Source organism: Aegilops tauschii, chromosome 6, assembly GCF_002575655.3.
Source record: "Aegilops tauschii subsp. strangulata cultivar AL8/78 chromosome 6, Aet v6.0, whole genome shotgun sequence".
NCBI classification, from domain to species: domain Eukaryota; kingdom Viridiplantae; phylum Streptophyta; class Magnoliopsida; order Poales; family Poaceae; genus Aegilops; species Aegilops tauschii.
Window position 1 is genome coordinate 486,401,959 of NC_053040.3, and position 70,900 is coordinate 486,472,858.

Here is a 70,900-nt window from a genome sequence, read left to right on the forward strand (position 1 = left end):
AGCGGGGCTACTCTGACAAACAATATGAAGTGCGTAAGCAATGATATTCACAATTTTATTTTATTACCATCATTTGTGTTGAGTTTTATTTATTCATATATATATATATATATATATATATATATATATATATATATATATATATATATATATATATATGTATATGTATTGACCCCCTTCTTCAAATTAGATCTTTCGAATGCGGGATGAACTCCTACCAGCAGATCGTATGCGAGCAATTCAAGAGAAATTGGCGGCATTCTTTCTTGACCACGTCATCGATAAAGACGGAGAATACCATGTGGACCTTGAGTTCATATATAATTAGGAGATTATATTGTAAGAGATAATTATATTGTACATATGTAGCCAGTAGTGTCGGATAGATATACGAGAACTTGTTGTTCGACCAATCTCTCAGAGAAGGAGAGGTAGTCGATATCACTTCTCTCTATATGCATATGTTCATGACGATCTTCTGTTTTCTTCATTTGCTTACTAGCTAGCGTGCCGAGTCCTCTCTATACGTATAATACGTAGCGTACGTCGACCAAGCACGGAGATAAGAGAGGACACTTCTCTCTATTAATTAGCTAGATAACACAATATATGAAACACCTAAATTAACCCTCCAAAACCCCTAAACCACCCCCTTTTAAAAAAAAACTCAGCTCCTGCCAGCTGCTGACGCGTGGACGCCTATTGGTCCCGGTTTGTGCCACCAACCGGGACCAAAGGGCCTCCTGCCTGGGCTCCCCGCACGGGCCACGTGGAGGCCCATCTGTCCCGGTTTATATAAGAACCGGGACTAAAGGCCTAGGGCATTAGTAACGACACTTTAGTTTCGGTTCAACAACCGGGACAAATGGCCCTTTTTCTACTAGTGACAATGGAATAATCATGTTCGTCCATACAAGACCACGGGATGCGGATATTCTTCAAACTTGATATTTTCATGTTTATTATATAGGAGTTATCATATTATCCAACCGGCGAGATGTTTTGCTCAACAATTTATATTTTATGAATATATTTATCTCTAAAATGATAGTATTTATTCAATAATTAACGAAGCACTTAAATGTGTGGTTATTTTTCATTTGCCTTATAAATAACAAAATCATTAATATAAGTTGCATGTTTTTAAGTGTTAATCCCTTTTTGTAAAATTCATCTGATCTGTCGAGTGTATCCTATTTGTACTTGCCTATGAAAAACATGTATTTTCTCTTCTGCTAGAAAAATGAACAATGCTCCTATCATGCATCTGAAATATTGTGCTTGCGTTCGTCCAAAAACCGCTCCAGTGAAGATTGGTTGTGATCGATAGAATGTGAGCAGGAAGGATGATGGTGGAGTACAAATTAGCATGATTTTCACCAAACATGGAGTTTTAAGCTCGAGCTCACATGAGCTCGACTGAACGGTAAATTCCAAAAAAAATTAGTAAAAAGGTTTAAAAACTGACTTTTGGGTGGGTGGGGGGGGGGGGGACAACTCGAGCTCACAATTGCACTTTCGGGCTTCACCTTGATACTAATAGTCTAGTTGTTGGAGTAACTGTATAAGACTCTGGTCAATTAATCTGAGCACAGATGCATGGATCGATAGATGTAGTCGGCTGATTGGACATGGTAATTTAAGAAAACCACAAAAAACTACGCGGATAGGTTAACAAAAAACCGCCACCTTTATTTTCTGCACATAACCACCACTATGAGGGCAAGGTCGTGAAAGAAAGCACTGATCCATGGCTAAGCATGTTTAGTGCATAACAAAAAATTCGACCGCGCAACCAAGAACATACTGTTGTGTGTAGATAACGAGATCAAATTTTACCACTAGATACACAGTCAAGGCAGTGGAAGGAGAGTAGCGATGTGCGTCCCTATCTCCTGCTCGCCCTCGTACAGTTCTTCATGGTTCCCTCAAATGGTTTGTCAGAGCGTCGTAGGTGCAACGCCTCCAAGGTAACCGCACGTGCAGTGAGGAACGTTGGACGACATACTGCTAGATCCGATCACATGATGTGAGAGTGTGGAAGTGGTGGTGGCTAGGTCATGAGACTAGTCACACCCTTTCGAGGATATCGCCCCTCCACTGGGCCGACACTTGAGGCCCATTAGGATTCCACACCCAATTTTGAATCAGATCTACTGAATGGGCTCCCACCACTTAAGTGCGCGACCCCATAGGTTCACGTACAGATGGAGATGACCCGAGTCGATAGCTGGTAACGGCTCCTAGGAGAACATGCCAACTCTCGTGTGTGCGCAAAGTCATATCGATGAACCTTGACAATGTGTCATATGCAACATGCCTTTTGCCTCACGATATATGTTGTCGAACTCAAGGCGAGTACTTGTCACCTTTGTAGGTAGCTCGACCTCTCTTTTCGTCAAAATCTTGATACAGATTCCTGAACCGGGTTAACACTTAACCCAAGTCGCATGGTTATGCTTTTCTGAATCTGATCACTCGGGACGGTTGAGTGAATATATCTCCTAATTGAAGGGGCAAATCTCATCTTGATCAACCATGTCTTGATGCATGTCTCACGACTCACTCAAAAGCTATCTTTAAACTACCCAACTATGGAGTAGGGTTTAATAGACCTTAAGTGAGTCGGTCCTCATCTTGCGAACATGCGAGTACCTCAAATCCAGGACATGGCATATATATACATTGTACATGAAAATATCATATGACAGTATCTCACTGTGTCATGGGTCTGTCCGACTTGGTTATCCCTATCCCCGAGTCCATACTATCGGTTTAACATCTCTATGCCCACGACTTGTAAAGCATAGTCATCATCTGAATAGTCAAAAGGCATGTGTTTGTATAACCTTATCAACTAGGGACCACTATGAGAAACGTCATACAACATATAGTCTCACAAACAAGTCACATACTTATTGATACATATCAGTGATGATGTTCAGAGACAATACAAATAACTCGTGAATACATAAGAAAATAATATCATCACATGGTTGGCTCTAGGGCATAATTTTCAATAGTGGAACCCGACTGTCAGGGCTGAGTTGAGAACTTATGTGTACAATATATAAGCCGAGGTGGACATAGGGCCTAATTGTCCGCTTTGCCTTCGTCTCATGTCTCTTATGTTTCTCCCTCCATGTTGGATATCTTCAGCCGATGTTGTGCCATACCGAGTCCTGACCAGTGAGCCTGTTTGTATCCCTTGGAAAATGCAACGCAAATAAAAGCGAGCTAGCTCCCTTTTCTATTTCCTTGTAGTGCTCCCTCTGTAAAGAAATATAAGAACGTTTAGATCACTAAAGTAGTGATCTAGATCACTAAAGTAGTGATCTAAACACTCTTATATTTCTTTACGGAGGGAGTAGTATATATTCAGCTATATGCTGCTTATTGCGGCCAATAACTGGTTGACCGGCCCGCGTGTCTGCAAGGGCAGCTCGGTGTGGTCCCCCTCACTTTTTTCTCTTTTAGTTTTTCTTCCCTTTTTATTTTTCCTATTTATTTTTGGAGGGTTTCTTTTCTTTCCATTTTTTTATTTACATTTTCTAAATATGATATTTTGGCCAAGACACGTGAACATTTAAGAAAAATATTTGAACATTTTAACATAGGTGAACTCCTTTTAAAATTACATGAACATCCTTTCTTAAAAAAATCGACGAAAACTTTCTAAAATTATATGAACATTTTTTGAAGTATAACAAAAAAAATTAGTTATAAAAATTTAATAACATGAACATGTTTTCAAAAAGAAATAAATAACACATGTTTTTTAGTTACATAATATTTTTATATGCATGGATATTTCTACAACACACAAACATTCTAATTGTTTTATTTGTTTGATTCTAATTTGTAATTTGTTAAAATTTTCTGTTAAAAAGGGAGGGGGGGCTATCAGTGAGAAATGGGCCACATTGATTCCGACCATTTTTAAGGCTCGTGTGTGATCATGTGAAAATGCAGTCAGGCTTTTGCTGGGCCGTCACATTTTTAAAATCCACGAACACTTTCTAAAATTTAATAACATGAGTTACTTATAAGCAGTGCATAGCACACACCCTCCCCTAATATCTTTGTATGATGCACCTTTTCATGGGTGCAGTCAGACCCTTGGCAACAGGGGCCATGGCCTAGGGTGTGGTGATACCATCCTTTTGGTGGCAACAGCACACTGCTATGCAAATGGCACAGTTGTTCCTGATTTACGGCCGACACACAACGACTACCATCCGATGCAGTTGGCCAGCACTTCTACCCTGCTGGATTGAAGTGTCGGGCGCATATTGGCCATGAAACATCGTGTGCACAACAGTTTCGAAGTTTAATATTGTTCATATTGTAGCTCTGAGGTCGGCCAAGGGTGTGGCATAGACCTAGCTTCGCCACTACCCTTTTTACTTTTGAGCGGCCAGAGCATGGTTGAGATTATTACTACCTTTTATTAGGCAAAAGCAGTGTGCTGACATGAAGCTAAGGGTGTGTACAGTAGTTGATAAAAGTGTCCTTTTCTTATCTATTCCACATCATCTAGAGAACGCAATAAAAGTTGTTGTACATTGGATCATCTCTTAGTGTTATCTCTAGCACTATTATTGAGAGATCCTAAAACTATGGCACGATTAAAATTAAAACTAAAAAACTTGTGGACCTGGATGTAATTTTTTTACTTCTGACTACCTTTTTACTTCTGACTACCTTGACAGTTGATGAATAGATCAGAAGTTTTTCACACACACACACAAAAAAAAACGTTTTCTCGAAAAAAAAGAGGTCGTGTCAATACATTGGAGACATGCGCCACCCTCATCAACCAAACCGGCCTGAGCTAGAAGCCCAGCCCAGCTCACGGAGGCCCTGTAGCCCCGTGCACTGTGCTACGTGGAGGTTCCAAAACACTAAACAAACAGTTGATCCTTTCTCTTTCCATGTCTCTCTCCCCCGCCGATCCACTCGCTCCGATCCGCTGCCGTCCAGCCGCGGCCATGTGGCTCAGCATGCTGAACCGGAATGCGGAGGTGCCCGACAGGTCGGCGGCCCTGCGCATGAACATCAACGCCGCCAAGTCCCTCCAGGACGTGCTCAAGACCATCCTCGGCTGCAGGGGCATCATCATGATGTACGTACGCCTCTCTCGATCACATTCCCGCCACCCCCGCAGATCTCTCTAAGGCGCTCTTCTAACTGATCTAGCCGCAGACCTACGTCGATCTGCGTGTTTATCCCGTGATCTCACGGCTGCGCTTTTTAGAATCGCACTAGTAGAAAAAGGGCCATTTGTCCCGGTTCATAAGGCCCATCTGTCCCGGTTGGGGAACCGGGACTAAAGGGTCGTTACTAATGCCCTAGGCCTTTAGTCCCGGTTCTTATACCAACCGGGACAGATGGGCCTCCACGTGGCCGCTCCGGTGAGCCCAGGCAGGAGGGCCTTTGGTCTACTAACCGGGACCAATAAGCTTCCACGCGTCAGCATTTCAGGGGCTGATTTTTTTTTAAAAGAGGTGGTTTAGGGGTTTTGGGGGTTAATTTAGGTTGTTATAGGTAACTAATAGAGAGATGTGTCCTCTCTTATCTCCGTGCTACTGCTACTGCTATGCCTAAACATGACTTAGATTGAAGTGAGGCAACATGTGGTGCATGTCGAAAGTAATACTAATCCTAACTTGATCAAGTTAATTTGGATTGTACTACTTTCGACATGCACGCCACATGCATGTTGCCTTCACTTCAATCCAATCCATGTTCATTTCACCCACAGATATATAATAACTCTTCATGCTCGCATCATGCATCAGCATAATAACAAGTCCTACTAATCATCATCATACAACTTCTACTCGTTATTAATAACAAGTCATACGATCATCATCCTGATAGTCATCGAACCAACCCTACTTAATTATTCTTAGCACATGATCATCAGTATTATGCAGGACCTAAATACCCTATTTAAGGTAAAATAGCATAAAACAATATAGACCCTGACTCTCCATTATGGGGAATGGAGATCATCCTGTCTCCAATTCTTGCCCGGCGCTTCCTTTTGCTTCCAAGAACCTCCTTACGACTGTCCATACATTTTTTTTCATTCTCTGGTTAGCATGTCTCCACTTCTTTTAGAAATCCGGTATGGACAGTTGAGATTCGTAGGATGACCTGGATATATGTTCAAAACACGAAGGCTGCCATGTCGATACATCAAGTGAGGCACACAATCCTCTGGGATTCTCTGTTGAAAAACATAGTAATAACTTCATAATTACACTACTGGAATTTGCTTATTTGTTGTCTGCCTATTCTTTGCTGTCTGCTGGCGGACGGCAAAGAAGGTCTTTGACGTCAGCTTGCAAAAAACGGACGGCAAAGAAATGGCTGATGGCAAAGAATGTCTTTGCCATCAGCCATTTCTTTGCCGTCTGCTAGCGGACGGCAAAGAATCTTTGCCGTCGGCTGGCGGACGGTAAAGAGAGAGGTGGGCCCCACTAACGAGCTGCTTAGAAAAAAACCTAATGGCCCCCCTCGTTGTCGTCTGCTAGCAGACGACAAAGAGCAAAAAAGCAGACGGCAAAGGGGGCAGACGGCAAAGAGATAACCTAACTAACGGCCGGGTCCCCACCCCGCTCCCTCCCTCTCTTTCTCTCTCTCTCTCTCTCTTTCTGTCCTCCCCACCCCGATGAGACCACCGCCACCCGCCGCCGCCCCCGCCACCAGCCACCCGCCGCCACCCCCCACCACCCGCCGCCCCCCTTGCCCCGTCGCCCCGACCACCCGCCGCCCCCTTGCCCCGTCGCCCCACCACCCGCCGCCGCCCCCTCGCCCCGTCGTCCCGCACCCCTCCCCTGCGTCACCCCTTCCACGCCGCGGCCGGCCAGCCGCCCCCTCCCCTCCCCTGTGTGGCCGTCCCCGCCCCGTCCCGCCGCGGCCTCCCCCTCCACCGGGCCGCCGCCCCCCCCACCCGTCGCGGCCTCCCCGTCCACCGCCCCACCCGCCGCGGACTCCCCTCCACCGAGCCGCCGCCGCCCCCACCCGTCGCGGCCTCCCCCTCCACCGGGCCGCCGCCTCCCCCTCCACCGGCGATCCCCTGCAGGTGAGTGATCTTCCCCCCTTTTTTAGTTTAGTTTCTTTTAGTTACTTTTAGTTAATTTAGTTTCTGTTTTAGTTATAGTTTTAGTTATAGTTTTACTTTAGTTTTAGTTTTAGTTTAGTTTTAGTTTTAGTTTTAGTTTAGTTTACTTTAGATTAGTTTTAGTTTAGAAGAATAAGAAGAGTAGAAGGAGGAGGAGGAGGGAGGAAGAGGTGGAGGGAGAACAAGAAAGAAAAGAAGAAGAAGAAAGAAGAAGAAGAAGATGAAGAAGAAGAAGAAGAAGAAGAAGAAGAAGAAGAAGAAGAAGAAGAAGAAGAGGAAGAGGAAGAGAAGAAGAAGAAGAAGAAGAAGAAGAAGAAGAAGAAGAAGAAGAAGAAGAAGAAGAAGAAGAAGAAGAAGAAGAAGAAGAAGAAGAAGAAGAAGAAGAGGAAAAAGGAGAAGAAGACGAAGAAGAAGAAGAAGAAGAAGAAGAAGAAGAAGAAAAGAAGGAGAAGAGAAGAAGAAGAAAAGGAAAAAACAGGAAAAAGAAGAAGAAGATACCCTGACACCCCGACACCGACACCCCGACACCCTAACACCCCGACAGCCTGACACCACACCCCGACCCACACCCCGACCCCGACCCCGACACCTTGACACCCCGACCCCGACACGCCACCCCGACACCCCGGCACGACACCCCGACCCTCGACCCCTGACACCCTGACACCACACCCCGACCCCGACCACCCCGACACCCCAACCCCGAAACGGCACCTCGACCCCGACACGGCACCCCGACCCCGACACGACACCCACGACACCAGAGGCCGACGGGGTCATATATTTGTGAATTATGAGTTAGGTCATATATTTTATGATTTTGTTATGAAAAACATCATATATAATTGTGTTGATCGGGTAGATTTAAATGTGCAGTTGTTTCATCGCTGCGAGGTTTGGTGTTCGACGACCTCCCCGTGCGTTCGACGAGCTCTGCCCCTTCGTTCGTGGGTGAGCACAAATGACATGTCCTCCTCCCCCTTAATTATTTGCTCTGTTCCGGTGTTCGTGCCGATGAAACTTGATAGCTAGCTATATATCTGTCTTGAATCATCAGTATGCGTAACCAATATGTGTCTCCCGTTGGAAAGCGTTATAGTTATAAATATGCATGCATTTGCATATTTATAACCGTGATTCTTTCGAATTGTCCAACTCTATCCATGGACAGCCCGAGTATGTGTAGATTGGGTTCGTTTTCCCATATGCTTTGCTCCGGATCCGACGCATAAATTTCGTCAGTGCCTCCCCTGTTGTTCTCCGGGTACACATCCTCTCTGTTTATTGCACAGACGTGTATCAGGAGAACAACAAGGAGGTGCTGCCGAAATTTTGCGTCGGATCCGGAGCATAGCATGGGAAAATGAACTCAATCTACACATATTCGGGTGGGATTAGGACCTATCATTACCTATTAGAGTGTAGGTTGCATGGACGTAATAAAATTGACAAAGTAGATCAACTGATGAATATATACATGGTGAATTATATATATATATATATATATATATATATATATATATATATGTTGTGTGTCCAGTAGCTCTGAAAGTCAAGATGAGTGATCGTGCGTGGATGTACACCGGTCACACTGGTCAGAACAAATGGAGCACTGAATGGTTCACAAAAACCAAGGGGTTTGTGCAAGCCGCATTTGCAAATGGCCAGAGGAAAATCTGGTGCCCCTGTTTACGGTGCGGCAATTGGGAAAAGAGGACAGAGGCTGAAATGGGCAAACACCTGCAGAAGAGTGGTTTTACGCCCGATTATACGGTGTGGACATATCATGGTGAGTCTGCCCAACGTGACCGAGCTGAGGTGGATCGTCGTCGCACCGACGAGCATGGTACCGGGATGGAAAACATGGTGCAAGACTTCGATGATGCTCGGGATTCGGACGAGGAGATGGAGGAATCTGCAAAGGCCTTCAATGAAATGTTGGAGTCTTCAAAACGTCCGCTCCACGAGCACACTGAGTTTTGTCAGTTGGATGCCATCTCACAAGTAATGGCTCTGAAGGCTCAGTTCAACTTGGGCAGAGAATGCTACGACGCAATGATGACAGTATTTGGACGCTTTCTACCCAAAGGCCATGTAATGCCTGCAAACCTGTACCAGTCGGACAAAGTCCTCCGTGCACTGAAGATGCCCTATGAGAAGATACATGCCTGTGAGAAAGGATGTGTCTTATTTAGGCTTGACTATGCGAACTTGAACTATTATCCCATTTGCAAGTCTTCCAGGTATGTTGTGGTAGACAACGGTATGGGTGAGAAAACACAGACCAAAATCCCCATTAGTGTTCTTCGGTATATGCCAATCGTACCAAGACTTCAACGTCTTTTCATGGTCGAAGAGACGGCCAGACAGATGACATGGCACAAAACGGGCAAAAGAACCGAACTAGATGCAGATGGGAATCTGATGATCGTACACACATCGGATGGTGTTGCGTGGAAAAAGTTTAATGAATTACATGCTGACAAAGCGGCAGATCCGATGCATCCTCGAGTCGGCATCAGCACGGATGGGTTCAGTGTGTTTGGTCTGACGGCAGCCCAATACAGTTGTTGGCCCGTATTTGTCTTTCCACTCAATCTCCCCCCCCCCCCGGACAGATTATGCAAAGAAAGAACATTTTCCTGACGTTGATAATTCCAGGCCCAACTATCCGGGGAAAAATATGAATGTGTACATGCAGCCGCTTAAGGACGAATTGCAAGAAGCCTGAGATAATGGGTTCAAGACATACGACGCCTATAGCAAACGGAACTTCATAATGCGTGTCTGGTACATGTACTCGACGCATGACTTGCCGGCGTATGCGCTATTCGTTGGCTGGTGTGTGCATGGAAGGTTCCCATGCCCCACATGCAAGGGAGCTCTTGAGTTTCGTTGGCTTCAGGCCGGTCGCAAGTTTTCTTGCTTCGACATGCATAGACAGTTCCTGGATCCTCGCCATAAGTTCAGGAAAGACAAGAAGAACTTCATCAGAGGTAGAGTTGTCAAAAACTCTGCACCACCTGCGTTGACAGGCCAACAGACCCTGGATCAGTTAAACGCTCTCGAGCCAGATCCAGAGCATCCAGGGTACTTCAAGGGGTATAATTCTAAGCACGCCTGGACTCACAAGACATGCTTATGGGATCTGCCTTACTTCAAAGACCTCCTTTGTCCACACAACATCGACGTGATGCACACTGAGAAGAATATCGCCGAGGCACTTTTTGGTACATTGTTCGGCATAGATGGGAAGTCAAAGGATAATACTAAGGCTAGAGTCGATCTGGAGGCGCTATGTGATAGGCCGTTACAAAACATGAAAGAACCGAAAGGAAAGCAGAACTGGACGAAGCCAAAGGCATGGTTCAATCTTGGAAGGCCAGCTATGAGGGAAATTATCTTGTGGGTGAAAATGCAGTTGATGTTCCCCGATGGGTATGCAGCGAATCTAAAGAGGGGAGCGAGTCTTGATAAATTGAAGATATTTGGTCTCAAGAGTCATGATTGGCACATATGGATTGAGCGGGTAATGCCGGTGATGTTGCGTGGCTTCATCCCTGAGGATGAATGGCTAGTACTGGCAGAACTCAGCTATTTCTTCCGTGTTCTTTGTGCGAAAGAACTATCGCCTGGCGTGCTAGAAGAAATGGAAGAGTTGGCGCCGGAGTTGATCTGCAAGTTAGAGAAGATCTTTCCACCGGGCTTCTTTAATCCAATGCAGCATTTGATTTTGCATCTCCCGACCGAGGCAAGATTGGGGGGGCCATGCAAAATCGTTGGTGCTACCCAACTGAGAGAATGCAGAAGACGCTTCGAGAAAAATGTAAAAATAAACGTAGAATTGAAGCATCGATGGCTGAGGCATTTATCACTGAGGAGGCAGCAAACTTCGTGACAGCACACTACGAAGCCAAAAAATCGTCATTTGCATAATCCGAAGCCTCAGTACAATGCTGACGAACCTCAAAAGGGTGGATCCAACCTCAGCCTATTCAAAGGGAATCTCGCACCAGCCAGTGGTTCGAAACCAGTATCTTTGGATAACGAAGAATGGCGGACCATTACGTTGTATATCTTCAACAACCTGACAGAAGTGCGGCCGTACATCGAGTAAGTTCTCGGTACATTGTTTCGCAACTTCTATTTCCTTTGAACTGCTCTTATTCCTGGATATTTCATACAGTCGATACGTCGCCATATTCTCGTATGGAGCGGTGATCCAAAAGGATTCCGTCGAAGAGTATGAGCTTCTCGCAAAGCAAGGAGGCGGCTATCCCGGTTTCATCTCTTGGTTCAAACAAACGGTAATTTCTATTAGACCATTTCATTTCATTCGCTAATTTCTGCCTAATGCAACAATCCTTTCGTATTAAACTTGTAGGCTAATTCAGAGTCTATGGATGCCGAATTGAGACAAGTCGCTAATGGTTTTGACTATAAGGTCCGTTCATTTGACAAATACAACATCAACGGGTATCGCTTTCGTACCTATGGCAAAGAGCTATCTATGGCCGACCGAAAGTCTACAAATTGTTGTGTATCTGCTATCGGCGAAGAAGGTACCGAGTATTATGGGAGAGTTGAAGCAATTTATGAACTTCTATTCTATGGTAACAACCCACCGAATGTCGTACTCTTCAAATGTTATTGGTTTCAGCCGAAGGAGACTAGAAGGACTCATGAACATATAGGGCTAGTTGAACTCAAACAAAGCACCCATTTAGATGTTCCTGATGTCTATATTACGGCTCAACAGGCGACCCAAGTATTCTATCTACCGTGGGCCTGCCAAACTAATCCAAATATGAAAGGTTGGGATGTCGTTTATGAAGTGTCGCCACGTGCTAGACTATCTCCCCCAAAGGAAGAGGATTATGAACCTCACATTAACCCAGACACATATGAAGGAGAATTCTTCCAAGAGACACGTCTTTCCAAAAGGCGTTTCAAGAACCGCTATACTTCACCCCAAAACATTGAAGTAGACAGCGACAGTGAATCCGACATCAACCCAGAGGAGGAACAAGAAGAGCCGGAACAAGAAGAGGTTACTGCTGCGGATGACCGGTCAATGCTTGACCGATTACGTCAAGGTGGCCTTCCACATGTTGATGCCACTGAACCCGATGAGCCCGTCATTGATTATAGTGATGATGATGATTATGCATTTATTGATGATAGTGATCGAGATTATTAGTAGTTTCAGGTATTCAATTTTTTTATGTTGTACTTGATGATGATACACTTAAGTGATATACATATTATTATTCATGTCGGTATTTTTTTATGTTGTACTAATTTTGTTTACTCTTTGTCATGGCAGGTATTGAAAGATGGTGGGCGCTGGTCGGGAGCGCTCCGAGGCCCCTTCTTCGTCGGCGCGTGGTGGGAGGTCTTCCATTCCACACGCACCCATTTTACCTTAGTTAGCTCATAAATGATCCATTTTACCCAAGTTAGCTCTAAAATGACCCATTTTACCTAGACTAGCTCCAAAATGATCCATTTTACCTTGTTAGCTCTAAAATGACCCATTTTACCTAGGTTAGCTCCAAAATGACCCATCTTACCTAGGTTAGCTCCAAAATGATGCATTTTACCCAAGTTAGCTCTAAAATGACCCATTTTACCTAAATTAGCTCATAAACGATCCATTTCACCTAGGTTAGCTCACAAACGATCCATTTTATCTAGTTTAGCTCCAAAATGACCCATCACACCTAGGTTAGCTCTAAAATGATGCATTTTACCTAAGTTAGCTCATAAACGATCTATTTCACCTAGGTTAGCTCATAAACGATCCATTTCACCTAACTTAGCTCAAAAACGATCCATTTCACCTAGGTTAGCTCCAAAATGACCCATCTTACCTAGGTTAGCTCTAAAATGATGCATTATACCTAAGTTAGCTCATAAACGATCTATTTCACCTAGGTTAGCTCATAAACGATCCATTTCAACTAAGTTAGCTCACAAATGATCCATTTCACCTAAGTTAGCTCATAAATGGCATATACTTCTTCTTCTAGTCACCTTTTTCTAACTTTCTTATTTGCCATTTTGCAGATTTCATTCACTTCACGGAAGCTAGCTTGCTATGATGGAGTGCTTGTTTTTTCTTTCATTCTCCTCTAGTATTCTTCTAGCTTGCTATGATGGAACTTGCTATCTTGATGAAACTTTGCATTGTAATATGTATGGATGGAACAATGTGTATGTGCAACTTGCTATGTATGAACGGATGGAACTATATATGTATGCACGATGAAACTTATGTGCTGGATATGTCATATGTTTGCTGTTAAATAGCCCTGGAAATATATATATGTCATATATTTGCTGTGAAAATTGCTGGATTTAAAAAAAACAGAAAAAGAGGCACCTTTGTCGTCAGCCGCTGATGGCAAAGGCTCCTTTGCCGTTTGCCGCGGACGGCAAAGAAGCCACGCGGCGGCCACCTGTGCTCCCTGGGAGCTGACCCATTTGGTCAGTTTGCCTACAGCGGCAGACGGCAAAGGCTTTGCCTACAGTGGCAGACGGCAAAGGCTTGTCCCGCAGTGACGTCCAGCTGACGTCATTCGGCGGACGGCAAAGGCCGGATGCTCTTTGCCGTCAGCGGCGGACGGCAAAGGCTGCCGTTAGCCGCCTAACGGACTAACAGCGCATTTATTGCCGTCGGCTTTCTTTGCCGTCAGCTGCTGATAGCAAAGGCCCCTTTGCCGTCTGCTTCAAAAAGCAGACGGCAAAGAAGCTCTTTACCGATGCCTACTTTGCCGGAGCCTTTTGCCGTCCGCGGCAGATGGCAAAGGCCTTTGCCGTCCGCAATCCTTGCCTTTGCGTGGCAGACGGCAAAGTAGCTGATTCCTGTAGTGTTAGCAATGATGTACTAGTTTTAGAAGTATGCAAAAGATGCACGGATGTCATAATAGTAAAAAGTCTTACCGGGGTATCTCCATGGTAGTTACCGTCGTTCAACACGTGCACTAGTGGCACATATTGACCATAACGTTGAGGAGTTTGATTGTAGATATTGTAATTCTCAAGATCAGTACAAAATCCGACCAGATGATTTTTCTCCTGATAAGTTAACTCGGAGCCATCGGTGTAGTGGGTTTTGTCTACCATGTTCCGCACATTGTTTGAACAATCAAAATAAGCTGTCAATGGAAATAAGTTGTCAACTATTTTGAAATAAACAATATAAATTAGTTAATAATTAACTATGTTTGAGAAACTCACATAGCGGTAGAACTGGAGGCGTATCAACAAGGACCCAAATGTCCATATTGTCTTGGTCGATGTCAGGATCACCAAGAGCCATGGTGACAAGCATACCCTCATCAAAACCATACATCTTGCAAAATGCTTCCCAATTTTTGCAACCAAAATGGGTTACGCTCTCAGCATTATACAGATTTACTTCAAAATCCACATCATGATGGGTCCTTAGGTGAATTTTCTTCGTTTCAAAATTGTCATGGTCTTCAAAATCCATCCTCTCCAAGACATAGGGTCTTGCATGGCATGGGATAAGCTATACTCGAATTGTAAAAGATGAAAATTACACGTTGAAATAGTTGAAGTCATGCTTAATTACGAAAAAAACACTTGTCGCCCTTGCGTACCGTTTCAACATCGAAGGTCTCCTCGAGCTTAATGCTGAAGCGCCGATCATCATCCAGGTGAGGCCTGTCGCACAAACCTCGATCGTCGTGGCACCAGCCGCACTACCCCAGGAGACTTTCGTCGTCCGATGACGACATTTCCTACGTTCATAATTCAAAGATTAAACTTGTACAATTAAATATATGTACTACAAAAACTAAATTAGATCATTATTATTCATCATGGGTTGACTATCGATTTGTCGAGTCTTTTCTTGAAAACTCTTAGCTCACGTGGTGTATACATTCGACCGTTGGTGATGGTCGCTCCTCCATTTGTCCCCGTGTGCATTACACCAAAATGTCTAGCACACGGGAACGAAGGAGAAGCGACCCCCACGACAACAGTCGGGATTCTTCGTCCTCTCATATATATATGGTGGAACTCTCCCTCACTGATTCCTCTCTGACATTTGTGACCGTCGGTGATGGTAGCTCCTCCTTTCGATCCCGAGTGCATTACACCAAATTGTCTAGCACACGGGAACGAAGGAGAAGCTACCCCACGACAACAGTCGGGATTCTTCGTCCTCTCATATATGGTGAAGACTCGACAGACTTAAAGTCAACTCGAAATATCGTTTAATTATCTTTCTAAAAAAGGATTTGGCTGGTCTCACCTCGAGGTCGGAGGGGGTCGGTGACGGGGACGACAGCAGGGATGATGGAGGGGGGCTCCTCGATTTCTGCGACAACAAAAACCCTATAAGCTATCAACTAATCATATGCATACGCCTTGCATAGTGCTCTCCAATTTTAGCATTCAAAGTAGGAGTAGTTTTCCAATTTGAGCATTCAATAAGCAAAACCAAATCGTAAAATAAAGTAGTATTCAAATTAGCATGCATTCAATTATAAGCAAAACTACATCATCTCTTCCGTCTGTACATCGTCGAATATTATCACTAATACACCTCGAATACTATCATACATATATATAGCATCGCTAGTACAGCTAGAACCGTAGCGCCCGACGGGTATCGGCGCGGGCGGTGGACACCCAAAGGGAAGGAACCATCACAGGATCATAGCTCCAGTGAGATCCCTGAAGAACCTGCCAGGTATTGTCGAACCTGCCCTCCAACGCAACCATGTAGCGATGGACGTGCTCGTCCTCCTCGCTGACACGGTGACGTACCACCTCCGCGGTGTCCGGAAGCCTAGGCACCGTCACTGGCCCACGCGACCGCCACCAAACAAGGATCGGGTCAACAACGGGCTGACTCCTCACCAACCTACGCCCCTCGGAAGGTAGCACCTCCCAATACCAGCCCGGCGGAGCCCAGTCCCGGACATGGCCCCTCTGATCAAGCCGGCCTCCTCCGCCGAGTCGACGACGAGGATGCGGGATAGGCATCGTCAACGTCGATGCGGGAATAATTGCTTGAACTAAAAAAATAAACTAGTTCTATTAATTTTCTTGCTAAAAATAAACTACTTCTATAGTAAAATAAAGTAGTTTTATTAAATCAACTAGTTCAACTACTAAGCACTTACTATAAATAAAATAAAGTAGTACTTACTAAAAATAAACTTGTTTAACTAGTTCTATTATTTATCGACCCCCCCCCCCTCATGTCGAAGTTATCGGGGAGGGGGTATATCGACAACGACATACCCGATAAAAAATAAGAAGAGGAAGAAGAAAAAAAGAGGAGAAGAAGAAAAAAAAGGAGAAGAAGAAGGAATAGAGGAGAAGAAAAAAATAAATCTATTTTTTTCTTCTCCTCTATTCCTTCTCCTTCTCCTCTTTTTTTCTTCTTCTTCGTCCTCTTCTTATTTTTCTTCTTCTTCCTTCTTCCTCTTTTCTTCCTCTTTTCTTCTTTCCTTAATTTCTTTCCTCGACGACCCTAACCCCAGTACAACTAACTACAACGACTTCGCTTGCATACATATGAACAAATATGATCGATCATCTATGAACAATATAAAAACATCATATGATATATGAACAAAAAAATCACATCTATGAACAAAAAAATCATCTAATCATATATTTTTTACGGCGGCCACGGCGGCGGCGGGGGGGGGGGGGGGGGAGGGGGTAGGGAGGGGCGCGAGGGCCGGGGCTCACTGGGGCGGTGTCGGGGCAGGGGCGGCGCGGCGACGGCGTCGGGGCAGGGGCGGCGCGCGGCGATGGCGTTGGCGTTGGGGCAGGGGGCGGCGGCGCGGCGACGGCGTCGGGGCAGGGGTGCGCGCGGCGACGGCGTCGGGGCAGGGGAGCACGCGGCGACGGCGTCGAGGCAGTGGGAAGAAGAACTGAACCAAAAATTTCACAAGTGTGGCTTATATAGACAGACCTTTGGTCCCGGTTCGTGGCAGCAACCGGGACCAAAGGTCGCTTTTCAGCAGCCCAAAGGGCGGGAAGCAGAGGCCTTTGGTCCCGGTTGGTGGCACAAACCGGGACTAAAGGGTGCGCATTGGTACCGGTTGTTGGCATGAACCGGTACCAATGTACGCCTTTAGTACCGGTTGGTGGCACCAACCGGGACTAAAGGCCTTGTGCTGCCCGCATCGCGGCACGAAAGTTCAGTCCCACCTCGCTAGCTGAGGGAGCTCGAGAGTGGTTTATAAGCCCCACTCCTGCTGCCCTCTCGAGCTCCTCTCAAATGCAGGCTTTCGGGCCTAAACACACTGTATCTGCATGTGGGCCTATTGGGCCTTCTACGGGCCTGAATCCTGGCCATGGGTGGGTTTCTAGTCGTATTCACGCCGTGGTGGCCCAGTAGGTGGCGTTTTTTTTATTTTTTCCCAGTTTATTTCTTTTCTTTTTTGCTTTATTTATTTTATTTTGTTTCTACTTACAACAAAATACTTATTTATTTTATTTTATTTTGTTTCTAATTACTTATTTATTTTATTTTATGGTAATTCTTTTTGCTATTAAAGTTTCTAACAAAAAAAGTTCTTTATGAAAATTCTTTTTGCTTTTAATGATTTTGAACAGAAAAACTTTGATAATTTTAGTTGCATCAATTTTATATAATTTTAGATTCAGTAATACTAGAGGTTGCTTATAATGTTTTGAACAGAAAATACGTTGATAATTTTAGTTTCATAAATTTTATTGATGTTATTAAAGTTTATTTTATTTTGTTTCTACTTATATATTTTATTAAAGTTTATTTTATTCTGTTTCTAATTACTTATTTTTTTATTTTTTTATGATATTTGTTATTTTCCATGCATTTACTGATTATTTTGAGCTATAAGACCCTGAAATTGAAAAGCACTACAAATAAACTCTGAAAAGGTTGAAAGTTGGCATGGTATCATCATTTCACCCACATAGCATGTGCAAGAAAGTAGAGAGGGTTACGGCAAAAACTGGATGCACTTCGTGTACAAAACGGACAATCTCTTTCGAAGTATCAGGGTTTCATACGGAAACTCATCTGTTACAAAGGGATTTCATTTTTTAGAACTTATTTGAACTCCATAGTTTTTCTGTGTTCAAAATGCACCATTCAAAGCCACATCATTAATTTTCAACCCTTTCTGACTTCATTTGTTATTTTTCATGCATTTACTGACTATTTTGAGCTATAAGACCATGAAATTGAAAAGCACTACAAATGAACTCTGAAAAGGTTGAAAGTTGGCATGGTATCATCATTCCACCCACAAGGCATGTGCAAGAAAGTAGAGAGGGTTACGGCAAAAACTGGATGCACTTCGTGTACAAAACGGATAATTTGTTTCGAAGTATCAGGATTTCATACGGAAACTTGTCTGTTACAACAGGCATTTCAAATGAACTACGAAAAGGTTGAAAGTTGGCATGGTATCATCATAATAGTTGTGGAGAGAAAGTCTTCACTTTTTTTCGCTTGTGTGCTTTGCTTATTGCGCCGTAACCATGGATAATCTTCATCGTTTATCAGGATGCTTGGGTCAGCCTTGACTTTGAAGGGAGGAATTTCATGAAACTTTTCATAATCTTCAAACATGTATGTCTTGCCCTCAACTCCCACAATGTCCCTTTTTCCTGAAAGAACTATGTGGCGCTTTGGCTCATCGTATGATGTATTCGCTTCCTTATCTTTTCTTTTTCTCGGTTTGGTAGACATGTCCTTCACATAGATAACCTGTGCCACATCATTGGTTAGGACGAACGGTTTGTCAGTGTACCCAAGATTGTTCAGATCCACTGCTGTCATTCTGTACTGTGGGTCTACCTATACCCCGCCTCCTGAGAGATTGACCCATTTGCACTTAAACAAAGGGACCTTAAAATCATGTCCATAGTCAAGTTCCCATATGTCCATTATGCAACCATAATATGTGTCATTTCCCCTCTCGGTTGCTGCATCAAAGCGGACACCGCTGTTTTGGTTGGTGCTCTTTTGATCTTGGGCGATCGTGTAAAATGTATTCCCATTTATCTCATATCCTTTGTAAGTCAATACAGTCGAAGATGGTCCCCTGGACAACGAGTACAGCTCATGACAAACAGTGGTGTCACCTCTGAGACGTGTTTCCAACCAACTGCTGAAAGTCCTAATGTGTTCACATGTAATCCAGTCGTCACACTGCTTCGGGTGTTTGGAGCGCAGATTGTTCTTGTGTTCATCGACATACGGGGTCACCAAGGTAGAGTTCTGTAGAACTGTGTAGTGTGCTTGAGACCAAGAATGCCCGTCCCTGCATATTATTGAGTCCGCTCCTAGCGTGCCTTTTCCAGTCAGTCTCCCATCATACCGCGATTTAGGGAGACCTATCTTCTTAAGGCCAGGAATGAAGTCAACACAAAACCCAATGACATCCTCTGTTTGATGGCCCATGGAGATGCTTCCTTCTGGCCTAGCACGGTTACGGACATATTTCTTTAGGACTCCCATGAACCTCTCAAAGGGGAACATATTGTGTAGAAATACGGGGCCCAGAATGACAATCTCGTCGACTAGATGAACTAGGACGTGCGTCATGATATTGAAGAAGGATGGTGGGAACACCAGCTCGAAACTGACAAGACATTGCACCACATCACTCCTTAGCCTTGGTATGATTTCTGGATCGATCACCTTCTGAGAGATTGCATTGAGGAATGCACATAGCTTCACAATGGCTAATCGGACGTTTTCCGGTAGAAGCCCCCCTCAATGCAACCGGAAGCAGTTGCGTCATAATCACGTGGCAGTCATGAGACTTTAGGTTCTGGAAATTTTTCTCTGAAATATTTATTATTCCCTTTATATTCGACGAGAAGCCAGTCGGGACCTTCATACTGAGCAGGCATTCAAAAAAGATTTCCTTCTCTTCTTTGGTAAGAGCGTACCTGGCAGGACCTTCGTACTGCTTTGGAGGCATGCCATCTTTTTCGTGCAAACGTTGCAGGTCCCCCCGTGCCTCAGGTGTATCTTTTGTCTTCCCATACACGCCCAAGAAGCCTAACAGGTTCACGCAAAGGTTCTTCGTCACGTGCATCACGTCGATTGAAGAGCGTACCTCTAGCTCTTTCCAGTAGCGTAGGTCCCAAAATATAGATTTCTTCTTCCACATGTGTGCGCGTCCCTCAGCGTCATTCGGAACAGCTAGTCCGTCGGGACCCTTTCCAAATATTACGTGTAAATTAGAGACCATAGCAAGTACGTGATCACCGGTACGCATGGCGGGCTTCTTCCGGTGATCTGCCTCGCCTTTGAAATGCTTGCCTTTCTTTCGACATTGATGGTTGGTCGGGAGAAATCGACGATGGCCCAGGTACACATTCTTCCTGCATCTGTCCAGGTATATACTTTCGGTGTCAGCTAAACAGTGCGTGCATGCGTGGTATCCCTTGTTTGTCTGTCCTGAAAGGTTACTGAGAGCGGACCAATCATTGATGGTCATGAACAGCAACGCCTTTAGGTCAAATTCTTCCCCATGTGCTCATCCCACGCACGTACACCTGTTCCATTCCACAGCTGTAAGAGTTCTTCAACTAATGGCCTTAGGTACACATCAATGTCGTTGCCGGGTTGCTTAGGGCCTTGGATGAGAATTGGCATCATAATGAACTTCCGCTTCATGCACATCCAAGGAGGAAGGTTATACATACATAGAGTCACGGGCCAGGTGCTGTGATTGCTGCTCTGCTCCCCGAAAGGATTAATGCCATCCGCGCTTAAAGCAAACCATACGTTCCTTGGGTCACTTGCAAACTCAGCCCAGAACTTTCTCTCGATTTTTCTCCACTGCGACCCGTCAACGGGTGCTCTCAACTTCTCGTCTTTCTTACGGTCCTCACTGTGCCATCGCATCAACTTGACATGCTCTTTGTTTCTGAACAGTCGTTTCAACCGTGGTATTATAGGAGCATACCACATCACCTTCGCAGGAACCCTCTTCCTGCGGGGCTCGCCCTCAACATCACCAGGGGTATCTCGTCTGATTTTATACCGCAATGCACCGCATACCGGGCATGCGTTCAAATCCTTGTAGGCACCGCGGTAGAGGATGCAGTCATTAGGGCATGCATGTATCTTCTCCACCTCCAATCCTAGAGGGCATACGACCTTCTTTGCTGCGTACGTACTGTCGGGCAATTCGTTATCCTTTGGAAGCTTCTTCTTCAATATTTTCAGTAGCTTCTCAAATCCTTTGTCAGGCACAGCATTCTCTGCCTTCCACTGCAGCAATTCCAGTACGGTACCGAGCTTTGTGTTGCCATCTTCGCAATTGGGGTATAACCCTTTTTTGTGATCCTCTAACATGCGATCGAACTTCAGCTTCTCCTTTTCACTTTCGCACTTTTCCCTTGCATCAACAATGACCCGGCGGAGATCATCATCGGGCACATCGTCTGGTTCCTCTGGATCTTCAGCTTCCTCTTGATCTTCAGCTTCCCCCGTTGCAGCATCACCGTATTCAGGGGGCACATAGTTGTCATCGTCCTCTTCTTCTTCGCTGTCTTCCATCATAACCCCTATTTCTCCGTGCTTCGTCCAAACATTATAGTGTGGCATGAAACCCTTATAAAGCAGGTGGGTGTGAAGGATTTTCTTGTCAGAGTAAGACCTCGTATTCCCACAATTAGGGCATGGACAACACATAAAACCATTCTGCTTGTTTGCCTCAGCCACTTCGAGAAAATTATGCACGCCCTTAATGTACTCAGAGGTGTGTCTGTCACCGTACATCCATTGCCGGTTCATCTGCGTGCATTATATATAATTATGTGTGTCAAAAGTAAGAAAATTAGACAAGTATCTATCTAAAGTAAGATTTTTTCTTTCAGAAAAAAGATAAGAACAAGAGGCTCACCACGGTGGTGCCGGCGACGAGATCGGCGCGGGCGATCGACGGCGGTGAAGACGAGGACGGGGCGTGACGGACCGCTAAACCTAGACAAATCTCGGAAAAATGGAGCTCGGAGGTCGAGCTTTGAGAGGAGAAAGCTTAACTAGTGTGGCTCGGGCATTTCATCGAACACCTCACATGCATAAGAGGTGAGCTAGAGCACCCAAATGCCCTCCCTCGCCGGCCAACAAAAAACAGAGAACTGTGGAGTGCTCTACTCGCCGGCGATGGGGTATATATAGGCAACTCATTTGTCCCGGTTCGTGGCTGGAACCGGGACTAAAGGCCATCCTTCTGTCCTGGTTCCTGCCACGAACCAGGACCAATGGTTGTGGGCCAGGAGCGAGGCTCATTGGTCCCGGTTCGTGCCAAGAGCCGGGACAAATGGGCCCAGACGAACCGGGACTAATGCCCACGAGGCCCCGGCCGCCCCCCCGGGCTCACGAACCGGGACAAATGCCTCCATTGGTCCCGGTTTGTGGCAGAACCGGGACTAATGGGCTGGCCAGACCCGAACGAAAGCCCCTTTTTCTACTAGTGTCGGGATCGGATTTTCTTTTTTCCCATTTTTTGATCCGCATTCTGTTGCACTGTTGGAGATGGGTGTGGAAAGATATCTGAAAGTAGTAGTAATCGTTAAGCGACCATACATATTAAATTGAACATCTCTGATATATGTAGAGGGTAGAAAAAATTTATAAGAAAAAACTTACCCCCTCCGTCCCACAATGTAAAATGCTTTTGCAGGCCATTTTAGTTCGTAAAAAAAGGTCTTATATTGTGGGAGGGAGGGAGTACAAATTACTGGATACTTTCTGATCCTTGTTGCTTTGAAAATCAGTGATTGTGTCATCATCCTTAACTTGCTAGAAAAGCTACCTTTCCATGAATGTAGCCAAGCTACAATTCTGCATGAGAGGAAGGGTCCGATTCTAGCAGTCCGCGGAATAGGAATACCGGATTAGGATATATGAGCATATCAACAAGACCTTAAGCTCTGTTTGGAAGCAATGTTTTTAAATACCTCAATATTCAAATACTATGGTTTTTTATGCCGAGGACAAGGAATAATGTAGTTTATGAAAATATTAGGTTTTTAAAGTATTGCAAAAACAATGACGTGTTTGGCGATCAAAGTATGCGGTGTTGTATTTGGCCAGCGTTCACTTTTCTCTCTCTCTCTCTCACTTAAAAGAAAGAGGTCTAGACCTCTTCTTTTAATACTTCTAAAAGGTTCTCGAAAAGGGGTAATTTTTTCTGGGCTTGTATTCTTTTTCTAGGTTCATGGTTTATAATACTGTACTTATAACTAGAGTCAAATACCTCAAAGTATTTTGAACTATAACTCTTAAGTTATTGTGGTATTCTTGAAATACTTTAAAAAATACTTTGCAACCAAACACACACTAACCGACGATGCGGAATGCGAACGCTGCCAAGCCGGAGCAAAGATGGGACGTACTCATTCACGAGGCATGTGTGTAGCCACAGATGATGATGTTCCACATGCCGAGCTGTCGGCGGGGCTCCTACGCGCGTTTCCCACCTGCTCTTTGCCGGCGTACATGTCCACCAGCGGGCTCGCGACGTATGAGTCAGTGGCGAGGTTGCCATTGCATCTCCAGCCGCGAGCATGCACATCGGGAGCATGCTTGCAAATGTTATGTCGAGCGCCGCTAGGTCGTAGAGCACCTCGACGGCCCCATCGACGCCGCCCTAGCAATTAAACTGACCATGTTCCACTTCACCATGTCGCCTCCGCTGGGGGAGAATGCAGCAACAATGGTTCAGAAGAGACTTTGTGCGTGGTTGACGAGGCCGATGCCCGGGTGCATGGAGAGCAACGCGTTGAAGGGGAAGCACTTATGAGGAAGCCGTGCTTGACCGCAAAAGTGTGGCCTCGCGGTCTAGGCAGCAGCCATCGTCGACGGCGAGGAGGAAGCGGATGAAGGCGTGCTAGTTTGTGCGTGCTGGATGTGTATAATAAAGTAACGCTATAGTACATGTTAAATCATGGATTGATCTGGGGCGAATTGGCTAGCGCGCATCGGCTGTTTCTACCCTGTGTGGGGTTTTATTTCTGTCTTCTATTCATCGACAGGCAGGTTATCAGCTGAAGGCTAACATTGTTTGCCATTTGAACTATTTGACCCGTTAACCTAGTGCCACGTAGATAAAATACAAAGCTCTACGATGGCTGAATAGATAGCATTCGCAGGATGCTTCTATGTTGCATGAGGTCATGAGTTCGAATTCCCTTGATAGAATTACAGTTCCTTTTATTTGTTTTTTCTACCATCTACGAGGACCTGTATGAGTAGAGAGAGCACGAACTGACTATTTTGTCGTGAACTATTTCACCAGCCAAGAGTGCCACATAACCACGAATCATATTCAATAACCGTGGACGTATTTCAAAGTATATGGATCAAAGTGTGCTTTCGAAACACTTTGTTTGTTGACGACCTGTGTATTTGACTATCTCTTTGATGAGAATGAGGCGAACCCTTTCTTCCAAAAAAATAAATAAATAAAAGGAAACTAACTCTTTTCCTTTTTCTTATTTATTTTTTATTTTTGTGTGCTTCATCTAAAGAAACATATTTTTTGATAAATACCCAAATGCTTTCTCAAATACGCATGAACATCTTTTAAAACTAGATGAACATTTTCTTCAAACAAGCATGAACACTTTTTAAAATTGCAAGAACATTTTCAAATAGGCGACACTTTTTAACAATGTTTTACAACTGCGCCATTTTTAACATGCCCGAGCACTTTTTTAAACTAGATGAACAACTTGAAATACCAAGATGAACGTTTGTTAAACACAGAATGGGCATTTGTTAAACACACATCAGTTTTTTAAATACAAAATGACGCCTTTTGCAATGATGAATATATTTTAATGCATGAACAGTTTTTTAATTGCGTAAAACAATTTCTTTAGCCTGTATATCCAAACTGACCAGCCATGTATCTGGACCCTTTCTTCGCAAAAAAAAACCCGGAACATTTTCGAAGTACTTATTTTTTTAAATATATATAGTACAAGGGGAAAATGAAAACAAAAGGTGAAATAGAAACCGATAAAGAAAAAAACATACACTGCAAAGTCGAAAGAAGCGTTGACCGGGCCTGCCCATGATGGAGAGCCCCTGCACCAGCCCGGCATGCCCGGAGGGCCTAGATTAGAATGGCCGTTCCGGCCAGCCCACGGGCCTGGCGATAAACAATCACCCGCCCCCGGTGCTACTTGGCACTTGCAGGTTCCAAAACCCTACTCCTCCCCCCCGCCTCCCTCCTTCCGGATCCTTCCCCACACACCTCTCCCTCCCCGCCGTTTCTCCGATCCGCCGCCGGCCAGCCGCCGCCGCCATGTCGATCCGCATGCTGAACCAGAACGCGGAGGTGATGAACAAGTCGGCGGCCCTGGCCATGAACATCGGCGCCGCCAAGGGCCTCCAGGACGTCCTCAAGACCAACCTCGGCCCCAAGGGCACCATCAAGATGTACGCCCCTCCCCTCCCCTCCCCCCTCTCTCCCCGCACCGCAAGGCGGGCCGCCAGATCGCGCGCGCCTCCTTCCCCTCTTAGGTTTGCGTAGGCAGATTCGGAAACGACGGCGCCCGGGTGATCTGCGCGGTTTCCCCGGGCCTCGCGACCCATCTCTCACCTGAGCGCGCTCGTTAGAGGAGGGCGGGGATCTATTTTCCCCCCATTTCGATCCAGGTTGCCTTCGTCTTGTGGGTTGTCGTTAACTGGCTGTTCAGGTTTAGAACTGTATGTGGGGGGAATAATGCCCACGCTAACAATCTGCTTTCAGCAATGCTTTGGCTTTTGGCCGATTGGATCAAGTTGGGGTTGGTATTTACTTAGTTGCTGCCAAATTTTTTAGTTGTTGAAGTATAAAATTAGGGTTGGTTCATGGATAGATCTTTAGGCACAGCGACTGTGATGTTTGCTATATCTGACTGTTTCTTTGATCTGTGATGCGCAGGCTCGTGGGTGGAGCTGGCGACATCAAGCTGACCAAGGACGGGAACACCCTCTTGAAAGAAATGGTATTAATTAAATATGATGAATGACCTTATGATACATGCTCTTCCGTCCGGTTTCTGAGGCTTTTGTGTTGTTGCTATTCGCAGCAAATCCAGAACCCGACAGCAATCATGATTGCGAGAACGGCGGTGGCGCAGGACGACACGAGCGGCGATGGCACCACGTCCACGGTGCTTTTCATCGGGGAGCTTATGAAGATGTCTGAGCGATGCATCGAAGAAGGTCTGTACATGGGGTCCCATCCCTCTTATCTGCTTTTGATGATTCTGATCATTGATATGGTTGTTGTTGCATGAAATTTGCTGCTTGCATTTGAAATGCTGTTTAGGCATCTACGAGAGCTCTATACAGTTAAACGTGATTATCCTTTTCATAAGGTGTACCCCTTTTTGGCCAAATATGTGCTTGTGCGATGTTTGCTGTTAATCTTTCTGAACTGTGTTCTTCTGCTGGGGATCATGGGCTGGTATTCTGGCTTAATGCATCTAATTAGTTGGTTAGGATTACGAATGTCTGCTTTTGCATAGTAATGCAATCTTGACATGTGAACACAAGTGCCTACACATGTGAAGATAAATAATAGTTGACCTGTGCCACTGTTTAACGTTTATGGGTGTTGCGTCCTTGAGATATTTGAATGTGACTGTAGCGCAACTAATTGGCTGGATCAATAGCCAACTAAAGATAGAGAGTAATGCAGTATAATTTTGAATTTTTACTACTTTTAAGATAAAGACTACTCTTGCAGCATGGCAACATGAATTTTATCGACAATATTGTGCTCTGAACATGCATTTCCCAGTTGGTTGCTACACATTAGAGCCAAAAGACTAACCTTAAAAATATGGGCCTTCTGCTCTTAACTTGTGAAAAAGTGTTACAATTGCAGTGCTGTTTCTTAGAGGGAAAACCCATGTGCTTGTATGGTAGCTGTCTTCTTGCTATAGGTTCATAGTAACCGGTTGTTATTTCTGCAGGTACTCATCCACGGTTTTTGGTTGATGGCTTTGAGGTTGCCAAGAAAGCAACTCTTGAATTTCTCGAGACATTCAAGACACCAGTTGTTATCGGTGATCAACCCGACAGGGAGATCTTGAAAATGGTAGCAAGAACAACTCTTAGGACAAAGGTGATTGTACTCTATTTCACCATTTTTCTTTGCAAACAAATGTACACATATATACCAAGGCTTACACAAAATTTGATATTTTGTAGCTGTATGAAGGATTGGCTGATCAGTTGACCGATATTGTTGTGAATGCGGTAATGTTATATTTCTTCTACAGTGTTTCCTTTGGAGGCTTTTATTCCACAAAATTGCTTAGCATATCTCTATTTTCTGTATGGTCCATGCTGTAGGTCCTATGCATCCGCCAAAGTGATCAACCAATTGATCTTTTTATGGTGGAAATAATGCATATGCGCCACAAATTCGATGTCGACACACGTCTGGTATGTATTGTTTTTCTTTTCTTTGCAGTTTGCCTAGTATAACATCCTTCTGAACTTCATAGACCTGTGGATAAATAGTTCATATGTATTTTCTGTCACAAGCTTGTGAACATGGTTGAACACCTGTTCCTTTGTTTTTTTGTAGATTGAGGGTCTGGTCCTTGACCATGGTTCTCGGCACCCTGACATGAAGCGCAGAGCAGAGAATTGTTACATCCTGACAGCTAATGTATCACTGGAATACGAGAAAAGGTGCATACTTTTGCATAGAGTGCTTTGTTGCATACTCTAGTTCTATTAATCACCATAGATACATTCTCTCAATTTGACTGCACCAAATATAAGAAGGTTCATGCTTCAATATTTGTCAAAAACATGTAGAATCTTGCCTACAATCGTGGACTTTAGTCAGCTTATGTTATTTTCTTGCACGTTGTGGGGCAACTAGTAGTGCACAGCAGCAGTCTGTCTTTACCTGTTTTACATGCATCAGTGAAGGGAAACTGTTTAACTGACGCATAAGCTTCTCAGTGAAATCAATGCAGGATTCTTCTACTCAAACGCAGAACAAAGAGAAAAGATGGTTACTGCAGAGAGGCGTCAAGTTGATGAACGTGTCCAGAAGATCATTGAATTGAAAAATAAGGTATTTGCTTAGCGTCTCTCTCTCTCTCTCTCTCTCTTGTGTGCGCGTTTGGAAAATGTTGTCTTCACGTGTTTCCTTGGCCATGCAGGTTTGCGCAGGAACTGACAAGAATTTTGTGGTGATCAACCAAAAGGGCATCGATCCTCCGTCCCTTGATCTCCTAGCTAGAGCTGGGGTAACCAATTCTGACTTGTTTCTACATGATGGTTCTAATTTACTTACATTCAACCTTGATCTGTTTGGGGTTCCAGATAAAAATTTGTCTCATGGTGTCACCAGCTGAACTTGTAACATGAAAGTTGATATGACATTATACACAATGCTACTCTATAAGCCACAAGATGTAACTATCTAAAACCTAAGCACGACGATCAATATTTCAAATGATGGCAATGCAATAAATTATTCAGCTTTCAGTTCATGCATTGTTAATTTTGAAGTGGCAAGTTCTTGCATGGGGGCCTTGTTACATTTTAAGCTCAAGAATTTGCATGCTGCAGATTATTGCTCTCCGAAGAGCAAAGCGGAGGAACATGGAGAGACTTGTGCTAGCATGTGGCGGCGAAGCCATCAATTCAGTTGAAGGCATGACTGAAGACTGTCTTGGCTGGGCTGGGCTTGTCTATGAGCATGTTCTTGGAGAAGAAAAATACACGTTCGTGGAGAATGTTAAGAACCCTCACTCCTGTACTATTTTGATCAAAGGTCAGTTCATTCTCGAGAAACAATAGGATCTTTTCCAAAACTACCTATGTTGGAAACTTACTATAAATTCATCTCTCTTCAGGACCTAATGATCACACCATTGCACAAATTAAGGATGCCGTACGAGATGGTCTAAGATCTGTGAAGAACACAGTTGAGGATGAAGCTGTTGTGCTGGTATGATTTGTAAATTTATTCTGCATGACAGCAACTAAACAAATGTTTGGCTAAATAAATATGCACATTTGAACATCATATAGCTGAGCTTATGCTATCGATATGTGGCTCTCGATTTTCGAAGGGTATTGGCTTTGATTAGGATTTTGTAGTTTGCATGATGTGCCTGGAACTTTATGAACTACTTGACCATAGTAATTTGTCATTATATTTTTACCTTGGTTGTCATCCTGGTGCGTTCAACTTGATATATGTTGAGGCATTACTTGCATTGTTTGTTTGGGTCAGGTGTGACATAATTCATAGGGGTAATAGTGTTGATGCTAATTGATTATGTTGCTCTTAATTATTTTCTTACATGCGTTGGTGCTGTCTGACCGGTTGCTTGTGGCATCCATTTTATTATCGCAGGCTGTCTTGTTTTGCTTGAGGATCTTGCTTAGTTGCTTTGGATCTTGGTTGACTGGTGTTTTCTTTGTCAGCTTATTATATTTTCTATTTGATTTGTCAATTGTAGGGCGCTGGAGCGTTCGAGATGGCTGCAAGGAAGCATCTCATTGACAATGTGAAGAAAACCGTTAAAGGAGTAAGTGCATTGAATAATTGACATGCTCTTTTCTACTGTACCCATATCAGTATGCCGGTGCTAACTTTGGAAGCTTAACAACAGCGAGCCCAACTTGGGGTGGGGGCATTTGCTGATGCTCTGCTCGTTATCCCCAAGACGCTAGCGGAGAATTCGGGCTTAGATACCCAAGACGTTATTGTCTCTCTTGAGGTAAGCACGTCCACTTGTTGTATTATCTTTTCCTTGCACTTCTGTTGTCTCGAGTTTGTGCATCAGAAAAGTTGTAACTGTATGCGTCGGCTGATGTTCCACACTGTACAACAGAATGAGCACGACCGTGGGCTGGTGGTGGGGCTGAACCATAACACTGGCGAGCCGGTCGACCCTGAGATGGAAGGTATCTATGACAACTACTCGGTGAAGCGCCAGATCGTCAACTCGGGGTATGTGACAATACAGTGTTCATTTCTGAGCTGACTCGTTCATTCTCCAAAAAAAAGACGAGTATTATCTGTGACGTATGTTGACAAACGAACTTTGGTTGTCTGGTGGTGCAGGCCCATCATCGCGTCGCAGCTGTTGCTAGTGGATGAGGTGATCAGGGCGGGGCGCAACATGAGGAAACCAACCTAAACCTTCCAGGCCGAGAAGACTTTTTGTTTGGGTGTTTTTCTCTGTGGGGTGCCGAGTACGTAGCGAGTAGCGATGTGGTGGGGTGGAATGCTTGACTGGAAGAGATTGTACTTGTAACAACCCTCGTGACAGTTTGTCGAGATCTGTTTCTACGCTGGTGTTTGTATGCAGAATGTTTTTGTGTTGGATCAAGTTGAGCAGCTATGTATTTTTTGTGTGCGTGTGTGTGGCGATTGGATTTTTCTGTTGAGCAAAGCCTGCCTTTAGTAGGGGCGTAATCTTAGGCAGACCTGGATTGATTCAACACACAAATTGAAAAGATATGCTTGTATTTGTTGCGGGAGCAAGAGTCTCGTCGTTTTGGGTTCTTGCGCCGTAAGATTTTGTTGTTTCCCCAGTCCGGGCCGGTTACGGCCCGTAGGTCGGTTACTGCAGAAAAGAAACGTCAACTGATATCTTTGCTGTCGGCCTTGTGTGCATGTTTTTCTTTTTCGAGTAGAAACCCTTGTGTGGATGTAAACGGCAAGATAAAATTCAGGCGCCGCAAGGCCTGTTTAGTTTAGTTCGATATATACTTCATTTTTTGAGAAAAAGAAACTTTCTTGAACTGGGCTGAAACCGACTTGAACGGTACGCCGTCATGCCCGTTCCGGCCCAGTGAGCCCGCGCTTTTCCAGACTGTCGAAATACGGACGTGACCCAGAAAAAAATCACAGCTCCTTTTTTGAACCAGTATCTTTGTCTGCCCACTGTATTTCACCCGCTTTTTGGCGACGCACATTTTATTTGGCGCGGTCGAACAAACAGACTGTATCCACCACCCATCCTGCCGTGGAACATTGAGATTATGCTCTGACTATCAAATACAGTATAAAATATAGCGTTGAGAGTAATAGTTACTACGACTCACACACAAGTGTACGTCGACCGACCGTGGTCGCTTTCTTGTACGTAGGCATCGATCGACCGACCGTATCGTAATTGATTGGACGGCCGAGATATCTGATTTCTGATTCTGAAAAGGCAAACGGCCAGAAAGAATAAAAGAGAACCAATCACTCTACTTAGAGAAAAGGTGGAGACCAATCTGTTCGTGTCGCGCTGCGGCTCAAGTCAACCACCATTTCTTCTTCCTCGTGTTTGAAGCGCATCGACTCCAACGCGGATCCCCTGCTGGACTGGATACCAACAAATGTCCGTGGACAAATCATATCCACCAAATGTCAGCCACTTGTCCAATAAAAAGACAAGAGAGAAGGAAAAGAGAGGGGGAAACGAGTTTGTGGTGGGATACAGACAAAGCTTTTTTTTTTTATAAAGCATGCATGCTTGTATTCAAATCATAAAATAATACAAAGTCTTTAACCCGTATAAGCGCACCCCTAACGCACACATAATGAGCCAGAAAAACATAGAGCACCCTAGCATAATAACCAGTAAAACGCGAAGATCTCCGGAGCTGTGTGTCATCGTCCCTGAATCTTGTGAGAAGACTCCTCCGGCAACCAGATCCAAGCAGGTCATCATCTTCCACCACGGCATAATCGCCGCCACGTTGCTCCCCCTTTTCTTCGTTCCGGCGCTGAAAAGACATGGACAGACATATGTATCCAACACACCTGCACCGGCCTTCGCCATCTGTGGCTTTGAGTGCCGCGGTATGAGCCCCTTCTAGATAGAAGAGAACTGAGATCCGGTTCCTACGCCGCGGCTAGGCCAACCGCTCGGGGAAAACATGATATCCCTCTAGCAGCAACACAAAGAAAAGAGGAAGAACGGTAGCAGGAAATCATATCGACATAGAGGAAGAAGAAACTCCGTCTCCACACAACCACCACCCATCTGATGTCCAACCTGGCCGGTGTCGGACGACCTCCAGAGACCATAGCCCGTGACCTCGACGAGATCCGGGGATCCTCCACCCTGTTGGCTCCTGGACGGAGGCAAGAGCCCCGCCTGTCCGCGAACGGAGCCTGGGGTGACTTATTCAGACACGACGCCGCCGCAACAACCTCAGCAACGTCCCCCTCAACCCTAACCCTACCGAGAACTCACCCAACGTCCAGATCCGAGGTTCCCCCTAGCTCATGCTGTCGGAGCGGCAATCAAAGTTGGCGGCCGCCACGCATGTTCGGACTGCCCCCAAACCTTTCCCCGCTTTGAGGATGATTGTGATATTTCGAGCATCCGAACTGGTTTAGACAGATTTGGTGTGCTGCGGTGGATAACTACAAGTGTCCGAATTGTTTGGTCCAAACATTTACAGATGAATCCGCGTTGGAGATGGCCTCGGCACCACCACTACTGTTGCTTGTTGCTGGTTGCCACAACGGCTTCAGAAAAGAAAGTTTGTTGGTACATGGATTTTCGATTTTGGATAAAAAAATATCTCTCTTTTCGCGAGAAAAATATAATAGTGACCGTCCAAGCGGCAGCCAGGGCCCAGGGGAGATGAACTGAACCTGGCCCGACCCGAGCTGATCATCAGTGAGTGAGTGAGTGAGTGAATGACCACTCTGCTGCCTCTTGGTCCGATCTAGCCGAGCCTACCAAGTGGTGCCATGTCTACCATGCCGAGTACTAGTACAAAATTCTGTTGCCAATTAATTCAACCGATCATAATTTCGTGCAGCCAGCCGGACGTTTCAGATAGGAGTAGCATCGTTTTTGGAAATGCCAATGCTACTTGTACGGGCAGGGAGCGAGAGACACATATATAGAGAAATCATAGAGGTAGAGAGTTGCCGTCACAGAGGATCCGCGAGAGGATGGGGGTATTCTTGCGGGGACAAGAAGGGCGAACAAAATGGCAGATCAAGATTTCAGCAACAACCATGCAAGCTCAATCAGCCATCCATGGCGATCAAGCTAGCAAGCTTAATTATTTTAAATCGAGCCTAAACCGTAATTATTTTAAATCGTCTATTCACCCCCCTCTAGACGACATCCACGATCAGACGGCCCCGAACCCGGTGTTCTCAAGCCGTGTTCAGGTGTTTCACGTTAGAAGGGATCGCAACACCGAAGCTCATGATGCAGCAAAGCCGATATTATGATGTTGTTATCGCTCACCAGGTTTGTGCTCCCGCTGCATCGCAGTCGCATGCCTGGTCTAGAAGAGAATGCAACAATGCCACCGATCCCACTTGTGCTGCTGGTGCCAGCCAGTTGACCGGCCTCTCTTTCTCCCTAGTCCGTTTGGCAAAGCCTCATCTCAAAATTCATGGGAGTAGGTTTTTCTCCTGCCATGTGTAACATCTGAATGATCATTCAACACGACACGGCATCGTGTGCAATGGCCATGTCGAATTGTACCGATATTTGGCCTACTCAGATTTGAATGTGTTTTAGTAACATCAACTATCAACAGCATTCAACTACCCCTAATATATCTTCACTATTTCTAAAGCTTAAACACAGATGTCTGGGTGGTGTAGTTGGTTATCACGTTAGTCTCACACACTAAAGGTCCCCAGTTCGTGCCATGAACCGGGACTAAGGTGATCGTGAGGCCCCGGCCTGACGCCAGCCTACCATCACCCCTTTAGTGCCGGTTCGTGCCACGAACCGGTATTAAAGGTTCAACACGAACCGGCATTAATGCATAGCCGTTCGAACCGGCACTAATGATACTATTAGTACCGGGCCAAAATCAAACCGGGACTAATGTGTCTCACATTAGGTCCTTTTTCCACTAGTGCGAAATGACTGATTGAGCATGAGTCCACATGTCTGCATCATCTTTCGCTCACAAAACAAACCCAATTTCAAAAAAAAGAGACACATTGGAGCTCTCCTATGGCATTATTTCGTGGGAGCTTAGTTGATTAGAAGATACGTCCACAGTGGTCCCTCTTTCCCATTATAGCAATGTAGGTTTTCTTTTTTGGTATTTTCTTTTTCATTGTACTCCCTCCGTAAACTAATATAAGAGCGTTTAGATCACTAAAATAGTGATCTAAACGCTCTTATATTAGTTTACGGAGGGAGTAGTAGTGTAGGAGTGTATCTTTTTATGGCAGTTGTATTCCTGTCATCATCCCATCATCGGTTTTTTTCACGACACGCCTTTATGTGGCGCGGCGAACAAGACAAGCGGAGCATCCATCCATCCATCGTGCTTTGTAATGTTGAGATTATACTCCACCACCTACTATATTACGAATTTATAATTATATTTTTTACGAGAAAACTTCTAATCTATTCTTTTTTAATCATGGCAATACAACAAACACCAGAAATAGTAAAAATTACATCCAGGTCCGTAGACCACCTAGCGACGACTACAAGCACTGAAGCGAGCTGAAGGCGCGCCGTCATCATCGGCCCTCCCTCGTCGGAACCGGATAAAACTTGTTGTAATAGACAGTCGGGAAGTCGTCGTGCTAAGACCCCATAGGATCAGCGCAGCAGAAGAGCAACCGCCGCCGATGAAGAGTAGCGTAGATCGGAAGGATACAACCTCCACACGCCCACCGACAATGCTAGACACACCACCGAAACGGGGCTAGGCGGGGAAGACCTTATTCCATCTTCAAGGAGCCGCCGCCGTTTCGTCTTCCTGAGCAGGACACAAATCCTAACAAAACTTGAAGAAACGGCTAAGAACGGAGCCCTCCCGCCGGCAAGGGTCAGTATCCACTACGCCACCATGGCTCTAAGACCACCGTAGACGAGGCGCACCGGCGGCGGCGCCGACGAAAGGGAAAGGAACCCTAAACTTTTCTTGGGGAGAAGGCTACTCTCGAACACGAGGAATTTATAATTATATTATGCTCACACAAGTACGCATATTGTATGAGATACAGATCGCATGGATCGCGACGTCGCCTTTGACCATCCATTCGCGTTGCGGTCGCCACCATGCATGTCCTTTGTTCTACCCACTCCATGAGCTAGATACTATCGATAACCATTTTCTTTTCCCTCTCTTTGACACGCATCTATACTAATCTAGTAGTACGAGCACCACACTGATTTGTTGCTACTGCGGTTTCAGAAAAGAAAAGAAAAATATCGTCGGCGCGTGGAATTTGGCTTTTGGATAAATAAGAGTGCCTCTTTCTTTTTGCCTGGTTATTTTTCTTTTGCATTTGATTAATAATTCCACTTTTATTAAGAAAAACTAAATAAATAAATGGAAAATGGAATTTAATGGTGACGACGCGGGAGGGCTGGAGCGAAGGCTTTTGTGGAGGAAGGAACGCACGCGTTCATGGGGCCGTGTACTACTGGAGTGGTAGTACGTACTATAGTCATCGTACAAGGCGCGATGCACTGAACCAGAGTTGAGCCGAGCCGAACTGATCAGCGAGTGAGTGACCACTCTGTTGCCTCTTGGTCCGATCTAGCCGAGCCATCATGCCTAGCAGGAGTAGTGCGTGTACTTACTGTACAACAACTCTACTCACATCATTTTGTTCCCAATTAATTCATTTAAATCATAGAGTAGAATCGTTTTCGGAAAGGCCAATGCTGGTGCTACTTCTACGGGCGGGGAGAAGGGCTTAAAGCGACAAAAACTGACCATTTTCAAAAACTTAGGCATAAAATGAGTCCGGATTAAAACAATTTCACAAAACGGCCCATTTACATGACGCCCGGCCCGACCCGGGACGCCATGCTAGACTGCATGACGTTCATATCAAGGGCGCCATGGACCGGCTTAGGATGAATCACGCCCCGGGCAAGGATGCATGACGGCTTGGAGAGAGAGGAATTGATGTTACTCACTAGCTTGCAAAATGATATGGGACGGAGGGACAGGGATCCAGTGACACGTTTATGACATGTCACGATGTAACATGACCGTTTGGATCAAAGTCAGATAGTCCAGATCAGTTCGGATCAGAGCAGCAACGTGTGCTACCGCCACGGGCAGCAGGAGAAGAGAGGGGTCGCACAGATGGTAACTAGGTTGCTGCCACAGAGGATCAGGGAGAGGATGATGGGGGGATGGAAGTCCAGCCACTAAACTCGTTTTTTAGTTACGTCGTACGGGTGTTATTACCACTCACTAGTTTTGTGCTCCCGTTGCATCGCAATCGCATGCCTGGTCTAGAATGCGACAACACCACCGCTACCACTGCTACTGCCGCCAGTTGACTCGCTTCTCTTTCTCCCTAGTCTGATTGGCAAAGCCTCATCTCGAAATTCACAGTATGTTTTTCTCCTGCCATGTGTAACATCTGAATGATTATTCTACACGCCGTGGCGTCGTATGTAATGGCCATGTCGAATTGTACCGATGGTAATACTCAGATTTGAATGTATTTTAGTAGGAATCAACTATGAGGCTCGCTGATATTTGATCTTTCTCTAAAAGTTGAACATCGATGTCTGGGTGGTGTAGTTGGTTATCACGTTAGTCTCACACACTAAAGGTCCCCAATTCGAACCTGGGCTTAGACATTGCCCCCCTTTTTTTCGGCTAAGCATTATATTTGTTGGTATTCTTTTAAAAAATCCCTTGCAAAAAGTTTTTCAGAACAAATTTTTTTGGCTAAGCATTATATTTGTTGGTATTCTTTTAAAAAATCCCTTGCAAAAAGTTTTCTAGAACAATTTTATCGATTGAGTTATTTGAAAGTTTCTATAGAACAATTTTATGGATTGAGTAATTGGGTTGCACCACCAGAGTGATGCTTGGTCTGCTTACCCTTTTTTTGCGGGGGAAACTTGGTCTGTTTTACCCATCCGTGCTGAACACGTGGAAGTCCAGTCTGTGTTGCATGTTGTAGGAGGTTTCAGTTTTCATGTGTCCTGCTATATATGTAGAAAAACATATGATGAAAAGAGAAGCTGGGTCTACCTTCATGGCCTTTTTCAAATCAATTTTCTAACATCCAGTGGCAGCTCTAATGCAACCTTGATTGGCTTGCATTTGACAACCAGGGTCCACCTCTTTGTGTGTGGAATCGTGTACATCCATGACTGAACAACAACCTCGAGCCCTCCACTGGATTTGTCAAAATTAATAGGCAAAATTAAGGAAAGAAGACAAATAAAACAAATCACCTCTGGGCAGATGTCGACATGCGCAAACTCTAGGCTAGGCCGTCGTATGTGAGGTCGTCTAAACAGAGTTTCCAAGAAAAAACACATTGGAGCTCTCATATGGCTTTATTTCTGGGTGGTGTAGTTGGTTATCACGTTAGTCTCACACACTAAAGGTCCCCAATTCGAACCTGGGCTTAGACATTGCCCCCCTTTTTTTCGGCTAAGCATTATATTTGTTGGTATTCTTTTAAAAAATCCCTTGCAAAAAGTTTTTCAGAACAAATTTTTTTGGCTAAGCATTATATTTGTTGGTATTCTTTTAAAAAATCCCTTGCAAAAAGTTTTCTAGAACAATTTTATCGATTGAGTTATTTGAAAGTTTCTATAGAACAATTTTATGGATTGAGTAATTGGGTTGCACCACCAGAGTGATGCTTGGTCTGCTTACCCTTTTTTTGCGGGGGAAACTTGGTCTGTTTTACCCATCCGTGCTGAACACGTGGAAGTCCAGTCTGTGTTGCATGTTGTAGGAGGTTTCAGTTTTCATGTGTCCTGCTATATATGTAGAAAAACATATGATGAAAAGAGAAGCTGGGTCTACCTTCATGGCCTTTTTCAAATCAATTTTCTAACATCCAGTGGCAGCTCTAATGCAACCTTGATTGGCTTGCATTTGACAACCAGGGTCCACCTCTTTGTGTGTGGAATCGTGTACATCCATGACTGAACAACAACCTCGAGCCCTCCACTGGATTTGTCAAAATTAATAGGCAAAATTAAGGAAAGAAGACAAATAAAACAAATCACCTCTGGGCAGATGTCGACATGCGCAAACTCTAGGCTAGGCCGTCGTATGTGAGGTCGTCTAAACAGAGTTTCCAAGAAAAAACACATTGGAGCTCTCATATGGCTTTATTTCTGGGTGGTGTAGTTGGTTATCACGTTAGTCTCACACACTAAAGGTCCCCAATTCGAACCTGGGCTTAGACATTGCCCCCCTTTTTTTCGGCTAAGCATTATATTTGTTGGTATTCTTTTAAAAAATCCCTTGCAAAAAGTTTTTCAGAACAAATTTTTTTGGCTAAGCATTATATTTGTTGGTATTCTTTTAAAAAATCCCTTGCAAAAAGTTTTCTAGAACAATTTTATCGATTGAGTTATTTGAAAGTTTCTATAGAACAATTTTATGGATTGAGTAATTGGGTTGCACCACCAGAGTGATGCTTGGTCTGCTTACCCTTTTTTTGCGGGGGAAACTTGGTCTGTTTTACCCATCCGTGCTGAACACGTGGAAGTCCAGTCTGTGTTGCATGTTGTAGGAGGTTTCAGTTTTCATGTGTCCTGCTATATATGTAGAAAAACATATGATGAAAAGAGAAGCTGGGTCTACCTTCATGGCCTTTTTCAAATCAATTTTCTAACATCCAGTGGCAGCTCTAATGCAACCTTGATTGGCTTGCATTTGACAACCAGGGTCCACCTCTTTGTGTGTGGAATCGTGTACATCCATGACTGAACAACAACCTCGAGCCCTCCACTGGATTTGTCAAAATTAATAGGCAAAATTAAGGAAAGAAGACAAATAAAACAAATCACCTCTGGGCAGATGTCGACATGCGCAAACTCTAGGCTAGGCCGTCGTATGTGAGGTCGTCTAAACAGAGTGATGTCACCATAGACCCAGTTTCCAAGAAAAAACACATTGGAGCTCTCATATGGCTTTATTTCTGGGTGGTGTAGTTGGTTATCACGTTAGTCTCACACACTAAAGGTCCCCAATTCGAACCTGGGCTTAGACATTGCCCCCCTTTTTTTCGGCTAAGCATTATATTTGTTGGTATTCTTTTAAAAAATCCCTTGCAAAAAGTTTTTCAGAACAAATTTTTTTGGCTAAGCATTATATTTGTTGGTATTCTTTTAAAAAATCCCTTGCAAAAAGTTTTCTAGAACAATTTTATCGATTGAGTTATTTGAAAGTTTCTATAGAACAATTTTATGGATTGAGTAATTGGGTTGCACCACCAGAGTGATGCTTGGTCTGCTTACCCTTTTTTTGCGGGGGAAACTTGGTCTGTTTTACCCATCCGTGCTGAACACGTGGAAGTCCAGTCTGTGTTGCATGTTGTAGGAGGTTTCAGTTTTCATGTGTCCTGCTATATATGTAGAAAAACATATGATGAAAAGAGAAGCTGGGTCTACCTTCATGGCCTTTTTCAAATCAATTTTCTAACATCCAGTGGCAGCTCTAATGCAACCTTGATTGGCTTGCATTTGACAACCAGGGTCCACCTCTTTGTGTGTGGAATCGTGTACATCCATGACTGAACAACAACCTCGAGCCCTCCACTGGATTTGTCAAAATTAATAGGCAAAATTAAGGAAAGAAGACAAATAAAACAAATCACCTCTGGGCAGATGTCGACATGCGCAAACTCTAGGCTAGGCCGTCGTATGTGAGGTCGTCTAAACAGAGTTTCCAAGAAAAAACACATTGGAGCTCTCATATGGCTTTATTTCTGGGTGGTGTAGTTGGTTATCACGTTAGTCTCACACACTAAAGGTCCCCAATTCGAACCTGGGCTTAGACATTGCCCCCCTTTTTTTCGGCTAAGCATTATATTTGTTGGTATTCTTTTAAAAAATCCCTTGCAAAAAGTTTTTCAGAACAAATTTTTTTGGCTAAGCATTATATTTGTTGGTATTCTTTTAAAAAATCCCTTGCAAAAAGTTTTCTAGAACAATTTTATCGATTGAGTTATTTGAAAGTTTCTATAGAACAATTTTATGGATTGAGTAATTGGGTTGCACCACCAGAGTGATGCTTGGTCTGCTTACCCTTTTTTTGCGGGGGAAACTTGGTCTGTTTTACCCATCCGTGCTGAACACGTGGAAGTCCAGTCTGTGTTGCATGTTGTAGGAGGTTTCAGTTTTCATGTGTCCTGCTATATATGTAGAAAAACATATGATGAAAAGAGAAGCTGGGTCTACCTTCATGGCCTTTTTCAAATCAATTTTCTAACATCCAGTGGCAGCTCTAATGCAACCTTGATTGGCTTGCATTTGACAACCAGGGTCCACCTCTTTGTGTGTGGAATCGTGTACATCCATGACTGAACAACAACCTCGAGCCCTCCACTGGATTTGTCAAAATTAATAGGCAAAATTAAGGAAAGAAGACAAATAAAACAAATCACCTCTGGGCAGATGTCGACATGCGCAAACTCTAGGCTAGGCCGTCGTATGTGAGGTCGTCTAAACAGAGTTTCCAAGAAAAAACACATTGGAGCTCTCATATGGCTTTATTTCTGGGTGGTGTAGTTGGTTATCACGTTAGTCTCACACACTAAAGGTCCCCAATTCGAACCTGGGCTTAGACATTGCCCCCCTTTTTTTCGGCTAAGCATTATATTTGTTGGTATTCTTTTAAAAAATCCCTTGCAAAAAGTTTTTCAGAACAAATTTTTTTGGCTAAGCATTATATTTGTTGGTATTCTTTTAAAAAATCCCTTGCAAAAAGTTTTCTAGAACAATTTTATCGATTGAGTTATTTGAAAGTTTCTATAGAACAATTTTATGGATTGAGTAATTGGGTTGCACCACCAGAGTGATGCTTGGTCTGCTTACCCTTTTTTTGCGGGGGAAACTTGGTCTGTTTTACCCATCCGTGCTGAACACGTGGAAGTCCAGTCTGTGTTGCATGTTGTAGGAGGTTTCAGTTTTCATGTGTCCTGCTATATATGTAGAAAAACATATGATGAAAAGAGAAGCTGGGTCTACCTTCATGGCCTTTTTCAAATCAATTTTCTAACATCCAGTGGCAGCTCTAATGCAACCTTGATTGGCTTGCATTTGACAACCAGGGTCCACCTCTTTGTGTGTGGAATCGTGTACATCCATGACTGAACAACAACCTCGAGCCCTCCACTGGATTTGTCAAAATTAATAGGCAAAATTAAGGAAAGAAGACAAATAAAACAAATCACCTCTGGGCAGATGTCGACATGCGCAAACTCTAGGCTAGGCCGTCGTATGTGAGGTCGTCTAAACAGAGTTTCCAAGAAAAAACACATTGGAGCTCTCATATGGCTTTATTTCTGGGTGGTGTAGTTGGTTATCACGTTAGTCTCACACACTAAAGGTCCCCAATTCGAACCTGGGCTTAGACATTGCCCCCCTTTTTTTCGGCTAAGCATTATATTTGTTGGTATTCTTTTAAAAAATCCCTTGCAAAAAGTTTTTCAGAACAAATTTTTTTGGCTAAGCATTATATTTGTTGGTATTCTTTTAAAAAATCCCTTGCAAAAAGTTTTCTAGAACAATTTTATCGATTGAGTTATTTGAAAGTTTCTATAGAACAATTTTATGGATTGAGTAATTGGGTTGCACCACCAGAGTGATGCTTGGTCTGCTTACCCTTTTTTTGCGGGGGAAACTTGGTCTGTTTTACCCATCCGTGCTGAACACGTGGAAGTCCAGTCTGTGTTGCATGTTGTAGGAGGTTTCAGTTTTCATGTGTCCTGCTATATATGTAGAAAAACATATGATGAAAAGAGAAGCTGGGTCTACCTTCATGGCCTTTTTCAAATCAATTTTCTAACATCCAGTGGCAGCTCTAATGCAACCTTGATTGGCTTGCATTTGACAACCAGGGTCCACCTCTTTGTGTGTGGAATCGTGTACATCCATGACTGAACAACAACCTCGAGCCCTCCACTGGATTTGTCAAAATTAATAGGCAAAATTAAGGAAAGAAGACAAATAAAACAAATCACCTCTGGGCAGATGTCGACATGCACAAACTCTAGGCTAGGCCGTCGTATGTGAGGTCGTCTAAACAGAGTTTCCAAGAAAAAACACATTGGAGCTCTCATATGGCTTTATTTCTGGGTGGTGTAGTTGGTTATCACGTTAGTCTCACACACTAAAGGTCCCCAATTCGAACCTGGGCTTAGACATTGCCCCCCTTTTTTTCGGCTAAGCATTATATTTGTTGGTATTCTTTTAAAAAATCCCTTGCAAAAAGTTTTTCAGAACAAATTTTTTTGGCTAAGCATTATATTTGTTGGTATTCTTTTAAAAAATCCCTTGCAAAAAGTTTTCTAGAACAATTTTATCGATTGAGTTATTTGAAAGTTTCTATAGAACAATTTTATGGATTGAGTAATTGGGTTGCACCACCAGAGTGATGCTTGGTCTGCTTACCCTTTTTTTGCGGGGGAAACTTGGTCTGTTTTACCCATCCGTGCTGAACACGTGGAAGTCCAGTCTGTGTTGCATGTTGTAGGAGGTTTCAGTTTTCATGTGTCCTGCTATATATGTAGAAAAACATATGATGAAAAGAGAAGCTGGGTCTACCTTCATGGCCTTTTTCAAATCAATTTTCTAACATCCAGTGGCAGCTCTAATGCAACCTTGATTGGCTTGCATTTGACAACCAGGGTCCACCTCTTTGTGTGTGGAATCGTGTACATCCATGACTGAACAACAACCTCGAGCCCTCCACTGGATTTGTCAAAATTAATAGGCAAAATTAAGGAAAGAAGACAAATAAAACAAATCACCTCTGGGCAGATGTCGACATGCGCAAACTCTAGGCTAGGCCGTCGTATGTGAGGTCGTCTAAACAGAGTTTCCAAGAAAAAACACATTGGAGCTCTCATATGGCTTTATTTCTGGGTGGTGTAGTTGGTTATCACGTTAGTCTCACACACTAAAGGTCCCCAATTCGAACCTGGGCTTAGACATTGCCCCCCTTTTTTTCGGCTAAGCATTATATTTGTTGGTATTCTTTTAAAAAATCCCTTGCAAAAAGTTTTTCAGAACAAATTTTTTTGGCTAAGCATTATATTTGTTGGTATTCTTTTAAAAAATCCCTTGCAAAAAGTTTTCTAGAACAATTTTATCGATTGAGTTATTTGAAAGTTTCTATAGAACAATTTTATGGATTGAGTAATTGGGTTGCACCACCAGAGTGATGCTTGGTCTGCTTACCCTTTTTTTGCGGGGGAAACTTGGTCTGTTTTACCCATCCGTGCTGAACACGTGGAAGTCCAGTCTGTGTTGCATGTTGTAGGAGGTTTCAGTTTTCATGTGTCCTGCTATATATGTAGAAAAACATATGATGAAAAGAGAAGCTGGGTCTACCTTCATGGCCTTTTTCAAATCAATTTTCTAACATCCAGTGGCAGCTCTAATGCAACCTTGATTGGCTTGCATTTGACAACCAGGGTCCACCTCTTTGTGTGTGGAATCGTGTACATCCATGACTGAACAACAACCTCGAGCCCTCCACTGGATTTGTCAAAATTAATAGGCAAAATTAAGGAAAGAAGACAAATAAAACAAATCACCTCTGGGCAGATGTCGACATGCGCAAACTCTAGGCTAGGCCGTCGTATGTGAGGTCGTCTAAACAGAGTTTCCAAGAAAAAACACATTGGAGCTCTCATATGGCTTTATTTCTGGGTGGTGTAGTTGGTTATCACGTTAGTCTCACACACTAAAGGTCCCCAATTCGAACCTGGGCTTAGACATTGCCCCCCTTTTTTTCGGCTAAGCATTATATTTGTTGGTATTCTTTTAAAAAATCCCTTGCAAAAAGTTTTTCAGAACAAATTTTTTTGGCTAAGCATTATATTTGTTGGTATTCTTTTAAAAAATCCCTTGCAAAAAGTTTTCTAGAACAATTTTATCGATTGAGTTATTTGAAAGTTTCTATAGAACAATTTTATGGATTGAGTAATTGGGTTGCACCACCAGAGTGATGCTTGGTCTGCTTACCCTTTTTTTGCGGGGGAAACTTGGTCTGTTTTACCCATCCGTGCTGAACACGTGGAAGTCCAGTCTGTGTTGCATGTTGTAGGAGGTTTCAGTTTTCATGTGTCCTGCTATATATGTAGAAAAACATATGATGAAAAGAGAAGCTGGGTCTACCTTCATGGCCTTTTTCAAATCAATTTTCTAACATCCAGTGGCAGCTCTAATGCAACCTTGATTGGCTTGCATTTGACAACCAGGGTCCACCTCTTTGTGTGTGGAATCGTGTACATCCATGACTGAACAACAACCTCGAGCCCTCCACTGGATTTGTCAAAATTAATAGGCAAAATTAAGGAAAGAAGACAAATAAAACAAATCACCTCTGGGCAGATGTCGACATGCGCAAACTCTAGGCTAGGCCGTCGTATGTGAGGTCGTCTAAACAGAGTTTCCAAGAAAAAACACATTGGAGCTCTCATATGGCTTTATTTCTGGGTGGTGTAGTTGGTTATCACGTTAGTCTCACACACTAAAGGTCCCCAATTCGAACCTGGGCTTAGACATTGCCCCCCTTTTTTTCGGCTAAGCATTATATTTGTTGGTATTCTTTTAAAAAATCCCTTGCAAAAAGTTTTTCAGAACAAATTTTTTTGGCTAAGCATTATATTTGTTGGTATTCTTTTAAAAAATCCCTTGCAAAAAGTTTTCTAGAACAATTTTATCGATTGAGTTATTTGAAAGTTTCTATAGAACAATTTTATGGATTGAGTAATTGGGTTGCACCACCAGAGTGATGCTTGGTCTGCTTACCCTTTTTTTGCGGGGGAAACTTGGTCTGTTTTACCCATCCGTGCTGAACACGTGGAAGTCCAGTCTGTGTTGCATGTTGTAGGAGGTTTCAGTTTTCATGTGTCCTGCTATATATGTAGAAAAACATATGATGAAAAGAGAAGCTGGGTCTACCTTCATGGCCTTTTTCAAATCAATTTTCTAACATCCAGTGGCAGCTCTAATGCAACCTTGATTGGCTTGCATTTGACAACCAGGGTCCACCTCTTTGTGTGTGGAATCGTGTACATCCATGACTGAACAACAACCTCGAGCCCTCCACTGGATTTGTCAAAATTAATAGGCAAAATTAAGGAAAGAAGACAAATAAAACAAATCACCTCTGGGCAGATGTCGACATGCGCAAACTCTAGGCTAGGCCGTCGTATGTGAGGTCGTCTAAACAGAGTGATGTCACCATAGACCCAGTTTCCAAGAAAAAACACATTGGAGCTCTCATATGGCTTTATTTCGAGAGAGCTTAGGTAATTAGAAGATACGTTAACCGTGGTCCCTCTTTCCCATTATAGCAGTGTAGTTTTTTTGGGGGGTATTTTATTTCCCATTGTAGTAGTTTTTTCTTTTTTTATGGTAAAAAAAGTGAATCTACACTCTAAAATATGTATTAGAGTGTATCTTTCCATTGTAGTAGTTAGGAGTGTACCCTTTTTATGGCAGCTGTATTTTTTATATCATCACATCACTTTTTTTTTTCACGACACACCTTTTATGTGATTCTAAATATTAGTCCTTTTAGAGATTTTAATATGGACTACGTATGAAATAAGATGAGTGAATTTACACTCTAAGATATGTCCATATTCATCCAGATGTAGTCCGCTGAAATCTTTACTAGTAGTGTAGTAGTTTTTTGGGGTATTTTCTTTCCCATTGTAGTAGTGTAGGAGTGTATCTTTTTTATGACAGCTGAATTTATGCTAGCTATCAATGGCCATTTACTTTTCCCTCTGTTTGGAGCGCATCTAATCTAGTACTAGCACCACACTGATTTGTTTCAGAAAAGAAAAGAAGAAATATTGCGGGAGTTGGTTTTTTTTATGGAAAAACATTGTCTCTTTCTTTTCGGCGTCGTCGATTTGCCTCTTTCTTTTCGGCGTCGTCGATGCCTGGTTATTTGTATTATCATATGCCACTGTTAATAATTTGAGTTTCACTAAGAAAAGGTATCTGAATAAATGGAAATGGAATTTAATGGTGAGGGGCAGAGGGAACGCACGCGTTCACGGGGCCGCGTACTACTGGTACTGGGGTGGTAGTACTAGGAGGCCAATACAGTAGGCATCGTACAAGGGGCAGGTGCAGCCAGGGGCGATGCACTGAACCTGAGCTCAGCCGAGCCGACCAGCCTGCCTAGCTACCTAGTGCGTGGTGCCAAGGCTACCATGCCGAGCAGGAGTAGTACGTACTTACCACTGTGCAACAACTGTACTCACATCATTTTATTTCCAATTAATAAGTCAATTAAATCATGGAGTACAATCGCTTTTGGAAATGCTGGCGCTACTTCTACGGGCAGGGGCAGAGAGGAATCGAGGTTAGTAGAATAGATTGCCGATCCGGGGGAGGACGTCCAGCAGTCCACTCCAGTCCAGGTTCTCCTCACCCGATCTCGCCCGGCTGCTCCGGCCACTTAAACACATTCTTTACTTACGTCGTACGTACTACGAGCGTTATTATCACCCACCCACTCACTAGTCCTGTGCTCCCGTCGCACTGCATGCCATGACCTCGTCTCATATTCCAAAGAGCTCATTCAGTTTTTTTTAATACGCATGAAGGCATCTCCAACTCTGACCCCAAAACGGACACCGTATTCGTTCGTGGACGAGGCACCCGTCCGCCGCGAACGCTGATGCGAGAGCTGGCCATCCAGGACTATCTTCGTATGTCCGGTTACATTTCGGAAGAAATTTAACAAAAATGAACAAATTTGATAGATATTTAAACAAACCGGACGATATTCATTCATGCTTGATAAATTTTTAAAAAACCGGATGCTTTTCATCTAAACCAGAGAAAAACAGTTTACTTTTCGACATATTTCAACTAAAGTTTACTCTAAACCTAGTCTAAATGACTGCCGCCCCTGTTCCCATGTTCGGCCAGTCATGAGCCCCGGAAAATCAAGCTCCGCCTCCGCAGTCTGCAAGCGGCTAATTAGCCGACGACCATGAGCCCGTCAAACTCGGTTTCGACTGGAGCGAATAGAGGTGGCCAGATGAGTGGATTCACAGAAAAATATGTCTAGGAAGGGGGGCCAAGGCCCGGAGTTGTCCCACCAACGCCCTGCCACTGAACACAAGGGCAAACTCAGAGGTCGTCAAGAGAGCATACCAACATCAAAATCACCAACGTAGGGTGTTCTATCGCAATTGAACCAAAGAATGCGGTGCCAAAGCCGAATGTAAACAACACGTACCCCGCCGTTTTCGCATTTGAAGAACACCCATCCGGGGTGCTTCGGCGTGCCCGAAATTAGCCGCAGCACTGTCCACGTGCAGTCGTCGCACTGTATGAGCGGCATCGGTGAGCCACAGAGCCTCTGCGCGAGCGTCGAGCCCGGCAGCCGGCCGGCCGAATCCATGCCCGCAAACCTTCGGCGGGGGCGACAGGACGAACCCGTACCTGCATGCGACGATGGGACTTTGCCGCGGCTGCGTGAGGTGCTCTCCTACCATTCCATCGCTGGGCGCAGCCACCGGCGGCCGAAAAAGCCAAAACCGGCCGCCCGGGACGAAGGGCCGTAGATCTGCAACTTTCCGGCCAGCCGACGCAGGACGCGGGGGAGGGGGAGGGCAGCCTCGTGCGTGTGGGGGCCATTCGGCGTGATCCCGCCGGCTACTTTCACTAGGATCGTGGGCGGCGGGGCGAGGGGAAGAGGGGAGGTGGTAGGTGAGGAAAAGCGTGGGCTGAAATATCCTCCCCACCAAGCGCTCCTGCTATATGCAAGGAACCGACGGGCCGGGAGGGGGGGACCGCGTATTCGCGGGTTCGGATCAAGTTTTTGCTACACCCCTCAAAAAAAAATTGCGGACCGGCCGCGTTTGCGTTGTCTGTTCGGACGGAATTTTGCACACCGACCCGCATTTTGACGGTTATTTTACGGATCAGGGCTTTTTACGGGTCTGCTATAGATGCTCTTAGCCCGAGCCATCCAACACTCAACATTATGATGCCGTAACGAGGTGAGGATGACAAAGGAAAAAACTCTGGTTCGGCCAGCATGCACGGAGAGGATGTCAATTCACCACCGATCAATTATGCTCTAATCATCAATTATGTTCTAATCATCAATTATGAGAGCTGCACCGTTTATTTGGCATGGTCGAACGAAGAAACAGAGTATCCAACCATCAATTATGCTCTAATAATCAATTATGCTCACAGCAGTATACGTCGACCGTTGTCGCTTTCTTGCAGCAGCCATCGATCGACCGTATCCTAATTGACTGGACGACTGTCTAAACAAAAACATTTTTTAGGGCGGCTGAAATGTCTGAAAAGTGAAGTAGAGTAAGAGAAGCAGTATCTTCTACTCCGTCAACTAGCAGTGAACTAAGGGCATCTTTATCGGCAAGACGGAAAAATCCGTTCACGGACGGGGGACCAGTCCGCGGATACGGGTGCGGAAGAACATCATTCAACTGTAGCCCATACATTCTCACAACAATTCAAATCAATCGGACGAAATTCGCGCAAACACGGTCTTTCATATAAACATGATGGATTTCATATAAAATGCCGGATTTTCATATAGACATGACGGATTTCAGTACATTTATATCAACTAAGCGATGCTAGTCCGGCTCTAGAGGTATAATAATACCTAATCTAGATCGCTGCCCACGGATCCCTTTGTCTTCCTCATGTCCAACAGCCCCGATCATCGGACTGCTAGGAGCCCCGGAGGTATATGCTTCAGCGCAAAGCACGACACGCTTCCCACCACTCATCGGAGTGGAACCCCGACTTATGCTTCAGCGGGAGGGGAAGGCGGCGCTTCCGCTTCCGCGGAGCCCATGTGGGATCAACGGAGGTCCTCTTAAGAGAAGAACCGGGCAAGACACCGGCTATGTACGCCATTGTCGCCTCGACGGTGGCCTTCATGGTACCCAAGTGGCGGCGAACTCCCGTGTTCTAGTTCTCCTCGATGATAGCGGCGGATGCGGAGGCACCGGCCACCGACTCGTCGCTCTACTGGCTTCTGTCTCTGCCTGCATGACACGGTCGCAGGCATGGGAGGCGCGGTCACATGCACGGGAGGCGCGGTACGACGCGGCATCATAGACGACAGTGATGACGCCCGTGCCATCGTCTCGCCACTCCTCATCGAACGGGTCTGGAGCGGCGAGTTGTTGAACCACGCGCAGGCTTGGGGTGCCAACTTGCTCCGTCGGGTCAGGTGCGGGAGGTGGAGCAGCGAGCTGCCTCACTTGTATCCGGCCGACTCGGCGGGCCACCCAGCCGGCATGTATGCTGGAGAACTGCTCTTGGAAAGCCATCAGAAGAGTGGTGAAAGGAGGAGATGGGGGGACTGGCGGAGGGGTGTAATTCTTTCGCGGCTCACGCGGGTTTAATGGAGGTGTGTTCAGCCGGGCGGGCAGCGGGCGGCGTCCTTGGCCGATGAGCCGCTTCAATGGCGGAGGCAGTGAAAGGTCGCGTCTGCCCTGAGCCGCCTTTAATGCAGAGCGGAGTGCTCTACAGCGGCATGAATGCGGGCGCGGGGGGTCGAGGGGTTTTTGGTGGCCAGGGTGGTCGGTAGCGGGCTTGGGATCGGTCAGCACTCCTGCAAACCTCTCCTACTTTTGTCTATGATTTACGAGAAATCATGTCAGGACCGCCCTCCGGAGCGATACAGACCAGCGTTGTATGGTTTCAGTGGTCCAGACGGTTGCGGCACGTTTGAGGGTCGGCGTTGGAGGTGCCCTAATAGAGAAGATGAGATACGGATCGCATGGACGGCGGCATTTCCTTCTACCATCCATTCGCGTGGTCGCCACCGTTCTAGACTTGTACTCCCTTCGTTCCTAAATATAAGTCTTTTTAGATATTTCAAATTGACTATAATATACGGATGTATGTAGACATATTTTAGAGGGATTTTGCTTCGTATGTAGTCCCTTGATTGGAATCTCTAAAAAGACTTACATTTGGGAACGGAGGGAGTAGTTGTGACCATTCCGTTATTACCCTCTTTTTGACACACATCTGGTAGTTTTGCATCAAGAGCATCTCCAATAGCTAGCCCAAAATTCGAATACCTGAAAATAGTTTTATGTGTGGAGAGAAGCAAGAAACTTCCTACTTACTTTTAATAGTCATCGTACGAGAGGCACCCCACGCGAGATGAACTGAACCTGAGCCGAGCCGAGCTAATCATCACCAGTGAGCGAGCGAGTGACCACTCTACCGCCTCTTGGTCCGATCTAGCCGAGCCCTGCCTAGCAACCCTAGCGGTGCCATGTCTACCACGTGCAACAACAACAACTGTACTCACACCATTTTGTTTCCAATTAGTTCATTTCACTCATAGTTTCCTGCAGGCAGGCATCCATTTCAGATAGGACCACACTCGTTTGTGGGAAAACCGGTGCTACTTCTACGGGCAGGGAGAGAGAGGGAGGTCACACAGTTTGCCGTCACAGAGGATCCGGAGGAGGACAGGTGGATGGACGTCCAGGTTCTCCTCACCCGATCTATGCGCGCATCAGCCAGCCAAGCAAAGCGGCCGTGCCACTAAACCCATTCTTTACTCCCCTCGTACGTACGAAGAGGGCGTTGAGCGTATCCGGCACGCCATGGCGTGGCATGGTTCAAACGAGCTAGATGGCATGGCATACCGATATGAAATACTCAAATTTGAATGAGTTTTTATAGCATCGGTTATCAAGGGCCAAAAAACGTGCCTTGACAGAGGGTCGAGGCGGGCGACTGAAACCCTGGCCACCACCATGTCTTCTCTCCCTCTTTGCCGCCTCCGAGTTCAAGGTGCGTCGCACGGGGTTTTGTGGGATTACCTAGGCATGCCCCTACCGGCTGCTGCTCCTACAAGCAGTGGCGAATCTTGGAAGAAAATGAAGAGAGCGCTCAAAGTTAATGGTGTGAAGAATAAGCCACTAACACTTAGTTTTTTAGTTCAAATAAGGTTAAAATTTTGATGCGAGATTGGGCTGAAGGATTACCTGAAGGAAATACGCCCTAGAGGCAATAATAAAGTTATTATTTATTTTCTTATATCATGATAAATGTTTATTATTCATGCTAGAATTGTATTAACCGGAAACTTAGTACATATGTGAATACATAGACAAACAGAGTGTCACTAGTATGCCTCTACTTGACTAGCTCGTTGAATCAAAGATGGTTAAGTTTCCTAGCCATAGACATGAGTTGTCATTTGATTAACGGGATCACATCATTAGATAATGATGTAATTGACTAGACCCATTCCGTTAGGTTAGCACTTGATCGTTTATTATGTTGATATTGCTTTCTTCATGACTTATACATGTTCCTATGACTATGAGGTTATGAAACTCCCGAATACCGGAGGAACACTTTGTGTGCTACCAAACGTCACAACGTAACTGGGTGATTATAAAGGTGCTCTACAGGTGTCTCCGATGGTACTTGTTGAGTTGGCATAGATCGAGATTAGGATTTGTCACTCCGATTGTCGGAGAGGTATCTCTGGGCCCTCTCGGTAATGCACATCACTATAAGCCTTGTAAGCAATGCAACTAATGAGTTAGTTGCAGGATGATGTATTACGGAACGAGTAAAGAGACTTGCCGGTAACGAGATTGAACTAGGTATTAAGATACCGACGATCGAATCTCGGGCAAATAACATACCGATGACAAAGGGAACAACGTATGTTGTTATGCGGTTTTGACCGATAAAGATCTTCGTAGAATATGTAGGAACCAATATGAGCATCCAGGTTCCGCTATTGGTTATTGACCGGAAACGTGTCTCGGTCATATTTACATAGTTCTCGAACCCGTAGGGTCCGCACGCTTAAAGTTCTGTGACGATCGGTATTATGAGTTTATGTGATTTGATGTACCGAAGGTAGTTCGGGGTCCCAGATGAGATCGGAGACATGACGAGGAGTCTCGAAATGGTCGAGACGTAAAGATCGATATATTGGACGACTATATTCGGACATCAGAAAGGTTCCGAGTGATTCAGGTATTTTCGGGGGTACCGGGGAGTTACGGGAATACGAGGAAGAAGTAATGGGCCTCATGGGCCAAGTGGTGGAAGAGAGGAGGTAGGGCGCGCAGCCCCCCTAGCCCAAACCGAATTGGACTAGGGGGTCGGCCCCCCTTTCCTCCTTTTCCTCCCTCTCCTTCCTTCTCCTTCCCCTCCTTCCTTTCCTCCTCCTAGTAGGAGTAGGACTCCCCTCCTAGTAGGAGTAGGAAAGGGGAGTCCTACTCCTACTAGGAGGAGGACTCCTCCTCCTGGCGCGCCCTACAGGGGCCGGCCGGCCTCCCCCTTGCTCCTTTATATACGGGGGCAGGGGGGCACCCTAGAACACACAAGTTGATCACTTGATCTCTCCCAGCCGTGTGCGGTGCCCCCCTCCACCATAATCCACCTCGATCATATCATAGCGGTGCTTAGGCGAAGCCCTGCGTCGGTAGCAACATCATCACCGTCATCACGCCGTCGTGCTGACGTAACTCTCCCTCGAAGCTCTGCTGGATCGGAGTTCGTGGGACGTCATCGAGCTGAACGTGTGTTGAACTCGGAGGTGCCGTGCGTTCGGTACTTGGACCGGTCGGATCGTGAAGACGTACGACTACATCAACCGCGTTGTTCTAACGCTTCTGCTTTCGGTCTACGAGGGTACGTGGACACATTCTCCCCTCTCGTTGCTATGCATCACCATGATCTTGCGTGCGCGTAGGAATTTTTTTGAAATTAGTACGTTCCCCAACAGTGGCATGAACAATTATAGCATGAACAATAGACAATTATCATGAACAAGGAAATATAATAATAACCATTTTATTATTGCCTCTAGGGCATATTTCCAACAGTCTCCCACTTGCACTAGAGTCAATAATCTAGTTACATTGTGATGAATCGAACACCCATAGAGTTCTGTTGTTGATCATGTTTTGCTCTAGGGAGAGGTTTAGTCAACGGATCTGCTACATTCAGGTCCGTATGTACTTTACAAATATCTATGTCTCCATTTTGAACACTTTCACGAATGGAGTTGAAGCGACGCTTGATATGCCTGGTCTTCCTGTGAAACCTGGGCTCCTTGGCAAGGGCAATAGCTCCAGTGTTGTCACAGAAGAGAGTCATCGGGTCCGACGCATTGGGAATCACCCCTAGGTCGGTAATGAACTCCTTCATCCAGATTGCTTCTTGCGCTGCCTCTGAGGCCGCCATGTACTCCGCTTCACATGTAGATCCCGCCACGACGCTTTGCTTGCAACTGCACCAGCTTACTGCCCCTCCATTCAAAATATACACGTATCCGGTTTGTGACTTAGAGTCATCCAGATCTGTGTCGAAGCTAGCGTCGACGTAACCCTTTACGACGAGCTCTTCGTCACCTCCATATACGAGAAACATATCCTTAGTCCTTTTCAGGTACTTCAGGATATTCTTGACCGCTGTCCAGTGTTCCATGCCGGGATTACTTTGGTACCTTCCTACCAAACTTACGGCAAGGTTTACATCAGGTCTGGTACACAGCATGGCATACATAATAGACCCTATGGCCGAGGCATAGGGGATGACACTCATCTTTTATCTATCTTCTGCCGTGGTCGGGCATTGAGCCGTGCTCAATTGCACACCTTGCAATACAGGCAAGAACCCCTTCTTGGACTGATCCATATTGAACTTCTTCAATATCTTGTCAAGGTACGTACTCTGTGAAAGACCAATGAGGCGTCTTGATCTATCTCTATAGATCTTGATGCCTAATATATAAGCAGCTTCTCCAAGGTCCTTCATTGAAAAACACTTATTCAAATAGGCCTTTATACTTTCCAAGAATTCTATATCATTTCCCATCAATAGTATGTCATCCACATATAATAAGAGAAATGCTACATAGCTCCCACTCACTTTCTTGTAAACACAGACTTCTCCATAAGTCTGTGTAAACCCAAACGCTTTGATCATCTCATCAAATCGAATGCTCCAACTTCGAGATGCTTGCACCAGCCCATAGATGGAGCGCTGGAGCTTGCATACCTTGTTAGCATTCTTAGGATCGACAAAACCTTCAGGCTGCATCATATACAATTCTTCCTCAAGAAAGCCGTTAAGGAATGCCGTTTTGACGTCCATTTGCCATATCTCATAATCATAGAATGCGGCAATTGCTAACATGATTCGGACGGACTTCAGCTTCGCTACGGGTGAGAAAGTCTCATCGTAGTCAACCCCTTGAACTTGTCGATAACCCTTAGCGACAAGTCGAGCCTTATAGATGGTCACATTACCATCCGCGTCTGTCTTCTTATTAAAGATCCATTTATTTTCTATGGCTCGCCGATCATCGGGCAAGTCAGTCAAAGTCCATACTTCGTTTTCATACATGGATCCTATCTCGGATTTCATGGCTTCTAGCCATTTGTCGGAATCTGGGCCCGCCATTGCTTCTTCATAGTTTGAAGGTTCACCGTTGTCTAACAACATGATTTCCAGGACAGGGTTGCCGTACCACTCTGGTGCGGAACGTGTCCTTGTGGACCTACGAAGTTCAGCAGTAACTTGATCCAAAGCTTCATGATCATCATCATTAACTTCCTCCCCAGTCGGTGCAGGCACCACAGGAACATCTTCCCGCGCTGCGCTACTTTCTGGTTCGGAAGGGGTGACTATCACCTCATCAAGTTCCACTTTCCTCCCACTTATTTCTTTCGAGAGAAACTCTTTCTCCAGAAAGGACCCGTTCTTGGCAACAAAGATCTTGCCTTCGGATCTGAGGTAGAAGGTATACCCAATAGTTTCCTTGGGGTATCCTATGAAGACGCATTTCTCCGACTTGGGTTCGAGCTTTTCAGGTTGAAGTTTCTTGACATAAGCATCGCATCCCCAAACTCTTAGAAACGACAGCTTAGGTTTCTTCCCAAACCATAATTCATACGGTGTCGTCTCAACGGATTTCGACGGAGCCCTATTTAAAGTGAATGCGGCAATCTCTAAAGCATAGCCCCAAAATGAGAGCGGTAGATCGGTAAGAGACATCATAGATCGCACCATATCCAATAGAGTGCGATTACGACGTTCGGACACACCATTTCGCTGAGGTGTTCCAGGCGGCGTGAGTTGTGAAACTATTCCACATGTCCTTAAGTGTGTGCCAAATTCGTGACTCAAATATTCTCCTCCACGATCTGATCGTAAGAACTTTATTTTCCTGTCACGTTGATTCTCAACCTCACTCTGAAATTCCTTGAACTTTTCAAAGGTCTCAGACTTGTGTTTCATTAGGTAGACATACCCATATCTACTCAAGTCATCAGTAAGAGTGAGAACATAACGATAGCCACCGCGAGCCTCCACACTCATTGGACCGCACACATCGGTATGTATGATTTCCAATAAGTTGGTTGCTCGCTCCATTGTTCCGAAGAACGGAGTCTTGGTCATCTTACCCATGAGGCATAGTTCGCATGTGTCAAATGATTCGTAATCAAGAGACTCCAAAAGTCCATCTGCATGGAGCTTCTTCATGCGCTTGACACCAATGTGACCAAGGCGGCAGTGCCACAAGTATGTGGGACTATCGTTATCAACTTTACATCTTTTGGTATTCACACCATGAATATGTGTAACATCACGTTCGAGATTCATTAAGAATAAACCATTGACCAGCGGGGCATGACCATAAAACATATCTCTCATATAAATAGAACAACCATTATTCTCGGATTTAAATGAGTAGCCATCTCGCATTAAACGAGACCCTGATACAATGTTCATGCTCAAAGCTGGCACTAAATAACAATTATTGAGGTTTAAAACTAATCCCGTAGGTACATGCAGAGGTAGCGTGCCGACGGCGATCACATCGACCTTGGAACCATTCCCGACGCGCATCGTCACCTCGTCCTTCGCCAGTCTCCGCTTATTCCGCAGCTCCTGTTTTGAGTTACAAATATAAGCAACCGCACCGGTATCAAATACCCAGGAGCTACTACGAGTACTGGTAAGGTACACATCAATTACATGTATATCACATATACCTTTGGTGTTGCCGGCCTTCTTGTCCGCTAAGTATTTGGGGCAGTTCCGCTTCCAGTGACCACTTCCCTTGCAATAAAAGCACTCAGTCTCAGGCTTGGGTCCATTCTTTGGCTTCTTCCCAGCAACTGGCTTACCGGGCGCGGCAACTCCCTTGCCGTCCTTCTTGAAGTTCTTCTTACCCTTGCCCTTCTTGAACTTAGTGGTTTTATTCACCATCAACACTTGATGTTCCTTTTTGATCTCCAACTCCGCTGATTTCAGCATTGAATATACCTCAGGAATGATCTTTTCCACCCCCTGCATATTGAAGTTCATCACAAAGCTCTTGTAGCTCGGTGGAAGCGACTGAAGGATTCTGTCAATGACCGCGTCATCCGGGAGATTAACTCCCAGCTGAGTCAAGCGGTTGTGCAACCCAGACATTTTGAGTATGTGCTCACTGACAGAACTGTTTTCCTCCATCTTACAACTGAAGAACTTGTCGGAGACTTCATATCTCTCGACCCGGGCATGAGCTTGGAAAACCATTTTCAGCTCTTCGAACATCTCATATGCTCCGTGTTGCTCAAAACGCTTTTGGAGCCCCGGTTCTAAGCTGTAAAGCATGCCGCACTGAACAAGGGAGTAATCATCAGCACGTGACTGCCAAGCGTTCATAACGTCTTGGTTTTCTGGGATGGGTGCTTCACCTAGCGGTGCTTCTAGGACATAATCTTACTTGGCAGCTATGAGGATGATCCTCAGGTTTCGGATCCAGTCCGTATAGTTGCTGCCATCATCTTTCAGCTTGGTTTTCTCTAGGAACGCGTTGAAGTTGAGGGCAACGTGGGCCATTTGATCTACAAGACATATTGTAAAGGTTTTAGACTAAGTTCATGATAATTAAGTTCATCTAATCAAATTATTCAATGAAATCCCACTCAGATAGACATCCCTCCAGTCATCTAAGTGAAACATGATCCGAGTTAACTAGGCCGTGTCCGATCATCACGTGAGACGGACTAGTCAACATCGGTGAACATCTTCATGTTGATCGTATCTTCTATACGACTCATGCCCGACCTTTCGGTCTTCCGTGTTCCGAGGCCATGTCTGTACATGCTAGGCTCGTCAAGCCAACCTAAGTGTATTGCGTGTGTTCCGAGGCCATGTCTGTACATGCTAGGCTCGTCAACACCCGTTGTATGCGAACGTTAGAATCTATCACACCCGATCATCACGTGGTGCTTCGAAACAACGAACCTTCGCAACGGTGCACAGTTAGGGGGAACACTTTCTTGAAATTATTATAAGGGATCATCTTACTTACTACCGTCGATCTAAGCAAATAAGATGTAAAACATGATAAACATCACATGCAATCAAATAGTGACATGATATGGCCAATATCATTTTGCTCCTTTGATCTCCATCTTCGGGGCGCCATGATCATCTTCGTCACCGGCATGACAACATGATCTCCATCATCGTGTCTTCATGAAGTTGTCACGCCAACGATTAATTCTACTTCTATGGCTAACATGTTTAGCAATAAAGTAAAGTAATTACATGGCGTTATTCAATGACACGCAGGTCATACAAAAATAAAGACAACTCCTATGGCTCCTGCCGGTTGTCATACTCATCGACATGCAAGTCGTGATTCCTATTACAAGAACATGATCAATCTCATACATCACATATATCTCATTCATCCCATCCTTTTGGCCATATCACATCACAAGGCACATGCTGCAAAAACAAGTTAGACGTCCTCTAATTGTTGTTGCATGTTTTTACGTGGCTTCTATAGGTTTCTAGCAAGAACGTTTCTTACCTACGTAAAACCACAACGTGATATGCCAATTTCTATTTACCCTTCATAAGGACCCTTTTCATCGAATCCGTTCCGACTAAAGTGGGAGAGACAGACACCCGCTAGCCACCTTATGCAACTAGTGCATGTCAGTCGGTGGAACCTGTCACACATAAGCGTACGTGTAAGGTCGGTCCGGGCCGCTTCATCCCACAATGCCTCCGAAACAAGATAAGACTAGTAGTGGCAAGAAAATTGACAACATCTACGCCCACAACAAGTTTGTGTTCTACTCGTGCATAGAAACTACGCATAGGCCTGGCTCATGATGCCACTGTTGGGGATCGTAGCAGAAATTTAAAATTTTCTACGCATCACCAAGATCCATCTATGGAGTTTACTAGCAAAGAGAAGGAAGGAGTGCATCTAAATACCCTTGTAGATCGCGAGCGGAAGCGTTCAAGTGAACGGGGTTGATGGGGTCGTACTCGTCGTGATCCAAATCACCGATGACCGAGCGCCGAACGGACGGCACCTCCGCGTTCAACACACGTACGGAGCAGCGACGTCTCCTCCTTCTTGATCCAGCAAGGGGGAAGGAGAGGTTGATGGAGATCCAGCAGCACGACGGCGTGGTGGTGGAAGTAGCGGGGATCCCGGCAGGGCTTCGCCAAGCGCAAGCAGGAGGGAGAGGTGTCACGGGAGGGAGAGGGAGGCGCCAGGGGCTAGGGTGCTGCTGCCCTCCCTCCCCCCACTATATATAGGGTCCCTGGGGGGGCGCCGGCCCAGGGAGATCCCATCTCAAGGGGGGCGGCGGCCAAGGGGGTGGCTTTCCCCCCAAGCCAAGTGGGGCGCCCCCCACCCCCAGGGTTTCCAACCCTAGGCGCAGGGGAGGCCCAAGGGGGCGCACCAGCCCACCAGTGGCTGGTTCCCCTCCCCACTTCAGCCCATGGGGCCCTCCGGGATAGGTGGCCCCACCCGGTGGACCCCCGGGACCCTTCCGGTGGTCCCGGTACAATACCGATAACCCTCGAAACTTTCCCGGTGGCCGAAACTGAACTTCCTATATATAATTCTTCACCTCCGAACCATTCCGGTACTCCTCGTGACGTCCGGGATCTCATCCGGGACTCCGAACAACTTTTGGGTTTCCGCATACTAATATCTCTACAACCCTAGCGTCATCGAACCTTAAGTGTGTAGACCCTACGGGTTCGGGAGACATGCAGACATGACCGAGACGAATCTCCGGTCATTAACCAACAGCGGGATCTGGATACCCATGTTGGCTCCCACATGTTCCATGATGATCTCATTGGATGAACCACGATGTCGAGGATTCAATCAATCCCGTATACAATTCCCTTTGTCAATCGGTACGTTACTTGCCCGAGATTCGATCGTCGGTATCCCAATACCTCATTCAATCTCGTTACCGGCAAGTCACTTTACTCGTACCGTAATGCATGATCCCGTGACCAACTACTTGGTCACTTTGAGCTCATTATGATGATGCATTACCGAGTGGGCCCAGAGATACCTCTCCGTCATACGGAGTGACAAATCCCAGTCTCGATCCGTGTCAACCCAACAGACACTTTCAGAGATACCTGTAGTGTACCTTTATAGTCACCCAGTTACGTTGTGACGTTTGGTACACCCAAAGCACTCCTACGGCATCCGGGAGTTACACGATCTCATGGTCTAAGGAAATGAAACTTGACATTGGAAAAAGCTCTAGCAAACGAACTACACGATCTTTGTGCTATGCTTAGGATTGGGTCTTGTCCATCACATCATTCTCCTAATGATGTGATCCCGTTATCAATGACATCCAATGTCCATAGTCAGGAAACCATGACTATCTGTTGATCAACGAGCTAGTCAACTAGAGGCTTACTAGGGACACGTTGTGGTCTATGTATTCACACATGTATTACGATTTCCGGATAACACAATTATAGCATGAACAATAGACAATTATCATGAACAAGGAAATATAATAATAACCATTTTATTATTGCCTCTAGGGCATATTTCCAACACGGCAAGCTTCAAGCATTTGATCTCTTCATGATGCTTCACTTGAACTTGCACACCGCAACATCTTCACAAGTCCATTGTCACCACAATGGACGGCAAGCTTCAAGCATTTGATCTCTTTCATGATGCTTCACTTGAACTTGCACACCGCAACCTAACCCCACAAAGAACTCTCACGAAGATCATGGGTTAGTACACAAAGCGTAATTGACAATGCTTACCACACCATGGGATTGCTTGATCCCTCTCGGTACATCTTCTACGCTTTGTGAGTTGATCAAGTTGATTCACTCTTGACTTAGTCTTGATCAACCTTGAATCTTTTCAACTCTCTTCTTTTGGATGGTGTCTTGAAGATATACATGAATGATCACACAATCTTTTTCTCCAAGACATGCTTGCAATAAGCTCAACTCTCACATGACCAATCTTTGGATAATTCCTTAATAACACCTTGATCACCACATAAACTCCTTGAAACCAACACATGAACTTCAAGAAATGCCTATGGACAAATCCTTCAAATATAACTCAAGGCAACCATTAGTCCATAGATATTGTCATCAATTACCAAAACCAAACAAGGGGGCACCGCATGTTCTTTCAACTGAGTTTAGCAAGGAAGTACAATAGTGATCTAGGAGTAGATCACTGAACAACGGTCAAAATTATCCTTAGTGGAATAAGGATATGTTCTCGATTATGGAGATGAAAATAGGTTCGTCGTAAAGGCTTATGTCAATGCAAGTTTTGACACTGATCCAGATGACTCTAAGTCTCAATTTGGATACATATTGAAAGTGGGAGCAATTAGCTAAAGTAGCTCCGTGCAGAGCATTGTAGACATAGAAATTTACAAAATACATACGGATCTGAATTTGGCAGACCCATTGACTAAACTTCTCTCACAAGCAAAACATGATCACACCTTAGTACTCTTTGGGTGTTAATCACATGGCGATGTGAACTAGATTACTGACTCTAGTAAACCCTTTGAGTGTTGATCACATGGCGATGTGAACTACGGGTGTTAATCACATGGTGATGTGAACTATTGGTGTTAAATCACATGGCGATATGAAGGAAATATGCCCTAGAGGCAATAATAAAGTTATTATTTATTTCCTTATATCATGATAAATGTTTATTATTCATGCTAGAATTGTATTAACCGGAAACTTAGTACATGTGTGAATACATAGACAAACAGAGTGTCACTAGTATGCCTCTACTTGACTAGCTCGTTGAATCAAAGATGGTTAAGTTTCCTAGCCATGGACATGAGTTGTCATTTGATTAACGGGATCACATCATTAGAGAATGATGTGATTGACTAGACCCATTCCGTTAGGTTAGCACTTGATCGTTTAGTATGTTGATATTGCTTTCTTCATGACTTATACATGTTCCTATGACTATGAGGTTATGCAACTCCCGGATACCGGAGGAACACTTTGTGTGCTACCAAACATCACAACGTAACTGGGTGATTACAAAGGTGCTCTACAGGTGTCTCCGATGGTACTTGTTGAGTTGGCATAGATCGAGATTAGGATTTGTCACTCCGATTGTCGGAGAGGTATCTCTGGGCCCTCTCGGCAATGCACATCACTATAAGCCTTTCAAGCAATGCAACTAATGAGTTAGTTGCGGGATGATGTATTACGGAACGAGTAAAGAGACTTGCCGGTAACGAGATTGAACTAGGTATTAAGATATCGACGATCGAATCTCGGGCAAGTAACATACCGATGACAAAGGGAACAACGTATGTTGTTATGTAGTTTGACCGATAAAGATCTTCGTAGAATATGTAGGAACCAATATGAGCATCCAGGTTCCGCTATTGGTTATTGACCAGAAACGTGTCTCGGTCATGTATATATAGTTCTCGAACCCGTAGGGTCCGCACGCTTAAAGTTCTGTGACGATCGGTATTATGAGTTTATGTGATTTAATGTACCGAAGGTATTTCAGAGTCCCGGATGAGATCGGGGACATGACGAGGAGTCTCGAAATGGTCGAGACGTAAAGATCGATATATTGGACGACTATATTCGGACATCGGAAAGGTTCTGAGTGATTCGGGTATTTTCGGGGGTACCGGGGAGTTACGGGAATACGAGGAAGAACTAATGGGCCTCATGGGCCAAGTGGTGGAAGAGAGGAGGCAGGGCGCGCAGCCCCCTAGCCCAAACCGAATTGGACTAGGGGGTCGGCCCCCCTTTCCTCATTTTCCTCCCTCTCCTTCCTTCTCCTTCTCCTCCTTCCTTTCCTCCTCTTAGTAGGAGTAGGAAAGGGGAGTCCTACTCCTAATAGGAGGAGGACTCCTCCTGGCGCGCCCTACAGGGGCCGGCCGGCCTCCCCCCTTCTCCTTTATATACGGGGGCAGGGGCACCCTAGAACACACAAGTTGATCAGTTGATCTCTCCCAGCCGTGTGCGGTGCCCCCCTCCACCATAACCCACCTCGATCATATCGTAGCGGTGCTTAGGCGAAACCCTGCGTCGGTAGCAACATCATCACCGTCATCACGCCGTCGTGCTGACGTAACTCTCCCTCGAAGCTCTGCTGGATCAGAGTTCGTGGGACGTCATCGAGCTGAACGTGTGCTGAACTCGGAGGTGTCGTGCGTTCGGTACTTGGATCGGTCGGATCGTGAAGACGTACGACTACATAAACCGCGTTGTTCTAACGCTTCCGCTTTCGGTCTACGAGGGTACGTGGACACACTCTCCCCTCTCGTTGCTATGCATCACCATGATCTTGCGTGTGCATAGGATTTTTTTTGAAATTACTACGTTCCCCAACATTACCTAGGTACGCCCCTACCGGCTGCTGCTCCTACAAGCAGTGGCGAATCTTGGAAGAAAACGAAGAGAGGGCTCAAAGTTAACAGTGTGAAGAATAAGCCACTAACACTTAGTTTTTTAGTGCAAATAAGGTTACAATTTTGATGCGAGATTGGGCTGAATACTAGTAAAAAAACATTCCAATGTTTGGAGGGGGAGAGGGGGGGGGGGCTCGAGCCTGTCGAAGCACCCACCTTAGATCCAGCACTGCCTACAAGCTCTTAATTTTAAGCAAGTTTGCTTCGTCGAGGCGGAGGCCCATAGGCGACATCGAGCTACGCTCACTGTGCGCCGTCGGTGACGCACGAGGATGAAGATTTCGGCAACTCTCAAAAATTTTAATTTAGTTTTTCTGTAAGGGTGTGTTTCTACGGATCTACGATACTTATTATATTAGCTTAGTCTTTTTTTAAAACTACCAACAACTTTTTCTCTATTTTGAAGCCTACCAAGAGCTTTTCTTTAATGATTTTTTCTTTAAAGAGTTATTTGGTTGTGCCAACAGAGTCGTGCTTCTAAGACCAACGAAGTTGTTTACGAGAGAAATGCTACAAAAGTTGTGAAGAAAAACCTGAAAAATTCAAGCACAAAAAAAGGCACGTGTTTTTCCAATTTAAAATCATAATCTGATCTACATGAAAAAAAATACCTGCAAAAAAATGAATTTTAGTTTGGGAGTTGTCTACATCTCAACAATAGTATGTCTAGTTGCAAAAAATAGTGAGCCCTATATTTTGAATAATGTCAAAATGGTATTTTGTAGTTTCAGAAAATTCCAAAAGAAATCCAACATGTTCATATGGATATATATTACACATGTGCAAATTCTGATGATGAAATAAGCGACCGTGTGAGTTACAAAAAAAATCCTAATTTTTTAAAATGACAATGCATGTATTATTCACCATTCAGAAATCACCATTTCGTTAATCATGTACAGCTTACATGTTTAGGGCATCTCCAACGCCGACCCACAAATCGGACACAGTATCCATCCGCTGACTGGTCCGGACTAGTCCACAGACAATGATGCAGGAACCGACCATCCAACCCCATCCCCTAAAACTTCCAACTTTGTTGTTTTTTGAAGTCCATGAGCTTGAAATAACAGTATGTAAAATCATAGATGATTGAAAATATTCAAATGCGATAGTAGTTGTAGTTTACATTACAATACAACTAAGTTTTCAAATAAAATAGTTCAAACTTGAATTCAACTAGCACATATACTCAATCAAATCTTGACAGTTAGCCCACATATGCTCAATCAAATCTTCCTTAAGCTGCTCATGGGTTGCTTGATGCCAAATTGGTTGATGCATTCGAACAAACTCATCAACATGGCCGGATTTTAATTTGGAAGTTGGATAAGATCACTCATGTTCTCAAATTACAGACCTCTGACAACATCTACACCTTCATCTTTCATGATCATGTTGTGCATGATCATACAACATGTCATTACCTCCCACAAAGGTCTCTGGATCCCATTGTTTAGCAGGCCCACGAACAACTGCAAAGCATGGTTGGAGCACTCCAAATGCCCTTTCCACATCCTTTTTAACTCCTTGTCTTTGGGCAAAGTGAGACATTTTTTGACCAATTGGCTTAGAGATGGTCTTGACGAAGGTAGCTCACGGAGGGTAGATACCGTCAACCAGATAGTAGTTCATGTTGTACTGATGTCCAGTGGCAATATGGTTGCATGGAAGAGCTTGCCCTTCAGTCAACCTAGAAACAATGAAGACCACTTCAGCACATTGATGTCATTGTGAGACTTGGACATGCCAAAGAAAGCGTGCCTAGTCTAGAGGTCATGTGATTCAACTGCCTCAAGAATGATGTCGGGCTTCTTAACATGTCCCTAATATTGCCCTTGTAGATATTTTGGGCACTTCTTCCATCTTCAGTGCATGCAATCAAGAGATCCGAGTAAACCTGACCACCCTCTTATTTCGGACAATACCAAGAGCTTCTCGGTGTTAACAAAAATTAGTTTTCTCAAGTGCCGAGGTCTAAACACCTTGATTGCCACAAATAACAAAATTGACCATGGTGTCTTCACATGTGCTCTCAGACATCCGGAGGTACTCGTCCCACGAATCTGCGGGCGTGCCATATGCAAGCATTCGCAATGCAGCTGTGCACTTCTAGTAACCAGAGAATCCAATCGTTCCTGTGACATCCTTCAAGATAAACTAGTCATCGTAGGACTAGACACCATTGTAGAGACGATCGAAGACATTGTTGCGCATCCAAAAGAGCCGACAAAAATTATCCGCGAATAGGGCAACATGGGCAAAGTAGTCGTCCATTAGCGTCAAATGCCCCTGTGCCCTGTTCCGATTCAACACTCTATGACCCTTAATCGAGCTCTTGAAATTGAGAACATGCTCTTCCACATGCTTCATCTTTTGCAAGTACCGCATGCATATCGCCGTTTCATTCGCGTAATCATCCTAGTTAGACGACTCAACATAGTGCTCGTGTATGTCCATGTCTGGATCCATTGCTTGAAGGGACAAAGTATTTAGCACGTGCATTTCACCAAACACTTCTGGGGTGTGGTGACCTGAGTAGGGGCGGATGATACCTACGCGGCAGACGGACGAGAGGTGTGGACCGACGGCGGATGAAAAGTGGCGTAGCGATCAGGTGTAGTAGTGGAGGCTGCAGAGGTCCGGGAAGGGCATGGCGCGGTGTTGGCGAGGGAGGAAGCGGATATAGAGAAAGAGGGAAGGTTGGAAACGTGGGGTTCGGGCGGTGTTTTGAGTCGATTTTTGGGTTGGCCGGAGTCATATGTGGCAGCGGTCCGTACTCCCCCAAGCCTTCTTAGTTTGCTTCTGTTGTTTTGTGGGAAAACGGACAAACGGAGTCCATGGACGCGGAACGGCGTTGGATGACAAAGCGCGTCTAGACATTGCTGCATGTACGTATGCAGATGATTTGAGGGTCGGTTTCGAAGATGCCTTTACTTATTTCATCAATCGTGATTTTTGGAAAGATGACGATGCATATAGTGTCAAAAACGTTCTTATATTTTGGGACGGAGGGAGTAATAGCTTACATGTTTACTTGGTTTCATCATCATAATTTGCACATGTGCAAATATCCATCCATATGGCCATGTAGAATTCTTTACATTTTCCAAAACTCTAAGTGTTATTTTAAAACTACTATTTAAAATAAGGTGCTCCAATGCACCCATGCTCCAAAAATCAACTTGTCTAGTTGGAGGTAGTATTTGTGGAAAGTGTCGCCACACAAAAGGCGCCAGTCACTTGCCCCCCACGCCACCCGTGCTCACCGCCTGCCCCGGCCCCACCCACGCCGCCGACGACTGGGCCCATCCCGAAACTCGGACCATCTGCCAGGGAGACATTCAACCTCACAGCTCCACCGCCAGCATACCCGTGCGACCGGAAAAAATGAAATAAAAATCACCCCTTTCCATGTCTTTCGTGCGGCTACAGCAGTCTTCGCTCAGCTTCTTGTGCAGCAGCAGCCGCGTCTGGCTACTGGCTGGCTGGCTGAATTGATCTGATTAGTTGAAAATTAGTGGGAAATCTAATCCCACCGCCGATCGATGATGCTTTCCGCCCCCACTTGCCAATGCTCCTCCGGTTTCTTCCGCGACTAACCCAAGTCCAGGTCCAGGTCCAATGTCTTCGTCTCCCCCCCACCAAACCTCCGGCTCACTCCCCCCCATGGCGGACGCCCTCCACTGACCGGCCCCCTCTCTCCGCCGCCCGCTTCTTGAACCTTTTCTCAACGGTACGCGCCCACTCTTCTTCTCCGGCTGGTCGATCGATTGATTCTTGAGTCTGTCCGTCCGTCCGTCCGTCCGGCGGCTGGTTCTTGGATCGATCGATCCATGTGGTCTCTGTCTCCTGGAATGACTGATCCATGTTCTTCCCGCTGCAGTTGCACCTGACTCGCTTTTCTCCCGCGGGATTCGATCGCGGCAGCTCCAGCTGAAGAACTGCGGCTGAACTTGAGGTACTTGTTTCTTGTTTAACGAATTTGTTGGATTGGATTGGATTTAGTGCCGCCGAGATCGCCTAGCCTGTCTCTGCTCTGCTCGCGCTCGTGTTGGTGTGTCAGGACAAGTGTCCGTCTCCTGACCCCCCATCCCCGCCCCCTCTCGCTTGAATCTTAGTTTGTTCTGATCCCCGCACGCAGGAATTGAAAATCGTCTGCTTGTTCATGCAGGTGGCTTGGGATTGATTGATTTCGGATGCCGCCGACCTTGACTGGATCTTTCCTCCCCTGGTCAGACACGCCGCCGCCGCCGTTTCAGACTGGGCGGATTAAGCGGCGCTAACTAATCTCCCCCGCTTCCCCACCTGCGCGCTAACTGCAGCTCCAATGCCGCCAAGATTGTAGCTTCCCCCCTAACCATCACATGGTGTGTCCCCGATTTTGCCTTCTTCCTCGGCAACAACTTGGCCCAATCCGCTTGCCCCTGACAAGATTGCATTTGGCGCAGCTGGACTGGATGGCGCCTCCGAGATTCAGATGCGGAGCCGGCGCGCGCCGGCGGCTGGCCCCGCGGCTGCTCCTCCTGGCCCTCGCGCCCTTCGCCGCCGTGGCGGCCGCGGGCGGCGACGTGGAGTACCCGCATTGCAGCTGCGACGGCGGGGGCGGCGGCGGGTTCTGGAGCATGGACAACATCTTCCGGTGGCAGAAGGTGAGCGACCTGCTGATCGCGGCGGCCTACTTCAGCATCCCGCTCGAGATCCTCTACTTCGTGGCGGGGCTCCGCCACCTGCTCCCGTTCCGGTGGGTGCTGGTGCAGTTCGGCGCCTTCATCGTGCTCTGCGGCCTCACCCACCTGCTCGCCGCCTTCACCTACGAGCCCCACCCCTTCGTGCTCGTGCTGCTGCTCACCGTCGCCAAGTTCCTCACCGCGCTCGTCTCCTTCCTCACCGCCATCACGCTGCTCACGCTCATCCCGCAGCTGCTCCGCGTCAAGGTCCGCGAGAGCCTGCTCTGGATCAAGGCCCGCGAGCTCGACCGCGAGGTCGACCTCATGAAGCAGCAGGAGGAGGCGAGCTGGCATGTCCGGATGCTCACGCAGGAGATCCGCAAGTCGCTCGACCGCCACACCGTGCTCTACACCACGCTCATCGAGCTCTCGCGGGTGCTCGGCCTCACCAACTGCGCCGTCTGGATGCCCTCCGCGGCTGCCAGCGACGGCAAGGTTACGATGCACCTCACCCACGAGCTCCGGCGCGGGGGCAGCGATGAGGGGCTCGTCGTTATTGGGGTGGACGACGTGGATGTTGTCGAGGTCCGGAGGAGCGACGGCGTGAAGCTGCTAGGCCCGGGCTCGGCGCTCGCGGCGGCCAGCGGCGGGGGCAAGGAGGACACGGGGACCGTGGCGGCCATACGGATGCCGATGCTCAAGGTGTCGGACTTCAAGGGCGGCACCCCGGAGGTGATCCAGACGAGCTACGCCGTGCTGGTGCTGGTGCCTCCCGTGGACAAGACCTGGGGCGCCCACGAGACGGAGATCGTCGAGGTGGTCGCCGATCAGGTGGCCGTAGCGCTCTCGCACGCGTCGCTGCTCGAGGAGTCGCAGGCCATGCGTGACCGTCTTGCTGAGCAGAACCGCGAGCTGCTGCAGGCGCGGCGGGACACGCTCATGGCGAACGAGGCCCGGGACGCGTTCCAGCGCGTCATGAGCCAGGGGATGCGCCGGCCGATCCACTCCATCCTCGGCCTCGTGTCCGTGGTGCAGGAGGACGACCTGACGCCTGAGCAGAAGCTCGTTGTTGACACCATGGGCCGGACGGCCACCGTCGTCTCCACGCTCATCAACGACGTCATGGAGATGTCGGCCACCAACCGGGAGCGCTTCCCGCTCGAAACGCGGCCGTTCCAGCTGCACTCCATGATCAGGGACGCCGCCTGCGTCTCGCGGTGCCTCTGCGACTTCAGGGGGTTCGGCTTCGCCGTGCATGTCGAGAACACGCTGCCAAACCTTGTCATCGGCGACGAGAGGAGGATCTTCCATGTCATCCTGCACATGGTTGGCAACCTCATCAGCCGGATTGACTCGGGGCACGTCACGTTCCGTGTGCGCGCCGACGACGAGGTGGCGGAGGACACGCTTGGACAGAGGTGGGATCCATGGAGGCCAAGCTACTCCAGTGGGTACTCGTCGGTGAAGTTTGTCATCGGGGTGAAGAGCCAGCAGAGCTCCGGCTCGAGGATCCCGCCCCCGGGGCAGTTCAAACGTAAGCCGAGCGGCGAGGGCTTCGATCTCAGGCTGAGTTTCAGCATGTGCAGGAAGCTTGTGCAGGTACTGTCAAACTGTCCATTTCTGACAAGCTAATTTCAAATTCAGTTCAACTGAGAGCATACAAGTAACTGTATTTTTTGTGCACTTTTCTTGATTTTGTAATGCCATCAGATGATGAGAGGCAACATATGGGCGGTGCTCGACGGGCAAGGGCTGCCGGAGAGCATGACCCTGGTGCTGAGGTTCCAGCTGCAGCCACCGGCGCCGCTCATGTCGTCCAGCACCAGTGGAGGATCGTTCGAGCGGCAATACGCTTCGCCGTCATGCCAGCTGACCGGACTGAAGATCCTGCTCATCGACGACGATGACATCAACATGGTGGTCGCGCGGAAGCTCCTGGAGAAGCTTGGGTGTGTGGTCTCGTCGTTGCCCTCGGGGTCGGGGTTCCTGAACTCCGTCGGCCCCTCATCGGGCGCGTACCAGGTGGTCCTGGTGAATCTCGAGATGACGCGGGTGAGCGCCCTGGACGTCGCGGCGAGGGTCCAGCAGTACAGGAGCGGCCGCTGGCCGTTCGTGATGGCCATGACATCGGAGCAGAACGCGTGGGAGAAGTGCGCGCAGTCCGGGATCAACGGCATCCTCAGGAAGCCGGTGGTCATGCTCGAGGCAAAGGAGGAGCTCACCCGGATTCTTCAGAGTGCATGATGTCGCTGTGGTTCGCAGGTCATTTCGCCTTCCTGCCGAGAACTCTTGTGGTGAGGAACTGCCATCGATCACCGGCCGGCGCCACCGAAGGGGCGATGTCCTTGTGAAATCTTTGATCAGAAGGGCTGCGGCGATGGCGAAGAAACTCGCATTGGCCAGCCACTGATGGTTTCCCTGTGTGCTGCTCTGTTTCTGCAGTGTTGCTGGGGAGGCTCCATATCAGTGGCAATGTCACTGTGCCATATATTCTAGCAGTAGATGGGAGGTTACAAGAGGGGGAGGAGCCTTGCTGATGATGATACTTTGATTCTTGATAGAGATCCAGAAGAAATACATGTGATGATCTCATCACCAGTGGCAATAAGATTTTGTCTGACAGGAGAGGAGGAGGAGAGGTTCAGAAGTGTATTTAGAAAGTGGAGGAGAACTAATCAATTGCATGCCCAGTGGAGGAAGCATAAGCTTCCTTTGAACATTGGATTCTAGTTGTAGGTATGAGAATGTAACAGCAACATTTTGTATTCAGGCATGTTCAGGGAGAATGGATCGAACCATTCTTGTGTTCCTCCATAATTTTCTACTAGATGATACGCATCATCTTGTAAAAAGAACGGTTGCTGAAGATGTGGTGCATCTTCAGAAGTTCTGCAACTTTTTTAAGCATAGGGTGGAGTAGTAAACAAATGTTTGGATGCAAAAGGGGAGATATGGTGCATCCAGGCAGATCTTGTGGTGTCTACTAGCATCAGAATTATACCAAGATTAGCGGATGGTGAATAGATTAATTTTGATGCTGCTGCAGTTCAAAACATGTTCAATGAGAATGGATTGAACAACCACATGTTTTTTTTCCTTTTGCTGAAGTTCAAAGAAAGAAGAATTCTTATGTTATGTTGTTGAAAACAGGACCCCGATAATGCCTGAACGTTCGTCCTTTTACCACTGCAGATCGAACGTTTTTTATGGCCATTTTTTAGTGACGCGTAGATGGAAAGTTTAGTTGACAGGCATGGCAAATCCGTGCTCGGTGTATTTTTTGCCAGAAAATTGCCGCGCATGTCAATCAAATCCTAAACGTTCGGAATTTATCGTTTCCGTAATAA

General features: G+C 45.7%; 2 protein-coding genes and 11 non-coding genes across 14 annotated transcripts; all 13 read left to right on the forward strand.

The window, feature by feature from the left end:
* The first annotated feature begins 25,310 nt into the window (after positions 1-25,310).
* On the forward strand, positions 25,311-30,535 carry LOC109757238 (T-complex protein 1 subunit zeta 1). Its single transcript, XM_020316069.4, has 15 exons — positions 25,311-25,592; positions 26,080-26,143; positions 26,228-26,363; positions 27,119-27,270; positions 27,357-27,404; positions 27,501-27,593; positions 27,739-27,845; positions 28,125-28,239; positions 28,328-28,414; positions 28,740-28,944; positions 29,027-29,121; positions 29,639-29,707; positions 29,792-29,899; positions 30,014-30,132; positions 30,247-30,535. Exons 1-15 carry the CDS (start codon positions 25,459-25,461, stop codon positions 30,320-30,322), a joined length of 1,608 nt encoding a protein of 535 aa, XP_020171658.1. The 5' UTR covers positions 25,311-25,458; the 3' UTR covers positions 30,323-30,535.
* Positions 30,536-36,659: 6,124 nt separating this feature from the next.
* Positions 36,660-36,733, forward strand: TRNAV-CAC (transfer RNA valine (anticodon CAC)). The gene has a single exon. It is a non-coding gene; the product is annotated as a tRNA-Val (tRNA).
* A 715-nt stretch (positions 36,734-37,448) lies between these two features.
* Positions 37,449-37,522, forward strand: TRNAV-CAC (transfer RNA valine (anticodon CAC)). Its single transcript has one exon. It is a non-coding gene; the product is annotated as a tRNA-Val (tRNA).
* A 715-nt stretch (positions 37,523-38,237) lies between these two features.
* On the forward strand, positions 38,238-38,311 carry TRNAV-CAC (transfer RNA valine (anticodon CAC)). The gene has a single exon. It is a non-coding gene; the product is annotated as a tRNA-Val (tRNA).
* A 735-nt stretch (positions 38,312-39,046) lies between these two features.
* On the forward strand, positions 39,047-39,120 carry TRNAV-CAC (transfer RNA valine (anticodon CAC)). Its single transcript has one exon. It is a non-coding gene; the product is annotated as a tRNA-Val (tRNA).
* Positions 39,121-39,835: 715 nt separating this feature from the next.
* On the forward strand, positions 39,836-39,909 carry TRNAV-CAC (transfer RNA valine (anticodon CAC)). Its single transcript has one exon. It is a non-coding gene; the product is annotated as a tRNA-Val (tRNA).
* Positions 39,910-40,624: 715 nt separating this feature from the next.
* Positions 40,625-40,698, forward strand: TRNAV-CAC (transfer RNA valine (anticodon CAC)). Its single transcript has one exon. It is a non-coding gene; the product is annotated as a tRNA-Val (tRNA).
* A 715-nt stretch (positions 40,699-41,413) lies between these two features.
* Positions 41,414-41,487, forward strand: TRNAV-CAC (transfer RNA valine (anticodon CAC)). The gene has a single exon. It is a non-coding gene; the product is annotated as a tRNA-Val (tRNA).
* A 715-nt stretch (positions 41,488-42,202) lies between these two features.
* TRNAV-CAC (transfer RNA valine (anticodon CAC)) lies at positions 42,203-42,276 on the forward strand. Its single transcript has one exon. It is a non-coding gene; the product is annotated as a tRNA-Val (tRNA).
* Positions 42,277-42,991: 715 nt separating this feature from the next.
* TRNAV-CAC (transfer RNA valine (anticodon CAC)) lies at positions 42,992-43,065 on the forward strand. Its single transcript has one exon. It is a non-coding gene; the product is annotated as a tRNA-Val (tRNA).
* A 715-nt stretch (positions 43,066-43,780) lies between these two features.
* On the forward strand, positions 43,781-43,854 carry TRNAV-CAC (transfer RNA valine (anticodon CAC)). The gene has a single exon. It is a non-coding gene; the product is annotated as a tRNA-Val (tRNA).
* A 715-nt stretch (positions 43,855-44,569) lies between these two features.
* On the forward strand, positions 44,570-44,643 carry TRNAV-CAC (transfer RNA valine (anticodon CAC)). The gene has a single exon. It is a non-coding gene; the product is annotated as a tRNA-Val (tRNA).
* A 21,644-nt stretch (positions 44,644-66,287) lies between these two features.
* Positions 66,288-70,496, forward strand: LOC109757235 (ethylene receptor 3). Of its 2 annotated transcripts, XM_020316064.4 has the most exons (5): positions 66,288-66,619; positions 66,770-66,844; positions 67,058-67,253; positions 67,335-69,152; positions 69,264-70,496. In XM_020316064.4, exons 3-5 carry the CDS (start codon positions 67,251-67,253, stop codon positions 69,795-69,797), a joined length of 2,355 nt encoding a protein of 784 aa, XP_020171653.1. In that variant the 5' UTR covers positions 66,288-66,619; positions 66,770-66,844; positions 67,058-67,250; the 3' UTR covers positions 69,798-70,496. The 2 variants fall into 2 exon arrangements, with proteins under 2 accessions (XP_020171653.1, XP_073358739.1); XM_073502638.1 differs by lacking the exons at positions 66,288-66,619; positions 66,770-66,844 and having other exon boundaries at positions 67,251-69,152.
* The last annotated feature ends 404 nt before the right edge of the window (positions 70,497-70,900 follow it).

What these genes read in the sequence shown, in the direction of transcription:
- LOC109757238 (XM_020316069.4), top strand. Translation starts at nt 25,459, where the DNA reads ATGTCGATCCGCATGCTGAACCAGAACGCGGAGGTGATGAACAAGTCG. An exon ending in TCATTGAATTGAAAAATAAG is followed by an intron (nt 28,240 to 28,327) that starts GTATTTGCTTAG and finishes TTGGCCATGCAG; the next exon opens with GTTTGCGCAGGAACTGACAA. An exon ending in ATCTCCTAGCTAGAGCTGGG is followed by an intron (nt 28,415 to 28,739) that starts GTAACCAATTCT and finishes TGCATGCTGCAG; the next exon opens with ATTATTGCTCTCCGAAGAGC.
- LOC109757235 (XM_073502638.1), top strand. Translation starts at nt 67,251, where the DNA reads ATGGTGTGTCCCCGATTTTGCCTTCTTCCTCGGCAACAACTTGGCCCA. An exon ending in TGTGCAGGAAGCTTGTGCAG is followed by an intron (nt 69,153 to 69,263) that starts GTACTGTCAAAC and finishes TAATGCCATCAG; the next exon opens with ATGATGAGAGGCAACATATG.